Source organism: Panthera pardus, unplaced genomic scaffold, assembly GCF_024362965.1.
Source record: "Panthera pardus isolate Hobbes unplaced genomic scaffold, ASM2436296v1 HiC_scaffold_18, whole genome shotgun sequence".
NCBI lineage: Eukaryota > Metazoa > Chordata > Mammalia > Carnivora > Felidae > Panthera > Panthera pardus.
Window position 1 is genome coordinate 10,554,007 of NW_026526743.1, and position 57,500 is coordinate 10,611,506.

Sequence of the window (57,500 nt, forward strand, 5' to 3'; positions counted from 1 at the left end):
CCATATACTCCTTCCCTCATTCCTTCCACCCTTCCATTTACCCACCCACACATCTGTCCATCAATCCATCCTTCCTTCCATCCTTCAATCAAGCCACACTTCCATCCATCCATCCATCCACACTTTCATCCATCCATCCATCCATCCATGCATCCATCCACCTTCCATCCTTCCATCCTTCCATCCATCCTTCCTTCCATCCAGATTTCCATCCATCTATCCATCCATCTGTCCATCCATCCATCCTTCCATCCATCCATCCATCCACCCACCCATCCATCCTTCCTCCCATCCTTCCATCCATCCATCTACACTCTCACCCCTCCACACTTCCATCCTTCCATCTATCCTTTCTTCTATCCATCCATCCATCCATCCATCCATCCCTCCATCCATCAATCCATCCATCCACACTTCCACCCACCCACACTTCCATCCTTCCATCCATCCATCCTTTCTTCTATCCATCCATCCATCCACCCATCTGTCCATCCATCCTTCTATCCATCCACCCATCCGTCCATCCATCCTGCTATCCATCCATCCATCTACCCATCCACCCATACTTCCATCCATCCATCTGTCTACCTGCCCATCCTTTCATCTTTCCACCCTCCCATAGACCTTTCCTTCCTTCCTTTCTTCCTTCTTCCCCTCTTCTCTTCTACCCTTCCTTCCATCCTTTCATCCATCCTTCCCTATGTCTATCCATCCTTCAGTCTGTCCACCCACCCTTCATCTGTCCATCTGTGTGTCCTTCCATCTACCCACCCTCCATTTGCTCCTTCCCTCCTTCCTTCCACCCTTCTATTTACCTACCCACACATCTGTCCATCAATCCATCCATCCATCCATCCACACTTCCATCCTTCCATCCATCCATCCATCCATCCACCTTCCATCCTTCTATCCATCCATCCTTCCATCCACACTTCCATCCTTCCACCCATGCATCCCTCCACACTTCCATCCTTCCATCCATCCATCCATCCATCCATCCTTCTATCCATCCATCCATCTGTCCATCCATCCATCCACCCATCCTTCCATCCGTCTACCTGTTCATTCTTTCATCTTTCCACCTTTCCATTTACCCTTTCTTTCCTTCCTTCCTTCCTTCCTTTCTTCCTTCGTTCCTTCGTTCATTCGTTCGTTCATTCCTTCCTTCCTTCCCTTTTACCCCTCTTCTCTTCTACCCTTCTTTCCATCCTTTCATCCATCCATCCTTCCCTATGTCTATCCATCCTTCAGTCTGTCCACCCATCCTTCATCTGTCCATCTGTGTATCCTTCCATTTACCCACCCTCCATTTACTCCTCTCCTTCCTTCCACCCTCTGCTTACCCACCCACACATCTGTCCATCAATCCATCCATCCATCCATCCATCCACCCATCCTTCCATCCATCTGTCTACCTGTTCATTCTTTCATCTTTCCACCCTTCCATTTACCCTTTCTTTCCTTCCTTCCTTCCTTCCTTCCTTCCTTTCTTCCTTCGTTCGTTCGTTCGTTCGTTCGTTCCTTCCTTCCTTCCCTTTTACCCCTCTTCTCTTCCACCCTTCTTTCCATCCTTTCATCCACCCATCCTTCCCTATGTCTATCCATCCTTCAGTCTGTCCACCCATCCTTCATCTGTCCATCTGTGTATCCTTCCATCTACCCACCCTCCATTTACTCCTTCTCTCCTTCCTTCCACCCTTCTGTTTACCCACCCACACATCTGTCCATCAATCCATCCATCCATCCATCCATCCATCCAAGCATCCACACTTCCATCCATCCATCCATCCATCCTTCCATCCATCCACCATCCATCCATCCATCCATCCATCCATCCATCCACCTTCCATCCATCCATCCATCCGTCCATCCACCTTCCATCCTTCCATCCATCCATCCATCTTCCATCCATCCATCCATCCGTCCATCCACACTTTCATCCATCAATCCATCCATCCATCTTCCATCCATCCATCCATCCGTCCATCCACACTTTCATCCATCAATCCATCCTTCCTTCCATCCATCCATCCATCCATCTTCCATCCTTCCATCCATCTATCCATCCACATCCATCCATCCATCCATCCATCCATCCACACTTCCATCCATCCATCCTTCCATCCACACTTCCATCCATCCATCCATCTTCTATTCTTCCATCCATCTATCCATCCACCTTCCATCCTTCCATCAATCCATCCATCTTCCATCCTTCCATCCATCTATCCATCCATCTTCCATCCATCCATCTTCTATCCTTACATCCATCTATCCATCCACCTTCCATCCTTCCATCCATCCATCCATCCATCCATCTTCCATCCTTCCATGCATTCATCCATCCATCCACCTTCCATCCATCCATCCATTCATCCATCCATCCTCTTCCATCCTTCCATCCTTCCATCTATTTATCCATCCATCCATCCATCCATCCATCCACACTTCCATCCTTCCATCCATTCATCCTTCCATCTATCCATCCTTCCATCCATCCATCCATCCATCCTCCATCTTTCCATCCATCCATCCATCCATCCATCCATCCACCTTCCATCCTTCCATCCATCCATCCATCCAACCCCACTTCCATCCATCCATCCATCCATCCATCCATCCACCTTCCATCCTTCCATCCATCTCTCCATCCATCCTTTCATCCATCCATCCATTCATCCATCCATCCAAATTCCATCCTTCCATCCATCCATCCATCCATCCACACTTCCATCACCCCATCATCCATCCACACTTCCATATTTCCAGCCATCCACACTTCCATCCTTCCATCCATCCTTCTATCCATCCATCCATCCATCCACCCACCCATCCATCCATCCATCCATCCTATTCCCTCTGCCTGCTATGCTCTTCTCTCTCCCTCCTGGCCATGCTAATTGGATCATTCTTTTCTCTCAACACTCTTCCATCATTTCCTTGGGAAGCATTTTTGTCCCCTCATTCAGACAAGGTCCCTTTACCTCATGTCAGAAACTCAAATTCCTACAAGCCTTAGGCGGGTTCTACGGTGTTCCCACTGTGCTCCTTTGTCCTGGTTTCAGGCATGTCCTCTCTCATCTCCTTCAATAAATTGTTATGGGAAAATGGGGGCAGCTACAACTAAAACAATGATACCAGAACACTTTTTAACACCATACACAAAAATAAACTTGAAGTGGATTAAAGACCTAAATGTGAGATCTGAAACCATAAAAAATCCTAGAAGGTAACTTTCTCTGACATCAGTCATAGAAATATTTTTAAAGATATGTCTCCTAAGGCAAGAGAAACAAAAACAAACATAAAGTATTGGGACTACATTGAAATAAAAAGGTTTTGCACAGCAAAGAAAGCCATCAACAAAACAAAAACAAAAAAACAACCTACTGAATAAGGGAAGATATTTGCAAATGATATATCTGATAAGGGGCTAATATCCAAAATATAGAAGGAACCTATACACTCAACACTAAAGAAACAAACAATCTGATTAAAAAATGGGCAGACAGGGGTGGGGGGCACCTGGGTGGCTCATCTATTAAGCCTCTGACTTCAGCTCAGGCCATAGTCTCATGGTTCATGAATTTAAGCCCCACATGTGTGCTCTCAGAATAAACCCTGTTTCAGATACTCTGTCTCCCTCTCTCTCTGACCTTTCCCCTTCCCTCAAAAATTAAATGTTTTTTTAAAAAATGGGCAGAGAAACTGAATAAGTATTTTTCAAAAAAAAAAACAAACAAACAAACAAACAAAAACAACCACAGATGGCCAACAGACACATGAAAAGATGCTCAACATCACTAATCAGCAGGGAACTGAAAATCAAAACTACAATGAGATATTATTTTACACCTGCTAGAATGGCTAAAATAAAAAAGACAAGAAATAACAGGAGTTGACGAGGTGGAGAAAAAGGAACACATATGCACTGTTGGTGGGAATGTAAATTGAAGAAACTGCTGTGGGAAATAGTATGGAGACTCCTCAAAAAATTGAAAATAGAAATACCATATGATCCAAGAATTCCACTATTGGGTGTTTACCCAAAGAAGATGAACATACTAATTTGAAAAGATATATGCACACCTATGTTTATGGCAGCATCACTTATAACAGCCAGGATATGGAAACAACCTAAGTGTCCATCAATAGAAAAAGGGACAAGGAAGATGTTATATATATATATATATATATATATATATATATATATATATATATATATATATGAATATTACTCAGCCATAAAAAAGGTTACGATCATGCCATATGCAATGACATGGATGGACCTACAGTATATTATGCTAAGTGAAGTAAGTCAGTCAGGGAAAGGAAAATACCATATGATTTCACTCATATGTGGAATCTAAAAAAAACCCCCCAAATTAATAAATGAACAAAAAGCAGAATCAGACCTCTAAACATACAAAAAAATAAACTTATGTTTGTCAGAGAGATGGGGGGGGGTGATGAGGGGAGTCAGAGATATGGATTTCCAGCTACGGAAAGAATAAGTCATGGGGGTAAAAGTGACAGCATAAGGAATACAGTCAATGCCATTGTAATAGCCTTATAGCTACACTTGTAGTGAGCATAGCATAGTGTATAAACTTGTCAAATCACTATGTGGTACACCTGAAACTAATGTAACATTATCAATTGTACTCAAACAAAAATCACACACAGGCAGAAGATAGACCCATTTTCTTGACTCAACTTGCTGAGCTCAGCTTCCTTGCATAGACAACAGCCACCATCAATTCCCCTCATCAGAACCCATCAGATATTGGAAGCCCCCCTCATGTCTGTGAGCTCCAGCTAAATCTGGGACCAGCCCTACAGGCTCCTGATCTAAAGGCACCTAGGGGCGCCTAGGAGGCTCAGTCGGTTAAGCATCTGACTTCAGCTAGGGTCATGATCTCATGGTTTGTGGGTTTGAGCCCTGTGTTGGGCTCTGTGCTGACAGCCTGGAGCCTGGAGCCTGCTTTGGATTCTGTGTTTCCCTCTCTCTCTCTGTCTGCCCCTCCCCCACTCTGACTCTGTCTCTCTCTCTCTCTAAAATAAATAAATGTTAAAAAAAAATTTTTAAAGGCATCCAACTAGCCCCGGGTAGCACTGATAAAGGGAGTTGGGGTTGAAGAAAAATTGAAAACGGAATCTCAAAGAGATGCCCATGCATCCACGTTCACAGCAGCTTATTCACAATAGCCAAAAGGGGGAAGGAAACAGATGAATCGGTAAGCAAGGTGTGATGTAAGCATACACAGTGGAATATTATCCCCCCTTGAGATAGAAGGATGTCCTGGCACACACTGCAACATACATGAAGCCTTAAGGACATCATGCTAAGTGAGATACGCTAGTCACAAAAAAGACAAATACTGCATAATTCCGCTTATATGAGTGGCCCAGAGTAGTCAGAGTCATAGAGACAGAAAGTAGGACGATGGGTGCGGGAGGCAGGGAGGTGGAGGGAAATGGAGAGACAGTGTACAGTGGGTGCAGAATTTCAGTTTCACGAGAGGAAAAGAGTTCTGGAGACAGGTGGAGGGGACGGTCGCACAACAGTGTGAATGTACTTAAAGTCAGCAAACTGTGCAGTTATAAACAGGACTAGGACGGTGAATTTCATGTTATGTGTATTTTACCAATTTAAAAATCCAAAAAGATAAACGGGCAGGTTGGGGGTCAGTGATAAATAAAGCTAGTGATAGCTTTTGCAAATAACTCAGCCTCAGAAGATGAGTCATATTTTCTGCAGGAAAAGTGGAGACAGGGAAGAGTACTTCAGACAGAGGGATCTGAATAAGCCAAGGCATAGAGGGAACTAGGTGTCCCAGACACGGGACAGGAGGGAGTTTAGGGCAAATGAAGCAGAAAGTCTTGACTGGGAACATAAAATCCAGGACTTGAAATACCATACTAAAAAATTATAAATTCATACAGAAGACAAGAAGGGGAATGCTTTTTAAATATCTGTCTGTCTGTCTGTTTGTTTGTTTATTTATTTATTTATTTATTTATTATTTTTTTAAGTGGTTTCTACACCAACTTGGGGTTTGAACTCACAACTCTGAGATCCAGAGTTGCTTGCTCTTCTGACCGAGCCAGGCAGGCACAATGACACTGTTTTTTCTTTTTCCTTTTTTTTTAAAACCTAATGGGGCACTGATCTCTTTTGCACTGCTGGTGGGAATGCAAACTGGTGCAGCCATTCTGGAAAACAGTATGGAGGTTCCTCAAAAAGTTAAAAATAGAACTACCCTACAACCCAGCAATTGTACTACTAGGTATTTATCCATGGGATACAGCTGTGCTGTTTCAAAGGGACACATGCACCCCAATGTTTATAGCAGCACTATCAACAATAGCCAAAGTATGGAAAGAGCCCAAATGTTCATCGATGGATGAATGGATAAAGAAGATGTGGTATATATATACAATGGAGTATTACTGGGAAATGAAAAAGAATGAAATCTTGCCATTTGCAACTGGAGGGTATTATGCTAAGTGAAATTAGTCAGTCAGAGAAAGACAAATATCATATGACTTCACTCATATGAGGACTTTAAGAAAGAAAACAAATGAACACAAGGGAAGGGAACCAAAAATAATATAAAAACAGGGAGGGGGACAAAACATAAGAGACTCTTAAATATGGAGAACAAACAGAGGGTTACTGGGGGGGGGATGGGCTTAATGGGTAAGGGGCACTAAGGAATCTACTCCTGAAATCATTGTTGCACTATATGCTAACTAACTTGGATGTAAATTTAAAAAATAAGTTAAATAAAAATTAAAAAAAAGAATACACTTATCTCAATGAGCAGTAACATGTGGTACTGTTGAACTACTACATTGCACACCTGAAACTAATATAACACTGTATATTAACCACACAGGAATTAAAAAAAAAATCTAATGGGGCACCTGGGTGGCTCAGTCAAGCATCCAACTCTTGGTTTTGGTTCAGGTCGTGATTCCGGGGTCGTGGTATCAAACCCCATGTCAGGCTCGGTGCTGAGTGTGGAGTCTGCTTAGGATTCTCTGTCTCTCTCTCTGTGTCCCTGCCCTCTTCCCTCTCAAATAAATTTTATTTTATTTGATTTTATTTTATTAAATTTTTTTTCAAATAAATTTTAAAAGATTTTAAAAATCCTTCCATATGACCTAGTATGTGCCTAGTGTACATATCGAATAGTTTCATAGTACATATCGAATGTTTCTTGACTGCTGAGTGAAGGTAATTCTGGAAGACTCTCTGAACCTTTAGCTCTGTCAGTGCATTCTTCTGAATGTCTTTTGTAAGTCCCCACACAGGACTAGTCTCCTTCCTCTCTGCTCCCCCAGTTTCTGGCCCTCGTGGGGTTCCATATTCACCTGTACCCCAGACCTGGGGAGCAGAAGTGAAGTCTGCCTTGATTTTGTGTTCCCAGCATCCAGGACACATGCTAGCACACAGGAGGGGATAAATGCATGCTTATCGAAACACATGCTAGCCCATAGTAGGTATCAGTGCATGCTTATGGATATGGCCTACAGATGAGTCCCAGAATTAGGGGTGCCTTTGCCCTCTTCTCTCAAACCCAACTGAGATTGAGAAAAACAAAATCCCATCTGGTCTGTAATTCCACAGAGATTAAGGGAGAGAGAGGTCTCAAGATCCCCAGCTGTAGTTTAAACTGGCCTTTCTGCTTGCCTACTGGCTGTAAGGATGGATGCAACTTGGCAGAGCCCAGGCAGGAGCCCATTCAGAGTGTGCGGTGGATGAAGGTGCAAAGTGGGTCCATTGAGGTAGAGCTCCTTCCAGGCCGGGGGGAATTCAAGGAGATATCCTCGTCTCCGACTGCTGAACTCATTCCTGAAAATTGTGTCCCCAAATGGATGCCCAGATCATCTGATCACTGACCAGAGACCCTACGGAGGGAAGAAGACTGGGTAACACCCACCTTAGTTGAACTGTTCTGGTAAGGAGACTGGACAGATCTTTGGGGGGCCAGTGGGAAGGAAATACCAACATGATGGAATGGTACTTAGGGCACATCGGCTCTGTGTCACTTGCTTTGCTGAGTGATCCTTGTGTGATCTCCATCAGTCATCCCAATAATCTTCTGTTGTAGGAATAAGTATATTGTACAGATGGAGAACTGAAGGTCAGTAAGAGTAAGTACACGGGCTTGATTTCACATGAGCTGGGTCGAGAGTTGGAGCCCAGGTACGTCTGATTTTCAAGACTGAATTATGTCTCTCGGGGACGATTGGAAAAGGATGGCTGGGTTGGAAGCTGGAAACCTCCCCAACTAGCTGGGTGACTTTGGTCAAAGTGGGGTCATATCTTGATGTCCTTTAAAAAAATTGTTTTTAATGTTTTTGTTTATTTTTGAGTGAGAGAGAGATACAGAGTGTGAGCAGGGGAGGGGCAGAGAGAGAGGGAGACACAGAATCCGAAGCAGGCTCTAGGCTCTGAGCTGTCAGCACAGAGCCCGACACAAGACTTGAATTCACAAACTGTGAGTTCATGACCTGAGCTGAAGTCAGACGCTTAACCAACTGAGCCACCTGGGTGCCCCAAGGCATGATGTCTTTACCAGCATAGTTTTTTTCTTCCCAGGTTGCCCATTACTTTACCCATTTTCTAACTCAGAATTCTACTCATCCTTCAAGGCTCAGATGAAATGTCAGATCCTATGTGAGGTTTTCCTAATCCTTCCTTCTAGGAGTTAATATTCTGTCATCAAACCCCTACCCTAACTGATTTTTGTCTCCTCCTTGTTGATCGCCTCCTCTAGCTAGAATGGATTAGATCAACAAGAGAACCCTGAAATCCAATATGGAGGTCAGAACAAAGGATAGCTTCCCTGCACACATTCGAATGTGTGTGACTGCTTTCACGCAGAGAGACAGCACAATCTAGAGGAGTGATCACTGGCTTCAGAATCAGACAGATCCAGGCTTGGTTGCTGGGTACGCCACTAACTACCTGTGTGACCTCCACATCAAGTTTCTTTGCCTCTCCTAGCTTTAATTCTTCCCATGCAAAATGCAAAGCATAACACCTCACTCACAGAATGGGGACAACCCAGATTAATGAGATAATGTGCGTATCATGAAGATAGTGCCCGTATTGGGATGACATGTTATTTAATAATAATAATAGCTAACAATTAGTGTTTATCGTGTGCCAGAAACTTGGCACAGCGCAACACCACAAGGTAAGAACTAAAATCATTCCCAGCTTGCATGTGTGGAAACTGAAGTTCTAGTAAGACATGTAACTTGTGCAAAGTCTCATAGCTATTAAGCAGAAGACCTGGAATTCAGAGTTGGGTCTATCTGACTCTTATTGTTTATTTGTTTTTAAGGTTTATTTACTTTTGAGAGAGAGAGAGAGAGAGAGAGGGAGGGAGAGGGAGAGAGAGAGAGAGAGAGAGAGAGAGAGAGAGAGAGAGAGAAGGAGAGGGAGAGGGAGAGAGAGAGAGAGGGAGAGAGAGAGAGAGAGAGAGAGAGAGAGAGAGAGAGCGAGCGAGCAGGGGAGAAGCAGAAAGAAACACACACACAGAATGTGAATCAGGCTCCAGCTTCTGAGCTGTCAGCCCAGAGCATGATGTGGGGCTTGAAATCATGAACCATGAGATCATGACCTGAGCCAAAGTCAGATGCTTAACCAACTGAGGCACCCAAGTGCCCCATAATTTTTATTTGAGTATAGTTGACACAGAATGTTACATTAGTGTCAGGTGTATAACATAGGGATTCAACTTCTCTGAACCACCTGCTGTGTTCCCAAGTGTAGCTGCCATCAGTCACCACACAACGCTATGCCAATGTCATTGACTATATTCCCTATGCTGTGCCTTTTATTCCCATGGCTTACTTATTCCATTACTGGAAGCTTGTGCCTCCCTTTTCCCTTCACCCCTTTTGCCCACCCACCCCCCAGCCCCTTCCTTCTGACAACCACCATTTGTTCTCTGTATTTATAGGTCTCCTTCTGCTTTTTGTTTGTTTATTATTTTGCTTTTAGATCCCACAAATGAGTGGAATCATACGGTATTTATCTTTCTCATATCTGACTCTTATGTAATAGTGGAGATGTTATTACAATGCTTTGAGATGAAGACAATCACATCTATCTTTTTTTCATAAAAGGCTATCAAGTGCCAGACAGGCTAAGTAACTTATCCAAGTTGCACCGATAAGAAAGAATCGGATAGAAAACTCCTCTGGATGGGGCGTATCTTGTTCATCTCCATATCCCCACCGTGCCTAGCACAGTGTGCAGTACCTTGCTGATGCTGGATAAATGTTTATGGGATGAAACAAAAATCCTAAATAGCCACTGTGCACTCTGCTTCTGGGCTGAAGAATTCCAGAGTGACCTTTGAAGTTAAATTGATTGTATTTTATGTAAGACGAACAAAAAAACAAAACCTATTGGCATCTAAGGTGACTGGCTATGATGTTTGATATGTGGGATACTTTGTAGAAGAAGTGAGTCTGGTGCAGGCACAAAGAAAGGGATTATTAACAGAGGCAGGAGCAGAGAGAAAGTGGGTCGTGGAAGAGAAAAATCTGGTGGGGGAGGGAGCACAGACAGAATAGAGCAGTGGAGACGTTCTTGTTTAGTACCCAGATGAGTTTCACCATTTGGTGCTGACAGGGCTTGTCTGAAGAGTCATATCCAGGACCACAGAGCCTCCTTGGGAGGGGGACTGCTGTGGGCAGATATAATGTGCTTGTTTCGGGACTGGACACTGTTCCAACCACTGTGGGACTGGGGCAAACAGACCTCAGCTGAGCCTTGGCTGTGTTAACCTCATTGCTACATTTAATCTTCTCTGAGGTTAGAAGTGTCATCAAGGGAATTGAGACCCAGGGTCGTGAAGGAAGCAGTGGAATATGGCTTCAGAATGCCAACCTAAATTGAGCATCACCTCCATGATTTGTCAAGGTACTTGAGGATGTCTTATACTTTCTATGCCTCTGTTTCTTCGTCAGTAAAACAGAGCTAAAAAAAAAAAAAAAAAAAAAAAAAAAGCTTACCTCACAGGGTGAATGGGATGATGAAATAAGATCCAGCCTATAGATTCTTTGTCCAGGATCCCAACACCATATGGAGGCAGCAACTTGATATCTGGGATTTTGGAAAACTCAAATCCATTTGAACTATGTAACTGTAGCACCAACCACAGCCCTTGCACCTGTATAGGTATTTTCAATTTCCTCCTGCAAAAAACAAGGATATCAAACTGAGTCCCTTCAAATGGCCCTTTCAGTCCTAACATTCCCTTCCCAGACTAGAAGACTAATTTTCTTTTCTTCTTTGGCCAACATGTTTCAAAAAATAATCATAAAGTGAAAATTTCACCCCAAGTCCCAAGAGATAGAGAAGAAAATAATGAGATGGGGTCAGCCACACCTGGGCAGTTGAATCTGTATTCTACTCCCAGCAGTTGGAAGGCTTTGAGGGACACAAGTGGACTCTGTGATCCTCAGTTCCCACATCCGTACCGTGGGAACATTGGTGATTACTTCTCAGTGTTGTGATGAGGATAAAATAAAAGCAAAGATCTCCTGACACAACATTTGGCAGTTGGTAGATGTTGGAAAACGGGGATTATTGTAATTTCTAGTTTTCACTCTGCACTCAGAACCCGGGTTTATTTGTGAGGCAAATAGGGCTCGGAGAGGTTAAGTGACTGGCTCCTAGGGAGGCAGTGGCACATCTAGGGTTCAAAGATATGCCCGTTTCATTCCAAAGAAGATCCCTGTGAAAGGAAGAAGCTCAGTAGGACTAGAGTAAGCATCGTCTGTGCTGTGCAGCTGGGATAGATGTAGGGCGAGGCTATGCCAGGAAGGCTTTGTGACAGAATGAGACACATGTGGCTCTCAAACAGACCGAGGGTATGTTTCATAAGCAATGCAACCTCATGCAAAGCCCTGCTGGGTGGTAAAATTGGACAGAACTGGTTTGAAAAAAAAACCCAGTGTCCTTACTTTGTACTTGTAGCCTCTGGGAAACTCTGTTTCTTCATCTTTAACAACAAGGAAAATGACACCTGCTTCACGGGACATTGAGCAATGAATGAAAATGTTTGTTAAAAGGACCCAACCTGGGCACCTGGTGGCTCAGTCAGTTGAGTGTCCGACTTCAGCTCAGGTCATGATTTCATGGTTTGTGGGTTCCAGCCCCGTGTCGGGCTCTGTGCTGACAGCTCAGAGCCTGGAGCCTGCTTTGGATTCCGGGTCTCCCTTTCTCTCTGCCCATCCCCTCCTTGCATTCTGTCTCTCTCTCAAAAATAAATGAACCTCAAAAGATTTTTTTTTTAAAAGAACCCAACCTGGACATACATATATGCAATAAATACTGCCTCTATCTTTATAATAAGATATGTTGGGGGTGGGGAGGATAGAACTCCCTCTATAGAAAATCAGGCATCAAACTTCCATTGTTTTTTCTAGAAAATTGCTGTACCTGACTCCCTTCTCTAATAAATGGTGGTAAGTTTCATCAATAAATGTCATCAAATCAAGAGAGGAATCTCAGAATATGGAGATAAGCATTGTTCTCTATGCCATATGACCAGGAGAAGCACTGAATTTGCTTTTATTTATTTTTTATTTTTTTAAGTTTATTAATTTATTGATAGAGAATGCACATGAGCAGGGGAGGGGCAGAGAGAGAGAGAGAGAGAGAGAGAGAGAGAAAGAAAGAATCCCAAGCAGGCTCCGTGCTGTCAGTACAGAGCCTGATGCAGGGCTTGATCTCATGAACTGTGAGATCATGACCTGAGCTGAAATCAAGAGTCAGTGGCTTAACAGACAGAGCCACCCAGGTGCCCCTATCTGCTTCTTCTTGAGACAGAAGAGCAGTGGGTGAGGGATGAGGGCCACAGACACCCCTCTACTTCTCTCTGTACTAGTGTTTGGGACTGGCAGTGGTGCTGATTTGGGAGATAGAAAGTTCGGTGTGGTTTTCACGTGCTAAATAAAGCACTCCTGTTTGGAGCAGAAGCATCTGGCTGGAGAACAGTTGGCTGACAGATCAGTGCCTGGAAGAACACTGGACGTGTGGCGGATGCCAGCAGGTGCACCAGGACTAGCGGCCGTGCCAACCCTCCCAGGAGATGGAGGCCCGTGTGGGCTGAAATTCTGCTTGCACAGCCCCCCCTCATCCTCCTCAAGGCAGTGGCCAGAAGGGACTCCCTCCCTTTCCTTTCCTTATGCAACCCCCACACTATTCCGTGGGAGCCAATATCATTCTCCCCATTTCACAGAGGGAAAAACTAAGACTTGGATGAACTCAACAATGTGCTGATGTAATAGGCTGACAAGGCAGGGTTTCTGATCCCACGGTGAATGTTCTCCCAAACACACTACATAACCTCCCTTCCGGATCAACAGCCATCAGAAATTGAAGGGCACCCAGGCAGAGTCCCAGAGTTCCCAGCCAACATCGCCTTCTCTTTGCTGCTGTACCTGCTGAGGAGTGTGATGCCTGAAGTCCAACTCTGATTCTCCGTGCATTGAATAAACGTGTGTCAAGCACCTATAAGGTACCAGGCAATGCACTCCTTTGCTGGGTCCTGAGGTTAGAGCTGTGAGCGAGATAGACCCCATCTCTTTCCTCAAGAGGCTTACAACCAAGTTGGAGAGACTTTGCATAACTCAACAAACATGCAAGTAATCCTATTCATTTATTCATTCGGTTAAATTTTTTTTAACGCTTATTTATTTTTGAGAGACAGAGTGTGAGTAGGGGAGAGGCAGAGAGAGAGGGAGACACAGAATCCAAAGCAGGCTCCACCCTCTGAGCTGTCCACACAGAGCCCAACCAGGGGCTCAAACCCATGAACTGCGAGATCATGACCTGAGCTGAAGTCAGATGCTTAACCGACTGAGCCCCCCAGGTGCCCCTCATTCATTCATTTTAATCCCAGTATTAACATACAGTATTATGTTTCATGTGTACAATACAGTGATTCAAGGTTTCCATCCTTACCTGGAGCTCATCACAGCAAGTGCACACCCTCATTCCCTTCACCTATTTCACCCATCCCCCCCCCCCCCCAGCAACCTCCAGTTTGTGCAAGTAATTTAAACTAAATAAAGTTAATAACAATCACCCTGGCACAGAAGTAATGGGTTGCAGGGATAAAGAATAATGACACGGGTTTGACAAAGGATTTTCTGAGGATATGACATTGAAAAACTCATGCCAAGAATGTCAAGGATTCCCAGACATGGGAAACACAAGAATGGAGAGAAAGCTTTTCTAGGATGGAGAGACTTCATGAGGAAATGCTTTAAGGCTGGAAAGACCTTGGAGTATTTGAGGAGGTGAAAGGGCCTCCATGGGGTTACAATGGATGTGAGAAATGGTGCTGTGATGTGAAGTAGTCAGCAAGGATCGGAACATGGGGGCTCGGGGGCCATGGCAGGGCACATGATGCTTATTCTAAGGACACTGAGGAGTGTATCAAGGGTGTTAAGTAGGTGATACAACAGCATAGAACCAGAGTAAGGCAAGCTGTAGAGAGAAAGATGTGCAAAATATTTTGCAGATGTATTTTATTCTTAGATGGAGAGGCCCTTGGAGTTGGGCAATGTGACCAGAGTCCAGGAGTTTGTCTTGTTGGGTTTGTCCACAAGGCCAGACGTAAGGGATGTCCTGTTTGCCATCTTCCTGGCCCTCTACCTGCTGACCCTCCTGGAAAACACACTCATCATCTACCTCATCTGCAGTCACATTGAGCTCCACAAGCCCATGTATTTCTTCCTGGGCAACCTGAGCTGCCTGGAGATGTGCTACGTGTCCGTGACCATGCCCAGTCTGCTCGTGGGGCTGTGGACTGGACCTTACCATATTTCCTTCACAGCCTGCATGACACAGCTTTTCTTCTTCATAGTCCTCATCTGCACAGAGTGCACCCTCTTGGCCTCCATGGCCTATGACCGCTATGTGGCCATCTGCCGCCCACTCCACTACCCACTGCTCATGAGGCCCCAGGTCTGCCTGGGCTTAGCCTTGTCCTCATGGCTTGGGGGGCTGTTGGTTTCAGTGGCCAAGGCATCATGCATTGCCAGCCTGTCCTACTGTGGCCCCAATGTCCTCAACCACTTCTTCTGTGACGTCTCCCCTCTGCTCAACCTGTCCTGCACCCACGTGGCCCTGACGGAGCTGGTGGACTTCATCTCTGCCATCGTCATCCTCTGGGGTTCCCTCCTCGTGGCCATCGCCTCCTATGTGGCCATCGGGAGGGCTGTGCTCCGCATGCCATCAGCCGCTGCCCGCCGCAAAGCCCTCTCCACCTGTGCCTCCCACCTGGTGGTGGTGGGCATCTTCTACGCAGCCACTCTCTTCATCTACGCCCGTCCCAGCCGCATAGAAGCCATGGACCTCAACAAGGTGCTGTCTGTCATCTACACGGTGGTCACACCCATGTGCAATCCCGTCATCTACTGCCTGCGGAACAGGGAGGTCCAGGCAGCATTCTGCAGAACCCTAAAGCTGCAGTCCTGAAGCTGACCAGCGGATAGGCCATGGGGGAGATCTCAAGTTATCAATACTTTTCATTTTTTTAAATTTATTTTTTATTTTTTGAGAGACAAAGAGAGACACAGTGCGAACAGGGGAGGGGCAGAGAGAGAGAGAGACACAGAGTCCAAATCAGGCTCCGGGCTCTGAGCTGTCAACACAGAGCCCAACGCAGGGTTTGAACTCACAAACTGTGAGATCATGACCTGAGCCAAAGTCAGATGCTTAACTGACTGAGCCACCCAGGAGCCCCTCAATACTTTTCATTTTTATTGAGATATAACTCACATGCCATATACTTCACCCTTTAAAATGTGCAATTCATTGAGTTTTAGGTATATTCACAAAGTTGTGCAACCATCACCACCATCTAATTCTACAACGTTTGCATCACTACCAAAAAAATCCTGTACACAATAGAAATCACTCCCAAAGCCTAGCCCACTAGCTTAAAAAACTGTAAGTCTTCTTTGTATGGATTTTCTTGTTTTGGATATTTCATATAAATGAAATGATATAATATGTGGGCTTTTGTGTGTCTCCTTGCACTTAGTGTAACACTTTTGAGGCTTATACATGATATAGCATCTAGCAATATTTCATTCCTTCTTAAGGCTGAGTAATATTCCATTGTATGGAAATACCACACATTATTTACCCATTAGAGTACAGCTGTGTTTTCATGCTTAAATGCAGTGTGTGTCTATATGTATACAGGGAAGAATTGGAAAAACGATACCATAAAATGTTCATAGGGATTGCCATTATGTGGAGGAACTTGGGAAGGGTTTGCTTTCCTTTTCATTTTGTTGTTTTGTCAATTTTTTGTGATAAGTATGCATTGCTTTTGTAATAAAGATGTATTTTTTTTCTTTTTGAACTTTACTTATTTATTTTGAGAGACATAGAGACAGCACGAGAGGAGGAGGGGCAGAGAGAGAGGCAGACAGAGAATCCCAAGCAGGTTCTGTGCTGTCAGTGTGGAGCCCATTGCAGGGCTCGAACCCATGAACCGTGAGACCATGACTTGAGCTGAAACCAAGAGTCAGATGCTTAGTTGACTGAGCCACCCAGGCTCACCCTAAAGATGTAATTTTTGGACTTCAAGATTGTGGAAGATGGCGGCATAGGAGGAAGCTGGGCTCACCGCATCCTGCTGATCACTTAGATTCCACCCACACCTGCCTAAATAACCCAGAAAACCACCAGAAGACTAGCAGAATGGATTCTCCAGAGCCAAGCATAGACAAGAGGCCCACGGAAGAGGGTAGGAAGGGCAGAGAGGCAGTGCGCACTACACGGACTGGTGGGAGGGAGCCGGGCTGGTAGAGGAGCAGCCTGCCCTGCAAGGCAGAGCCCCTGAATTCTGGCTTACAAAAGTGGAGGGGTTGGACTCTGTGAGTTCTGACAGCCAGCGGGACTTAACATCTGGAATGTTATAAGTCAACAGCTCTGCTTGGAGAGCAGGAGGGCTAGAGGACAACAGGAGGGAGAGTTGTTGAGCTCCAGAGAACAGAGCTCAGCTCAGTGGGAGAACAAAGGCACTGGCCAGCGCCATCTCCCTCGCCCACCCCCCAGCCAAAATCCCAAAGGGAACCAGTTCCCATCACGGAACTTGCTCACACCCCGCAAATACCCAAGCTGTGCTTCTGTGGATCCATCCCTCCGATGGGTCTGCCTCCCTCCCGGTGCTGCAGGGCCCCTCCTGAAGCAGACAATCAAAGGCAAAGCAAGCTGAGTCTGCCCCTCCTGCCCCTGCGCACCTTGCGGATCCACCCCCGCCAATACACCAGATTCCATAGAAGCAGCACCACAAGCCTGGCAGTGTTCAAGTAGCCCAGACAGGGGACATACCACTCCACAGTGAGTCCTGCCCCTGGGAGAGGGGAAGATAAGGTACACACCAGCCTGACTGTGGCCCCAGCGATGGGCTGGGGGCAGACAATGGGTCTGACTGCGGCCCTGCCCACCAATGCAAGATACTCCAGACAGCACAGAGGAAGATCCCTGCAGTTCCACGCCACTCCAGGGACTATTCAAAATGATGAAATGGAAGAATTCTCCTCAAAAGAAACTCCAGGAAGTAGCGACAGCTAATGAACTGATCAAAAACGATTTAAGCAATATAACAGAAAATGAATTTAAAATAATAGTCATAAAATTAATCGCTGGGCTTGAAAAAAGTATAGAGGACAGCAGAGGATCTATTGCTACAGAGATCAAGGGACTAAGAAACAGTCAGGAGGAGCTAAAAAATGCTATAAATGAGCTGCAAAATAAAATGGAGGTGACCACGGTTCGGATTGAAGAGGCAGAGGAGAGAATAGGTGAATTAGAAGATAAAATTATGGAAAAAGAGGAAGCTGAGAAAAAAAGAGATAAAAAAATCCAGGAGTATGAGGGGAGAATTAGAGAACTAAGTGATGTGGTGAAACATAATAATATATGCATAATTGGGATTCCAGAGGAGGAAGAGAGAGAGAAAGGTGCTGAGAACTTCCCTGATCTGGGGAAAGAAAAAGGCGTTGAAATCCAAGAGGCACAGAGAACTCCCTTCAGACGTAACTTGAATTGATCTTCTGCACAACATATCATAGTGAAACTGGCAAAATACAAGGATAAAGAGAGACTTCTGAAAGCAGCTAGGGATAAACATGCTCTAACATACAAAGGGAGACTGATAAGACTCATGACCGATCTCTCTAGTGAAACTCAGCAGGCCAGAAAGGAATGGCAGGAAATCTTCAATGTGACGACCAGAAAAAAATATGCAGCTGAGAATCCTTTATCCAGCAAGTCTGTCATTTAGAATAGAAGGAGAGATAAAGGTCTTCCCAAACAAACAAAAACTGAAGGAATTCATCACCACTAAACCATCCCTGCAAGAGATTCTAAGGAGGATCCTATGAGACAAAGTACCAGAGACATCACTACAAGCATGAAACCTACAGACATCACAATGACTCTAAACTCATATCTTTCTATAATAACACTGAATGTAAATGGACTAAATGCACCAACCAAAAGACATAGGGTATCAGAATGGATAAAAAAACAAGACCCATCTATTTGCTGTCTACAAGACACTCATTTTAGACCTGAGGACACCTTCAGATTGAAAGTGAGGGGATGGAGAACTACCTATCATGCTACTGGAAGTCAAAAGAAAGCTGGAGGAGCCATACTTATATCAGACAAACTAGACTTTAAATTAAAGGCTGTAACAAGAGATGAAGAAGGGCATTATATAATAATTACAGGGTCTATCCATCAGGAAGAGCTAACAATTATAAATGTCTATGCGCCAAATACGGGAGCCCCCAAATATATAAAACAATCGCAAACATAAGCAACCTTATTGATAAGAACGTGGTAATTGGAGGGGACTTTAATACTCCACTTACAACAATGGATAGATCATCTAGACACAGGATCAATAAAGAAACAAGGGCCCTGAATGATACATTGGATCAGATGGACTTGACAGATACATTTAGAACTCTGCATCCCAAAGCAACAGAATATACTTTCTTCTTGAGTGCACATGGAACATTCTCCAAGATAGATCACATACTGGGTCACAAAACAGCCCTTCATAAGTTTAAAAGAATTGAAATTATACCATGCATACTTTCAGACCACAATGCTATGAAGCTTGACATCAACCACAGGAAAAAGTCTGGAAAACCTCCAAAAGCATGGAGGTTAAATAACACCCTACTAAAGAATGAATGGGTCAACCAGGCAATTAGAGAAGAAATGAAAAAATATATGGAAACAAATGAAAATGAAAATACAACAATCCAAACGCTCTGGGATGCAGCGAAGGCAGTCCTGAGAAGAAAATACATTGCAATCCAGGCCTATCTCAAGAAACAAGAAAAATCCCAAATACAAAATCTAACAGAACACCTAAAGGAAATAGAAGCAGAACAGCAAAGACACCCCAAACCCAGCAGAAGAAGAGAAATCATAAAGATCAGAGCAGAAATAAACAATATAGAATCTTAAAAAACTATAGAGCAGATCAATGAAACCAAGAGTTGGTTTTTTGAAAAAATAAACAAAATTGATAAACCTCTAGCCAGGCTTCTCAAAAAGAAAAGGGAGATGACCCAAATAGATAAAATCATGAATGAAAACGGCGTTATTACAACCAATCCCTCAGATATACAAGCAATTATCAGGGAATACTATGCAAAATTATATGCCAACAAACTGGACAACCTGGAAGAAATGGACAAATTCCTTAGTACCCACACACTTCCAAAACTCAAACAGGAAGAAATAGAAAGCTTGAACAGACCCATAACCAGCAAAGAAATTGAAGCAGTTATCAAAAATCTCCCAACAAAGAAGAGTCCAGGACCAGATGGCTTCCCAGGGGAATTCTACCAGACATTTAAAGCAGAGATAATACCTATCCTTCTCAAGCTATTCCAAAAAATAGAAAGGGAAGGAAAACTTCCAGACTCATTCTATGAAGCCAGCATTACTTTGATTCCTAAACCAGACAGAGACCCAGTAAAAAAAGAGAACTACAGGCCAATATCCCTGATGAATATGAATGAAAAATTTCTCAATAAGATACTAGCAAATCGAATTCAACAGCATATACAAAGAATTATTCATCATGATCAAGTGGGAGTCATTCCTGGGATGCAGGGCTGGTTCAACATTCGCAAATCAATCAACATGATAAATCACATTAATAAAAGAAAAGATAAGAACCATATGATCCTGTCCATTGATGCAGAAAAAGCATTTGACAAAATTCAGCATCCTTTCTTTAGAAAAACCCATGAGAAAATCAGGGTAGAAGGAACATACTTAAACATCATAAAAGCCATTTATGAAGCCCATAGCTAATATCATCCTCAATGGGGAAAAACAGAGCTTTCTCCCTGAGATCAGGAACACGATAGGGATGTCCACTCTCATCGCTGTTGTTTAACATAGTGTTGGAAGTTCTAGCATCATCAGCAATCAGACAAAAAAATGAAATCAAAAGCATCAAAATTGGCAAAGATGAAGTCAAGCTTTCACTTTTTGCAGATGACATGATGTTATACATGAAAAATCTGATAGACTCCTCCAAAAGTCTGCTAGAACTGATACATGAATTCAGCAAAGTCACAGGATACAAAATCAATGTGCAAAAATTAGTCACATTCTTATACACTAAAAATAAAGCAACAGAAAGACAAATAAAGAAACTGATCCCATTCACAACTGCACCAAGAAGCATAAAATACCTAGCAATAAACCTAACCAAAGATGTAAAAGATCTCTATGCTGAAAACTATAGAAGCCTTATGAAGGAAATTGAAGAAGATATTAAAAATGGAAAAACATTCCATGCTCATGGATTGGAAGAATAAATATTGTTAAAATGTCAATACTACCCAAAGCAATCTACACATGCAATGCAATCCCAAGCAAAATTGCACCAGCATTCTTCTCAAAGCTAGAACAAGCAATCCTAAAATTTGTATGGAACCACAAAAGGCCCCGAATAGCCAAAGTAATTTTGAAGAAGACCAAAGCAGGAGGCATCACAATCCCGGACTTTAGCCTCTACTACAAAGCTGTAATCATCAAGACAGCATGGTATTGGCCCAAAAACAGACACATAGACCAATGGAATAGAATAGAAACCCCAGAGGGGTGCCTGGGTGGCTCAGTCGGTTGAGCGTCCGACTTCAGCTCAGGTCATGATCTCACAGTTTGTGGGTTCAAGCCCCGCATCGGGCTCTGTGCTGACTGCTTGCTCAGAGCCTGGAGCCTGCTTCAGATTCTGTCTCCTTCTCTCTCTGCCCCTCCCCCGCTCACACTTTGTCTCACTCTGTTTCTCAAAAATAAATAAAATGTAAAATAAAAAATTAAAAAAAAAAAAAGAATAGAAACCCCATAACTAGACCCACAAAAGTATGGGCAACTAATCTTTGACAAAGCAGGAAAGAATATCCAATGGAAAAACGACAGTCTGTTTAACAAATGGTGCTGGGAGAATGGGACAGCAACATGCAGAAGGATGAAACTAGACCACTTTCTTACACCATTCACAAAAACAAATTCAAAATGGATAAAGGACCTGATTGTGAGACAGGAAACCATCAAAACCCTAGAGGAGAAAGCAGGAAAAAACCTCTCTGATCTCAGCCATAGCAATTTCTTACTTGACACATCTCCAAAGGCAAGGGAATTAAAAGCAAAAATGAACAATTGGGACCTCATGAAGATAAAAAAGCTTCTGCACAGCAAAGGAAACAAGCAACAAAACTAAAAGGCAACCATCGGAATGGGAAAAGATATTTGCACATAACATATCAGACAAAGGGCTAGTATCCAAAATCTATAAAGAGCTCACCAAACTCCACACCCAAAAAACAAATAATCCAGTGAAGAAATGGGCAGAAAACATGAATAGACACTTCTCTAAAGAAGACATCCAGATGGCCAACAGGCACGTGAAAAGATGCTCCACGTTGCTCCTCATCAGGGAAATACAAACCAAAACCACACTCAGATATCACCTCACACCAGTCAGAGTGGTTAAAATGGACAAATTAGGAGACTATAGGTGCTGGAGAGGATGTGGAGAAATGGGAACCCTCTTGCACTGTTGGTGGGAATGCAAACTGGTGCAGTCGCTCTGGAAAGCAGTGTGGAGGTTCCTTATAAAATTAAAAATAGACCTACCCTATGACCCAGCAATAGCACTGCTAGGAATTTATCCAAGGGATGCAGGAGTGCTGATGCATAGGGGCACTGGTACCCCAATGTTTATAGCAGCACTTTCTTTTTTTTTTTTAATTTTTTTTTAACGTTTATTTATTTTTGAGACAGAGAGAGACAGAGCATGAACAGGGGAGGGGCAGAGAGAGAGGGACACACAGAATCTGAAACAGGCTCCAGGCTCCGAGCTGTCAGCACAGAGCCCGACGTGGGGCTTGAACTCACGGACCGTGAGATCATGACCTGAGCCGAAGTCGGACACTTAACCGACCAAGCCACCCAGGCGCCCCATCAGCAGCACTTTCAACAATAGGCAATTATGGAAAGAGCCTAAATGTCCATCAACTGATGAATGGATAAAGAAATTGTGGTTTATATACAAAATGGAGTACTATGTGGCAATGAGAAAGAATGAAATATGGCCTTTTGTAGCAACATGGATGGAACTGGAGAGTGTTATGCTAAGTGAAATAAGCCATACAGAGAAAGACAGATACCATATGTTTTCACTCTTATGTGGATCCTGAGAAACTTAACAGAAGACCATGGGGGAGGGGAAGGAAAAAAAAGAGGTTAGAGAGGGAGAGAGCCAAAGCATAAGAGACTCTTAAAGACTGAGAACAAACTGAGGGTAGATGGGGGGTGGGAGGGCAGGGAGGGTGGGTGATGGGTATTGAGGAGGGCACCTTTTGGGATGAGCACTGGGTGTTGTATGGAAACCAATTTGACAATAAATTTCATATTTTAAAAAAAGATGTAATTTTCAATTTAAAAATCACTTTATTTTTTTCAAAATTTTTAATGTTTATTTTGAGGAGAGAGAGAGTGTGAGAGAGAGAGAACGAGCAGAAAAGGGTCAGAGAGAGAAGGAGACACAGAATCTGAAGCAGGCTCCAGGCTCTGAGCCATCAGCATAGAGCCTGACATGGGGCTTGAACTCGTAAACCATGAGATCATAACCTGAGCCGAAGTTGAAAGCTTATCTGACTGAGCCACCCAGGTGCCCCTCAAAAACCACTTTAATCTCTGTGTTTTGTGTCCATAAGACAGAGCTGAACCTCTTTCACTGGGAACTCAAGATGCCATTCTGTTGTGGTTCCAGCTGCACTCGACTCAGCGTTGTGTGGACATGTCAGGGGTGTCGTATCTGGTGCCTGTGCACCAGTGTCATCTGAAAGCCGTGATCTTCCTTGTCTTCCCTGTGCACGCAGACACCTTCAACGTCTGGCTTCTGCGTCCCCAGTTGCTGTGGCACCACACTCCACTCCTCTTGCTATTCCTCCGTGGAGCTCACTTCACAGCCAGCTGAAAATGTGCAGAGCGTAACGTGAGCACCTCAGAGCATGGACCCCATCCGCGTTGCCCGGAACAATGCCTGGTCCACGTTAGCTGCTCGGTGAATCTGGTCGAATAAATAAGAGAACAACTCACTGAAGAAAGGTGATGTCTGATCCATCTCCATATTCCCAAAGATTTACAGCTATAATAATTCTACTGGCTATAGAGAATTTGCTGAATTCCAGACCCTATTCAAAACACTTTATATAGATTTGTCACATTCACAGCCACGCTGTGAGGGAGATATGTGTGACAAAGGTTGTGGTCATCTACAACATCAGTCCTTCCTTCTTCCTTTAGTAACAGATCCACCATATCTCAGCTGGAAATCCAGGAAAAAATGTTTCCATGGCACAAGAACAGACATTCAGATCAATGGAACAGAAAAGGGAACCCAGAAATGGACCCACAAATGTATGGCCAACTCATCTCTGACAAAGCAGGAGAGAATATCCAATGGAATAAAGACAGTCTCTTCAGCAAGTGGTACTGGGAAAACTGGACAGCGACATGCAGAAGAATGAACCTGGACCACTTTCTTACATCATACACACAAAAAAAATGTTTCTCAGCTCTTCCCTTGTCCATCCATGATGTCATAGGTGTATGTGCTGGACAAATGTCCATGGAAAAGTTTTAGGTTATGCTTTTTAGGAGAAAGACACTTTCCTGTACTTCCTTCGCTCCCCTTCTCTTCTGGTTGGAATTCAAGCGCGATGACTGGAGCTGGAGCAGCCATCTTGCACCCTGACCTGGAAGCGTCATGCTGAGAATGATATAACAAGATAGGGGAACTCTGAGGTTTTGGGCTGTCTTATTAATACCAAATCAGTGCTGCTACATTGATGAGAAATTCGTTGTATCCTGTTTAAGCAACTGTTTTAGGCTGAAATCCATTACCTAACCAATATGATGCTGTATTAGTCAGTCATTGCTACAACACTGCTGTATTACAAGCAATCCAAAAATGTTTTTCAGTGGCTTCAGTAGCACACTTGTGTTTTTTTTTTCTGGCTTCTGGATCTATGGTGGTATTCTGCTTCAGGCTGCAGGGCAGGCTTAGGTCTGTTCTACTTGTCTCTCATCCCAGAACCAGGAGATGTTCTTCTCAAGGCAAATGGCAAGAAGGCAGTGGAAACAGTTAGTGCTTCCCCAGACATCAGCTCAGGACTCTCAATTTGGTCTACATTCCATTAGCCAAAGCCAATTATATGGTGAAGCAAAAGTTGTTGGGAAAAGGGAAGTAGTGTTATCTTATTATTACTTTTTAAAGTTTTTGTTTAAATTCCAGTTGGCTAACAACAGTGTAATATTAGTTTCAGGTGCACAATCTAGTGACCCAACACTTTCGTACATCACCCGGTGCTCATCACAAGGGCCCTCCTTCTTCCCCATCACCTGTTCAATGCACCCCCACCCACCTCCCTTCTGGTGACCATCAGTGTGCTCTGTTAAAATCAGGAGCGGGCAAAGTGTGTTGTCGCTGAAGAGACCCGGGGTGAGTGGAGGGTTTTCTGCAGCACTGCCTGGACCTCCCTGTTCCGCAGGCAGTAGATGACGGGGCTGCACATGGGCGTGACCACCGTGTAGATGACAGACAGCACCTTGTTGAGGTCTGTGGAACCGATGAGGCGGGGGCGGGAATACATGAAGAGGACCACCCCATAGAAGATGCCCACCACCACCAGGTGGGAGGCACAGGTGGAGAGGGCTCTGCAGCGGGTGACGGCTGATGGCATGTGGAGCACAGCCCTCCCGATGGCCACATAGGAGGCGATGGCCATGAGGAGGGAACCCCAGAGGATGACGATGGCAGAGATGAAGTCCACCAGCTCCGTCAGGGCCACATGGGTGCAGGACAGGTTGAGCAGAGGGGAGACATCACAGAAGAAGTGGTTGAGGACATTGGGGCCACAGTAGGACAGGCTGGCGATGCATGATGTCTTGGCCACTGAGACCAACAGCCCCCCAAGCCATGAGGACAAGGCTAAGCCCAGGCAGACCTGGGGCCTCATGAGCAGTGGGTAGTGGAGTGGGCGGCAGATGGCCACGTAGCGGTCATAGGCCATGGAGGCCAGGAGGGTGCACTTGGTACTAATGAGAGCTATGAATAAAAAAAGCTGTGTCATGCAGGCTGCGAAGGGCACATGGCATGGACTGGAGCCCAGCCCCACGAGCAGACTGGGCATGGTCACGGACACGTAGCACATCTCCAGGCAGCTCAGGTTGCCCAGGAAGAAATACATGGGCTTGTGGAGCTCGATGTGACTGCAGATGAGGTAGATGATGAGCATGTTCTCCAGGAGGGTCAGCAGGTAGAGGGCCAGGAAGATGGCAAACAGGACAATCCTTATGCCCAGCCTTGTGGACAAACCCAACAAGACAAACTCCTGGACTCTGGTCACGTTGCCCAACTCCAGGGGCCTCTCCATCTAAGTGCAAAAGAAGCAGGTTAGAGGAGACTGTGATCCACGCAGGAGTAAAAGGGCAAAAGAGGAAGAGCATCAGGGGTCCCGAGAGCCAATGTAAGTGCTGTGGGTTGACTGTTGTCAGGAGGACTGGTGAGGTGGGACGTCGCAAAACCGGAAATGGAAAACCTCCACGTGTACTTAGTAAATCTGTGACCTTTGGCAATTCAACCCTTATAAGCCTCAGGTATCTTTTTAAAAAAAAAATAATGTTTATTTATTTTTGAGAGAGAAAGACGGCTAGAGTGGGGGAAAGGCGGGGGGGGGGGGTGGAGACAGAATCTGAAACTGAGCCTCAGTTATCTTGTCTGTAAAATGGAGGTAAAAGCTATGATTGTTTTTTTCTTTTCTTTTGATGACTTTAAGTGGTCTGGTCTTTGTCTTTCTTTCCTTCCTTCCTTCCCTCCTCTCTCTCTCTCTCTCTCTCTCCCTCTCCTTTTTCTCACTCTTGAAAAGTTTCCCAGGATGCAAGGGGTTGTCTCCAATAGTTTAAATAAAGGAAGAGTCACAATCCCTTTATTCTGAAATGCATACCTCTTTTAATAGGTTGAATTTCTGGAGGAAATTTGTTACTGCTTATTAGAGAAAAGTACCATCAATAATGGTTTTTCTAAGAAAGACCAATGAATAATTTCCTTTTTGAATATTTCTAAAAATGACTCTTTCTAGAAAGAGAACACATTCTTCTTTTTTTTAAGGAAAAAAACTATATGTGTTAACACCACATATGTGCCCCTACACTGTGCTGCATGTTTTAAACACAGGGAGATCAATTAATTTTCACGACCCTACAAAAATAGCGTGATCTTATCCATTCATACACGACTGTACTGAGGCTCATAAGCAGTAAGTAACTTGTCCAAAGAACAGAGTTCTAGAAGTAGGGGTCCTTATGGGGCATCTGGGCGGCTCAGTCGGTTAAGTGTCTGGCTCTTGGTTTCAGCTTAGGTCATGATCTTGTGGTTTCATGAGTTCGAGCTCCACTTCAGGCTGTGTGATGACAGTGTGGAGCCTGCTTGGGATTCTCTCTCTCTCCCTCTCTGTCTCTGCTCCTCCCTCACTTGCGCTGTCTCTGTCTCACTCAAAATAAATAAACCAGCTTTAAAAAAAAAAAAAGTAGGGGTCCTTTGCCTCTGTTGCTGACTCTGAGGATCCAGCATGATTTTTAGGTCATTGGCATGCATAAAATATGCTATTTGGACTTATTTCTGACTTGCTATTTATCATATGTATCAAACAGCAACTATTTGAGTGTATACTATGCACAAGGGGCCTGAAATCAAACAGTGAACAAAACCAGTGGCCATGAGCTTTCACAATTTATATTCTTGCTAGTGAGGAATAGAGAAAGCAAACAAGAAGACAAATATAGGGATAAATTTTAGCTAAGAAGAAAGCAAAACAGGATGGTCAGGAATGTCTGGAGGAACAGGCTGAACACTGAGCTAGCGAGAGAGCACTTGAAACAGAATAGGAAAAAGCACGTGCAAAAACCTTTAGTTGGGAAGGCGTTTAGCATTGCTGAGGAAAACGAGATCCAGAGTGGCCCAGGAGTGCAGAACTGAGGAGGGAAGAAAGTCATTTTCTGCCCACAATACCCCATCTCTACCCCGATGCACTCTAAATCTCTCGTGGTGTGCTAGTCTCTGAGTTAAACATCCCAATGAAAAAAATTATGTGTCAGAGATAAACAGAGTAATAGGGTGGGATGAGGCTTGGGAACATACACATATATATACAAACTTGATTTATCACATTACTTGTATTGAGGATAATCAGGAAGAAGATAGGTCTTTCTATTAATGGTTTTTGGGTAATTAGTTATTTGTGTAGAAAAATAAAAGGAAATTGAAACCATACATCATACCACATGCAGAGAAAATCAATTCCGGGCAAATGAAAACCAAAAGGTGAAGTGCGAATTTCTGAAATTTTAGAAAACAAAATAAAAGTATATCTTTGTGGCCTTGGTGGCAGAGAAAACTATAAGAATATAAGAAAAGAATTCAAAACTTGCCTGCTTTAAAATGTAAAAGTCAAAAAATAAATAAATACAATGTAAAAATCTGGGGCACCCGGATGGCTTAGTCAGAAGAATGTGTGACTCTTGATCTCGGGGTCGTGAGTTTGAGCCCCACATTGGGTGTAGAGATTACTTAGATAAGTAAGCTTGAAAAAAATGTAAAGTGTAACTATCAGAAGAAAAGCTGATCACCACAAAAAATTAAAACTCACAAAGTGGAAAAATATTCCTGCAATACATATGGGTGACAAGGAATCCCTATGTAGGATATACAAAGGAATTGGACAGTTAATATGCAAAATACGTTTTTTTCCACAGAAATTTGGGGAAAAGGCCTGAATGTATACCTCACGAAAAAATAATTCATCACTGAAAACATGGAAATATGCTAATCTCATTAGGAACAAAGGAAATGAAAATTAATACCCAAATTAGATACCACTTCGCATCCGTGGAATTGGCACAAATATAAACTTCTGAAAATATTGTTTAATAATGCTAACTTTCACACATGGTTGCTGACAGTCTGAATTGGCATGATCACTTCAGAAAACAATTTGGAATTATGTAGTAAATTTTAAGGTATAACCATGCCCCAGAAATTCTGTGTCCAAGCATATATCCAGAGTAACTAATGTTCACAGCTGCACCGTTTTACTAGAAAAAAACAAAAACAAAAAACTGTAAACATCCCAAGTGTTTAGTGGTAGAATTGATAACTAAATTATGATTTCCTTATACACTGGAATACTATTCTATAAAGAAATGAGTGAATCAGAACCACATCTAATGTTATGAATAAATCAATCTCAGAAACGTTATATTGAACAAAGAAAGTTACATGAGTGTGCAGTTATAATTCCATTTACATAAAAGCCAAACTGTGCAAAAAAATGTTAAGAAACATATTGTTTAGGGATACAAAGTCATGTGGCAGATAAAATAGGAGAAAAGTGAGCCCCAAATTCAAGAAACATACTTCCTAGCAGTGAGGAGTGGTGTAGGAAGGGCACACAGGGGCTTCAAAGATCATTTTCTTAAAGTGGCTGATAAGTACAAGGGAGTCATTGCATCTTTATTTTTTTCTATTTTTATTTTAATTCCAGTATAGTTAACATATAGTGATATATTAGTCTCAAGTGTACAATATGGTGATTTGTGTAAGCAGCCCCAATGTCCATCAACTGACAAATGGATAAAGGAGAGGTGGTATATGTGTATGTGACATATACATATGTGTGTGTGTGTGTGTGTGTGTGTGTGTACATATACACATAGTGGAATATTACTCAGCCATAAAAAAGAATGAAATCTTGTCATTTGCAATGACATGGATGGAGCTAGAGAGTATAATGCTGTGTGAAATAAGTCAGAGAAAGGCAAATGCATCATTATTTTTATACCTATTTCTGGGTTGCATTCGCTCATTATTTATATAAAAGCCATTTGTTTTATTTTATTTTTTAAGTTTATTTACTTATCATCTTGAGAGAGAGAGAGAGAGCATAAGCAAGGAAGAGGCAAAGAGAGACGGAGAGAGAGAGAGAGAGAGAGAGAGAGAGAGAGAGAGAATATCCCAAGCAGGCTCTGCACCATAAGCGCAGAGCCCAATGTGGGGCTTGAACTCACAAACTATAAGATTACAACTTGAGCCAAAGTCAGATGCTTAACCACTGAGCAACCCAGGTGCCCCTATAAGCTACTGATAAAAATAGTTTCTATGTGTATTAAAATATATGTATCTACACACCCAAAAACTCAATTTTATGTATGTTAATTTTAAAAATAAATTTTAAAAGTAATTTTCTTGCTCCCATAGTGCTCCCTGAGGTAACAATTGGTATGAGTGTCTTGAAGGTCCTTTCAGAAATGTTGATGGCACATTCTTGCACTTAATGTATGGGTCCACCCTCTCTCCCTTTAAAAAATGACAAAAATTTCACATGAAGTGTGAGTACTAAGATTTCTTTGAATCCAAATATTGTGTTCTTTCTCCAATTCTTTAATGCCTTCTCCCTCAATTTCAGCAAAATTTCCCCACTGACCATGCTTAATTCCTAACATGTCCAAATTAAGGAAAAAGGATCATTCCCTCCAAAACTGTTGGTTTAGGCAAAGATAGACAAGGTCATTAAGATACTCCCCTTCAAGTAACAGATAAAAACACCTTGAATAATATGAATGAAATAAATTATTGGTGGTCATTGTTGATGCTATTTTATGATTATGGGGACACAGTTTGGCACAGGAAGGTAGATATGTTTTGGTGGAAACTTCCCTCTTGGTATTTTGGCACAAGCCCTCATTTTTCAGACAAGCACAATGAGGTTCAAAGTTGGTACTTCAAGTTATTTTCAGGCCAACTTCTGTCTAGGGTGGATGTTCTTAGCCCTGAATGGGGTCACCTGGCCTGTTGGGCTGTTCTTGGCCGGGAGTAAGAGCTGAGCCCATTAGAGGTGCTCTCTCTGGTGCTAAAAATGAGTGTCTGTTGCAGTCTCTTGCCATGGGCTTCCTTCCTGTCTATGCTCTGCCCTACCTCTGTCCTGCTTTTTCCCTCCTCTCCTTTTTTTTTTTTTTAATTTTTAAACATTTATTTACTATCGAGAGACAGAGAGACACAGAGCATGAGCAGGGGAGGGGTAGAGAGAGAGGGAGACACAGAATCTGAAGCAGGCTCCAGGCTCTGAGCTGTCAGCACAGAGCCCGATGTGGGGCTAGAACTCACAAACCACGAGATCATGACCTGAGCCGAAGTCAGTCGCCTAACCACTGAACCACCCAGCCGCCCTGCCCTCCTCTCCTTCTAGCTGCTCCTGTTCTTAACTTCTTCGTGAAGCCTTCTTCAGGTTATCTTGCCCTTCTGATAACTTTAGATGCTCTGGAATGTCCTTGATTAACCTGCTGAATAACTCACAAATGCACCTAAAAAGGTACTGGGCTCTCTGGGGATGGCTGCACAAACGTTCTGCACCTGAATTGCACCAAAAGCCTGAGATATAGTCAAGGTTGACATGATTTTTACCCCTGCAGAGGCTATGATGAGCAGTGAGCAAAATTCCTAATCTCTCTAAACCTGAGCTAACTACTACTGAAGATAGTAACAATAGGTCCATTAGGAATAAAAAAGATACTAGCTGAGATGGCCTTCATTTATTGCCTTTCTGTGTCCGGGCAATCTAGATGCAGTAAAATACAGTGCAGCTGGCTTCATGCATTTTTACTATTGCCCAAAATAAGGAATATACTCACGTTGTTACCCAATCACAATGGTGCGCACATACACCACATATACAAATAAAGCACAAATCTCTCAAAGAAATACCTTTAATCTGTGTGATTCCCTTTCATATTTTCTCTAATGTTCTAGCCATGTGATTTTTTAAGATTTTTTTAATGTTTATTTTTGAGAAAAAGAGAGACAGAGTGTGAGCGGGGTAGGGGCAGAGAGAGAGAGGGAGACACAGAATCTGAAGCAGGCTCCAGGCTCCGAGCTGTCAGCACAGAGCCCGACGCGGGGCTCCAACTCACAAGCTGTGAGATCATGACCTGAGCTGAAGTCGGATGCCCAACCGACTGAGCCACCTAGGTGCCCCTCCAGGTGATTTTTAAAAAGATTTTATTTTTTAAGTATCTCTACACCCAACATGGGGCTCAAACTCACAACCCCGAGATCAAGAGTTGCACACTCCACTGACTGAGTCATCCAGGAGCCCCTATGCCACGTGATCTTTAACGTTAGTACTGACTTAGGGGCGCCTGGGTGGCTCAGTCAGTTGAGCGACCGACTTCGGCTCAGGTCACGATCTCACGGTTTGTGAGTTTGAGCCCCACAGCGGGCTCTGTGCTGACAGCTCGGAACCTGGAGTCTGCTTCAGATTCTGTCTCCCTCTCTCTCTGCCCCTCCCCCACTCATGCTCTGTCTCTGTCTCAGAAATAAACATTTAATATTACTACTGACTTAATACAACTACTTTATAACCCTCAGTTTAAAACATGCTGTAATTCACGGGGCATCTGGGTGGCTCAGTCAGTTAAGTGTCTGACTTGGGCTCAGGTCATGCATAATCTCATGGTTCGTGAGTTCGAGCCCCATGTCAGGCTCTGTGCTGATAGCTCGGAACCTGGAGCCTGCTTCAGATTCTGTGTCTCCCTCTCTACCCCTCCCCTGCTCATGCTCTGTCTCTCTCTCTCCCTCTCTCTCTCAAAAATAGACATTAAAAAAATTAAAATATATTGCCATTAAGGTTAAGAGAAGGGCTTTGGAATAGACAGACACTGGTTCTAACCCAGGCTCTGCCTCTGACTCAGACAAGGGCTCTGACTTTCTGACCTTTGTGTTGCCTCCAATAGGGAGATAACAGCACTGACTTTCTCACACTGTCATGGGAATTAGACCTCAGATAGTCTCCATGGCACCCAGGTAGTGTCTAGCACCCCACAGGTGACTTATAGGAGGGAGAACTTTTCTGGTCTTCTCTTCCCCCCCTCCCCCCTCGCCAAATCAAGCAATCTTGTTTTCTTACCTCTCAGCTAAGGTGACACGGGTCCTGCTTTTTCTTTTCTCAAGGAGACTCTGGGGGCCACAAATATTCAGCTTCTGCCCCTGGACATAAGTGAAGATGCCAGTGATGTGAAGTGTTGGCCAGGAATGTTTGGAAGAAGCTGCCTTTGTCCTGAGCAGTGAGTCCACCCACCTCTCTTCATTTGGTGCCTCTGTTCTCTCAGCTGCCAACGGTACTCTGTGCTTGCAGCCGGCTGCAAGAGAAGGGCCAGTTTAAATCCGAGAGATGGGCCTTAGGGGGCTGTCCTAATCTCTGTGGGTTTAGAGGGGAGAATGAAGCGAAAGCTTTACATCAGTTGTACTGAGGCGTGGGAAGGAGAGTTCCAAGTCTGTTCTCACACAGTTTGGGGCTCGTAATAGATGCAAGGATTTATGCTGGATACTGGGATTGCAAAAGCGGAATGAGACGTAATTCCTGCTCTCAGGTTGAAACAGACGTTTATACACATTATAGTAGGAGATGAGCAAACTGTGGGTGTTTGGACCAGGGGAACCTGGGGTTTCGAAATACATGCAGGAGGGAGGTCTGAGCTCAGTCTCTCTGAAGTGTTACAAGATCATGTCTCCTTGAAACAAGACAAGAAATAGATGGAACATTGTTCCAGCTCATATGGAAAATTAAAATATCCTTTCCCCACTTCCTGCTGGATATTTTAGCTGCCTGAGTTAACATTTAATGTTGAGAATTCTATGCATGAAGCACATCTTTTCCTCTCTGTGCTGTGGATTACCCACTACATAGGTCTCTCTGTTCCTGGGATGCCCGATGCAAATTTGGAGGGAGGACAATCAAATTGAATTTTTTTCTTTTCTCCTCTTGTGTGATCAGCTTAGATAGATTTATTTATTTATTTTTAAAGGTTTATTTATTTTTGAGAGAGAGAGCAGGGGAAGGGGAGAGAGAGAGAGAGAGAATCCAAAGCAGAGAGCAGAGAGCTCGATGCAGAGCTTGAACCCACAAACTATGAGATCATGACCTGAGCTGAAGTCACTCAACTGGCTGAGCCACCCAGGTGCCCCTAGATTTATTTGTTTTTAAATTATTTACTTTAAGTAATATCTACACCCAAAGTGGGGCTTGAGCTCATGACCCTGAGATCAAGAGTCACATGCTCCTCTGACTGAACCAGCCAGGTGCCTCCATAGATAGATTTAAAAGGAATGTGCCCAGGGGCGCCTGGGTGGCTCAGTCGGTTAAGCATCTGACTTCAGCTCAGGTCATGATCTCACAGTCCATGAGTTCGAGCCCCACATCAGGCACTGTGCTGACAGCTCAGAGCCTGGAGCCTGCTTTGGATTTGGTGTCTCCTTCTCTCTCTGCCCCTCCCCTGCTCATTCTCTGTCTCAAAAATAAATAAAAATATTAAAAAAATTTAAAAGGAATGTGCCCATAATTATAACATAGCATTCTCTCAGGAACAGTAAAGTCTTTAGTCTATAAAATGCTTCAGTCAACAAGCAATACAAGATATTTTTGAGTTAATGTCTGGCCCATATTCTCTCTGGGATGTTCTCTGTTCCTCCCATCTTTAAAAAAATTTTTTAATGTTTATTTTTTAGAGAGAGAGAGACAGAGCACAAGCAGGGGCGGGGCAGAGAGAGACGGAGACACAATCCAAAGTGGGCTCCAGGCTCTGAGCTGTCAGCACAGAGCGTGATGAGGGGCTTAAACTCAGGGACTGCGAGATCATGACCTGAGCCCAAGTCGGAGGCTTAACTGACTTAACTGGCTTAACCCCCAGGTGCCCTGCTCCTCCCATCTTTTAAGGGAACGAAGGCTAAAATACTTTCACGTACTCTTGCTTTAAGTACTTAAGTACTTTAAGTACTTCCCTAGCTTTATCCTATATACACAAATACAACAGTGAACTTTGCACATCTATGCCAATGTCTGTCTTTCTGTCCTTCCCCTCTGAATGGAATCTAACTCATCTCTCAAGCTCATTTTCACCTCCTTAGAGTAGCTGTTACCCACTTTTCTTTTTCCGGACACCAGGAATTAACGCTTTTTTGCCTCCTGACAAAGAAGTGTGTTGAAGATGGCATGATCCCCAGCAGGTATCTAGGAACTGGATTGAATGTCTGGGCTTTAAACCAAATTTGGAGCTTGAGAATCTGAATTGAAATTCTTGATCTATCATTCAAAGGTTGTGTGACTTTGACCTCCCTGAGTTTCTGTGTCTCCGTCTATAAAATGGTGACTGTGATACTCACCAGAAAGAGTTCTCATGAATATTAAATTAATCAATGCACATAAGGTGCCTGTTACAATTCCTAGTATGTATTAGGAGCTCAGTAGGTGGGAGCTTTTGCTATTATTGATACACATGACCTCCACAGTAAAAAACATGAAACATTGCTGACACAAAGTTTAAAGGTTAAAAGTGCTAAATATGGAGCAACCTAAGAGTCCACTGAGAGATGAAAGGGTAAGGGTATGTATGTGATACATGCACACAATGGAATGTTATGCAAACATAAAAAAGATGAGAACCAAAAAAAAACATGGTAGAACAGCATGGAACTTTTCTTTGCATCTCTCATCCCTTAAATACAACCAGATCAACACTAAACGATCCTGCACACTTAGAAAACTGATTTGAGGATTAATACACCGATCTGCACAACCTGAACCACAGAATTCAGCAGGTATGCAGCGCTGAGAGGTGAAGTGGGGGAGAGACAGTTGGAGAGTGCAGGGAGCTGTTTGTGCTTGTGGAGAGAGGACGGAGATGGGGGCAGAGGTGGAGCGTATGGAAAGCATCCCCCTTGCCCAAAGCGGCTGGAGAGAAAAGAAAGTGTACGCAAGGGACTGAACAAAAAAGGGAGAAAGGAGGAGAGGGTTTAAATTCCATTAAACTCTGTAAACAGGGGGAGCGCAGAGTCCAAAACTCCGCAGCTGCATACCTGGTGGAGCTCTGATGGGAGGGGCGAATCCCCAGGAGCAGAGACCGAGGTCCTCAGGGCACACGGGAGGCGGTTCCCCTGCTGGGAGGACTCCCCAAGGGCAAACGTCCCAGTGGAGCCAGGAGAACAACCACATTCGCTGGTGCTGGAACAGGGCCGTTGGGGGTGAAGCCTGGCGCCAGATGTGAGTTGTGATTTTCCAGAATCCCTGAAACGCTGCTGCTACATGCCCGCGTGAACTTTTTCTGGGGCGGGCTGGCACCCGGCTGCGGTCTATGGGCGTTGTCAGCAGCACAGTCTTGAGAACGTTCCCGGGGCGGCCGGCAGGTGAGACCCTCCTGCAGAAGGTCTGAGCGGAACAAAGCCACAGTCCCTCAGAAGTGAGGGGTTGGGAAACACAGCTGCTTCTGAGATAAAACTCAGGAGGGAGGTGCCGCCTGGCAGTCTGACGGCTTAGTCACGGACATTGTGGAAGCGGGGGGTGGACGGAAGCTGGACACAGAGGATGAGTGCACGATTGCTGGTCAGAGAGAACAGAACTCTGATACTACTGACCACACAGCTGGGTGATGCCATTTTCGCCCCTCCTGCGCATGCGCACACACACCTACATGCGCCACAACATCCACCCCAGTAAGCTAAGCAGTGCCATCTAATGGAGAACAGAGCCTTTACACTAAGCCCCGCCCAACTGGGCCAACCTCTCTCTTCAGGAACCCAAGTCTCTCCACCTGCTTATTTTACCGACAATAAAGCGCTTCATAGTTTAACTTCCAGGGGAAAACGAAGTAATTTCAGTCGTATTTCAGTCTGTTTGCTGGTCCCTTTATTCAATTTTCTTTTTTTTCTCTTTTCTTTTCTTTTTCTTGAATAAAGAAAGAGAAAAAATTTATTTCTATTTTCAATTTTTATTAAAAATATTTTTCTTTATTTTTTTAAAACTATATTTTTACTATTTTGTAAATTTTTCAAATTCCATTTTACTTCCATCATTTCATTTTATTCTATTTCTTTGTATTCATTTTTTCAAATTATCAAATGTTTTCCTTTTTTCTTCCCTTTTTTCTCTAATCTAACAAGCTCCTTTCAACAACCAGACCAAAACACACCTAAGATCTAGCATCATTTATTTGATCTTGTGTGTGTGTGTTGTTTTTAATTTTAAGTTTATTTTTACCTTATTAATTCCTTTTCTTCCTTCAAAATGATGAAACGAAGGAATTCACCCCAAAAGAAAGAGCAGGAAGAAACGGCAGCCAGGGACTTAATCAACACAGATACAAGAAAGATGTCTGAGCCAGAATTTAGAATCATGATAATAAGAATACCAGCTGGGATTGAAAATAGATTAGAATCCCTTTCTGCAGAGATAAAGTCAAGTCAGGATGAAACAAAAAACTCTATAACTGAGCTGCAATCTTGAATGGGTGCTTCGGTGGCAAGGATGGATGAGGCAGAGAAGCGAATCAGTGATATAGAGGACAAAATTATGGAGAATAATGAAGCAGAAAAAAAGAGGGAGACTAAGGCAAAAGACCACAATTTAAGAATTAGAGAAATCAGTGACTCATTACAAAGGAACAACATCAGAATCATAAGGGTCCCAGAAAATGAAGAGAGAGAAAAAGGGGTAGAAGGGTTATGTGAGCAAATCATAGTGGAAAACTTTCCTAACTTGGGGAAAGACACAGACATCAAAATCCAGGAAGCACAGAGGACTCCCTTTAGACTCAACAAAACCCGACCATCAACAAGGCATATCATAGTCAAATTCACAAAACACTCAGTCGAGGAAAGAATCATGAAAGCAGCAAGGGAAAAAAGCCCTTAACCTAAAAGGGAAGACAGATCAGGTTTGCAGCAGACCTTTCCACAGAAACGAGACAGGCCAGAAATGAGTGGCAGGATATATTCAATGTGCTGAATTGGAAAAATATGCAGCCAAGAATTCTTTACCCAGCAAGGCTGTCATTCAAAATGGAAGGAGAGATTAAAAGTTTCCCAGACCAACAAAAATTAAAAGAGTTCATGACCACTAAACCAGCTCTGCAAGAAATTTTGAGGGGCACTTTCTCAGGGAAGAAAAGATGGGGAAAAAAGACCAAAAGCAACAAAGGCTAGAAAGGATCAGAGAATACCACCAGAAGTTCCAACTCTCCAAGAAACATAATGGCAATAAACTCTCATCTTTCAGCACTCACTCTAAACGTCAATGGACTAAATGTTCCAATCAAAAGACATAGGGTAACAGAATGGATGAGAAAACAAGATCCATCTCTATGCTGTTTACAAGAGACCCACTTTAGACCTAAAGACACCTATCATGCTAATGGTCAACAAGAGAAAGCCAGAGTAGCCATACTTATATCAGACAATCTAGACTTTAAAATAAAGATTGTAACAAGAGATGAAGAAGGGCATTATATCATAATAAAGGGGTCTATCCATCAAGAAGACCTAACAATTGTAAACATTTATGTGCCAAATGTGGAAGCACCCAAATATGTAAATCAATTAATCACAAACATAAAGAAATTCATTGATAATAATACCATAATAGTAGGGGACTTCAACACCCCACTTACAGCAATGTATAGATCATCTAAATAGAAAATCCACAAGGAAACAATGGCTTTGAATGACACTCTGGACCAGATGGACTTAACAAATATATTCAGACCATTTCATCCTAAAGCAGTGGAATATACATTCTTCTCTAGTACACATGGAACATTCTCCAGAATAGATCACATGGTGGGACACAAATCAGCCCTCAACAAGTACAAGAAGATTGAGATCATACCATGCATATTTTCAGACTTCAATGCTATGAAATTCGAAATCAACCACATGAAAAAAATTAGAAAGATAACAAACATTGGAGACTAAAGAACATCCTAATAAAGAAAGAATGGGTTAACAAGAGGAAATTAAAAAGTTCATGGAAGCCAATGAAAATGATAACACCACAGCCCAAAACCTCTGGGATGCAGCAAAGGTAGTCATAAGAGTGAAGTATATAGCAATCCAGGCCTTCCTAAAGGAGGAAGAAAGTTCTCAGATACACAACCTAATCTTATACCTTAAAGAGCTGGAAAAAGAACAGCAAATAAAACCCAAAACCAGCAGAAGACAGGAAATAAAGATTAGAGCAAAAATCAATGCTATCAAAACCTAAAAAACAGTAGAACAGATCAATGAAACCAGAAGCTGGTTCTTTTTTTTAACGTTTATTTATTTTTGAGACAGAGAGAGACAGAGCATGAATGGGGGAGTGGCAGAGAGAGAGGGAGACACAGAATAGGAAGCAGGCTCCAGGCTCCGAGCCATCAGCCCAGAGCCCGACGCGGGGCTCAAACTCACAGACCGCGAGATCGTGACCTGAGTCGAAGTCGGACGCTTAACCGACTGAGCCACCCAGGCGTCCCCAGAAGCCAGTTCTTTGAAAGAATTAATAAAATCAATAAACCCCTAGCCAGTTTGATCAAAAAGAAAAAGGAAAGGACCCAAATAAATAAAATCAAGAATGAAAGAGGAGAGATCACAACCAACACAGCAGAAATAAAAACAGTAATAAGAGAATATTATGAGCAATTATACGCTAACAAAATGGGCAATCTGGAAGAAACGGACAAATTCCTAGAAACATATAAACTACCAAAACTGAAACAGGAAGAAATAGAAAATTTGAACAGACTCATAACCAGTAAGGATATTGAATTAGTAAGCAAAAATCTCCCAAAAAAACAAGAGTCCAGGGCCAGATGGCTTTCCAGGGTAATTCTACCAAACATTTAAAGAAGAGTTAACACCTATTCTCTATAAGCTATTCCAAAAAAATAGAAATGGAAGCAAAACTTCTAAACTCTTTATATGAAGCCAGTATTACCATGATTCCAAAACAGACAAAGACCCCAGTAAAAAGTAGAACTACAGACAAATTTCCCTGATGAACATGGACACAAAAATCCTCAACAAGATACTAGCCAACTGGATCCAACAAGACATTAAAAAAATTATTCACCACGACCAAGTGGGATTTATCCCTGGGATGCAAGGCTGGTTCAATATCCACAAAACAATTAACATGATTCATCACATCAATAAAAGAAAGGACAAGAACCATATGATCCTCTCAATAGATTCAGAGAAAGCATTTGACAAAATACAGCATCCTTTCTTGATAAAAACCCTCAAGAAAGTACGGATAGAAGGATCATACCTCAAGATCATAAAAGCCATATAGGAAAGACCCACTGCTAATATCATCCTCAATGGGGAAAAACTGAGAGCTTTCCCCCTAAGGTCAGTAACAGGACAGGGATGTCCACTCTCACCACTGTTATTCAACATAGTATTGGAAGTCTTAGCCTCAGCAATCAGACAATACAAAGAAATAAAAGCCATCCACATTGGCCAGGTGGAGGCCAAACTTTCATTTTTCGCAGATGATGTGATACTCTACATGGAAAACCCAAAAGATTCCACCAAAAACTGCTAGAACCGATTCATGAATTCAGCAAAATTGCAGGATATAAAATCAATGCACAGAAATCGGCTGCATTCCTATACACCAATAATGAAGCAACAGAAAGAGAAATCAAGGAATTGATCCCACTTACAATTGCACCAAAAACCATAAAATACCTAGGAATAAATCTAACCAAAGAGGTGAAATGTCTATATGCTGAAAACTATAGAAAGCTAAAGAAATTGAAGAAGACACAAAAATAATGGAAAAATATTTCGTGCTTCTGGATAGGAAGAACAGATATTGTTAAAATGTCAATATTACCCAAATAAATCTACATATTCAATGCAATCCCTATCAAAATAACACCAGCATTCTTCACAGAGATAGAATCAACAATCCTAAAATTTGTATGGAACCAGAAAAGACCCCAAATAGCCAAAGCAATCTTGAAAAAGAAAACCAAAGCAGGGGCATCACAATCGGACTTCAAGCTATACTACAAAGCTGTAATCATCAAGACAGTATGGTACTGGCACAAAAACAGACACTCAGATCAATGCAACAGAATAGAGAACCCAGAAATGGACCCACAAACAGATGGCCAACTCATCTTTGACAAAGCAGGAAAGAATATCCAATGGAATAAAGACAGTCTCTTCAGCAAATGGGGTTAGGAATATTGGTCAGCGATATGCAGAAAAATGAACCTGGACCACTTTCTTTCACCATACAGAAAAATAAACTCAAATGGATGAAAGACATAACTGTAAGACAGGAAGTCATCAGCATCCTAGAGGAGAAAGCAGGCAAAAACCTCTTTGATCTCGGCTGCAGCAACTTCTTATGCAACACATCTCCAGAGGCAAGGGAAATAAAAGCAAAAATGAACTATTGGGACCTCATAACGATAAAAAAGATTCTGCACAGTGAAAGAATCAATCAGCAAAGCTAAAGGGAAACTGATAGAATGTGAGAAGATATTTGCAAACCACATATTAGATAAAGGGTTAGTATCCAAAATCTATAGAGAACTTATATCAAACTCAACACCCAAAAAACAAATAATCCAGTGAAGAAATGGGCAAAAGACATGAATAGACACTTCTCCAAAGAAGACATCCAGATGGCCAACCGACACATGAAAAAATGCTCAACATCGCTCATCATCAGGGAAATACAAATCAAAACTACATGGAGATACCACCTCACACTGTCAGAATGGCTAACATTAACAACTCAGGCAACAACGGATGTTGGCGAGGATGCGGAGAAAAAGGATCTCTTTTGCACTGCTGGTCGGAATGCAAGCTGGTGCAGCCACTCTGGAAAACAGTATGGAGGTTCCTCAAAAAATTAAAAATAGAACTACCCTACAACCCAGCAATTGCACTACTAGGTATTTATCCAAGGGTTACAGGTGTGCTGTTTTGAAGGGACACATGCACCCCAATGTTTATAGCAGCACTATCAACAATAGCCAAATAATGGAAAGAGCCAAAATGTCCGTTGACAGATGGATAAAGAACATGTGGTACACACACACACACACACACACACACACACACACACACACACACACACAATGGAGTATTACTTGACAATCAAAAAGAATGAAATCTTGCCATTTGCAACTATATGGATGGAACTAGAGGGTATTATGCTAAGCAAAATTAGTCAGTCAGAGAAAGACAAATATCATATGACTTCACTCATATAAGGACTTTAAGATACAAAACAGATGAACATAAGGGATGGAGAACAAAACATGGAGGGGTTGTGGGAGGCGGGATGAGCTAAATGGGTAAGGGGCATTAAGGAATCTACTCCTGAAATCATTGTTGTACCCTATGCTAAATAACTTGGATATACATTTTTGAAAAAAGAGAGAAGTTTATATCTCTCTCAAATAAAATACAATAAGATCCTTCTATTTTGTAGCCCACTTGGCATAGTTTCCATTGTCAAATTCACCTCTTGTTCCAAATGGCTACTCCAGTTCCAGCCACCTTGTCTCCCCCTCCCCACCTTTTCAGTAAAGAGGGGTAAGAAAAAAGAAAGAGAAAGACATACCTTCACCCAAAAGAACGCTTAAAATTTTTCATTAAGATCTTAAATTTTTTTACCACAAGAAAAACCTTTTTATAACTATGTATGGTGATGTATATTAACTAGACTTATTGTGGTGATTATTTCACAACATATACAAATATCAAACCATTATGTTGTACAGCTGAAACTAACACAATGTTATATGTCAACTATATCTAAGTTAAAAAAAAAAAAGAAAAAGAAAATGTATCTATAAAAAAAAGATGAGATTGTGTCTTTCAAGACAACATAGATGGACTTGGAAGGGGTTATATCAAGTGAAAATAGTCAGAGAAAGAAAAATACCATAAGATTTCACCCTTATGTGGAATCTAAAAAATAAAAATGAATAAATAAACAAACAAAAATCAGAATCAGACCTGCAAACACAAAGAACAAATTGATCGTTGCTAGAAGGGTGGGGAATGGGCTAAATGGTTGAAGGGGAGAAGAAGGCACAGACTTCCGGTTATGGAACAAGTAAGTCATGGGGATAATAGGTATAATGAAATGTGGTCAATGATATTAGATAAGGTTGTATGGTGGGGCACCTAGGTGGCTCAGTCAGTTAAGCGTCCGACTTCAGCTCAGGTCATGATCTCACCATTTGTGAGTTCGAACTCCACGTTGGGCTCTGTGCTGACAGCTGGGAGCCTGGAGCCTGCTTCCAATTCTGTGTCTCCCTCTCTCTCTTCCCCTCCTCTGCACATGCTGTGTCTCTCTCAAAAACAAATAAACATTAAAAAAGAAAGAATAGGTTGTATGGTGACACATGATAGCTATGCATGTGGTGAGTACTGCATAATGTTTGAACTTGTTGAACCACCATGTTGTATGGCTGAAACTAATGTAACATTGTGTGTCAACTACACTCGAAAAAATTTTAAGTGCTAAAGGGAAAGGTATACCATATTTATAATTTGACACTCGATATTGTCAAAAATGTCAATTCTGCCCAAAATGGTCTCTAGATTGAATGTTGTCACAATTATAATCTAAGAAGCCACTTTTTGTAGAAATGAATAGGTGAATTTAAAATTTATATGGTAATGTGAAGAACCTAGAAGAGCCAAAACTATCTTGAAAAAGAACAAAGAGGGAAGATTTAAAATTCCTGGTGATAATTCTTACAATAACACTACAATGATCAAGACAATCTCATATTTGTGAAACAATCAACAAATAGATCCATAAAGAATTAAATAGTCTAGAAAGAGAGCCACATATTTATGCTCAATCTGATTTTTCACAAAAATGCCAATGCAATTTAATGGGAGAGTCTTTCCAACAATCACTTTGGTAAAACTGGATAATATGTGAAAACAATACACTCATACATGCAAATGAGGTAGCTAAAACTATAAGCCATCTAGGAGAAAACAGAGGTTATATTTGTGGCCAGGAAATAGGCAAATTTTGTTAGGATGCAAAAAGCAATAACTGTAAATTTAAATATTGATAATTTAGATTTCACCAAAATCAAAATCTTCTGTTTATTATAAGACACTATTAAGAATATAGACAGGCAGAGAAAGGAAAATACCCTATGATTTCACTCATATGTGGAATTTAGAAAACAAAACAAATGGAACATATGGGGGGGGGGGAGAGAGGGAAACAAACCATAATAGACTCTTAACAAAAGAGAACAAACTGAGGGTTGATGGAGGAAGGTGGGTGGGGGATGGGCTAGATGGGTGATGGGCATTAAGGAGGACACTTGTGATGAGCACTGGGTGTTGTATATAAGTGATGAATCACTGAATCCTACTCTTGACACCAATATTGCACTGTATGTTGACTAAAATATAAATAAACATTTTTAAGAGAAAAAGAATATAGATAGGTAATAGCTAGTAGCAAAGGGATGGGGAAGGGATTGAGATAAAAGTTCTGCCCTAATTTTTTATTCAGCACATATATCTTGGTCGTATCATCATGTCAAACATATAAATCTGTTTCTTTTTATGTAGTACCCCAACGTTTATCTCAGAATGAATATAATGTATTTAATCCATCAATTTTAGATGGATATTAGATTGCTTCTGATTTTTTCATTATAAAGATGCTACGAATATCTCCATATGGAGATATACATATATATATATGGAGATATATATATATATATGGAGATATATATATATATATGGAGATATATATATATATATATGGAGATATATATATAGAGAGAGACCATATATATATAAGATAGACCATATATGTGTGTGTGTGTGTGTGTGCGTGTGTGTGTGTGTATATATATATATATATATATATATATATATATATATAATCTCTCTCTATACACACACACACACACACACACACACACGGTCTATCTTTACTTGTGGGAACATATAAAACATTTGGTAAATATTTGTCATCCTAGGAATAAAATGATGGGATTGCTAAATCTGCATTTCTTGGCTTACTAATAAAGTTGACCATCTTGCCATGTGAGTTATCAGTCACTTATCCTTGATGACTTTGCTTTCTCATGGACATTGTTCACTCTTCTCATGGGTGATTCAGATTTTGTTATTAATTGAAATGAACTCATTGTTTATTAATTGGGAACCACATTTCTCTAGTTTTTTTTTTTTTTTTTTTTTTGTTTGTTTTGCCTTTCAGTACTATGTTTGGTATTTCCTGGCCATGAAAGATTTTCGATCAGGAGATGAGAGGTCCAATCCAAAACCATGATCAAGGCCAGTGGAGAGTTTTCCGAAGCACTACATGGACCTCCTTGTTCCTCAGGCAGTAGATGATGGGGTTGCACATGGGCGTGACCACCGTGTAGATGACAGATAGCACCTTGTTGAGGTCCATGGATTTGATACGGCTGGGACGACAATAAATGAAGAGGGCTGCTGAGTAGAAGATGCCCACCACAATCAGGTGGGAGGCACAGGTGGAAAAGGCCTTGCGCTGGGCAGCAGCTGATGGCATGCGGAGCACAGCCACCACAATGGCCAAGTAGGAGGCCAATGCTACCAACAGTGTTCCACAGAAGATGACAATGGCAGAGATGAAGTCCACCAGCTCCGTCAGGGCCACGTGGGTGCAGGACAGGTTGAGCAGAGGGGAGACGTCACAGAAAAATTGGTTGAGGACATTGGGGCCACAGTAGGAAAGGCTGGCAATGCATGTCGTCTTGGCCACCGAGACCAGCATCCCCCCAAGCCATGAGGACAAGGCTAAGCCCAGGCAGACCTGGGGCCTCATGAGCAGTGGGTAGTGGAGTGGGCGGCAGATGGCCACGTAGCGGTCATAGGCCATGGAGGCCAGGAGGGTGCACTCCGTGCAGATGAGGACTATGAAGAAGAAAAGCTGTGTCATGCAGGCTGTGAAGGAGATATGGTAAGGTCCAGTCCACAGCCCCACGAGCAGACTGGGCATGGTCACGGACACGTAGCACATCTCCAGGCAGCTCAGGTTGCCCAGGAAGAAATACATGGGCTTGTGGAGCTCGATATGACTGCAGATGAGGTAGATGATGAGCGTGTTCTCCAGGAGGGTCAGCAGGTAGAGGGTCAGGAAGATGGCAAACAGAACATCTCTTATATCTGGCCTTGTGGACAAACCCAACAAGACAAACTCCTGGACTCTTGTCATGTTGACCAACTCCAGGGACCTCTCCATCTGTGGAGGGACAAATAAAGTTTGTTGACATTCTGGTTTCTTCAGAGACACAGTAGCAAAAAAACATTGGGAATATGGTCACAGTACATGGAGACGCTAGGCACTTGGCTAGCCCAAATTCTGTTGGAAATTGTCTGTTATACAGAAATGCCGAATAGATGTTTGTGAACGAAACTCTGAGCATGAGATCACTGTCTTTACTCTAATCTGTCTTACTAAGTCTGTGTCCTTATACAATTGGATCGCTTGAAAATTGGGGGAAAAACATTGGCCTCCCATGAGGTTGTTATAATATATAAATCAATTGATGGGAAATGCTATACCAAATAAGAAATTAGAATTGTTCTTATTTCAGTTCCCAAAAAAGTGCTTATTCTGGGTCATGTTTTTTCTTTCTTTGTATAGTCTGCATAAAAATTTATTTATTTAGTTTTAAATGTTTATTTATTTATTTTGAGAGAGAGACAGAGAATCCTGAGCATGCTCCACTCTGTCAGCACAGAGCCTGACTCGGGGCTTGATCTAATGAACCACATGATCATGACCTGAGTCGAAATCAAGAGTCGGGTGCTTAACGAACTGAGCCACCCAGGGGCCCCAATCTGTGTAAACATTTTGGAGTATTTTATAAGTCTGGAGTAGAGCAAGACTGTCATCTCTTTTGTTTGAAAATGTTTCTCTTCTTGGGGCGCCTGGGTGGCTCAGTGGGTTAAGTGTCTGACTTCGGCTCAGGTCATGACGTAGCAATTCATGGATTCGAGCTCCACATCAGGCTCTGTGCTGACAGCTCAGAGCTGGAGCCTGCTTTAGATTCTGTGTCTCCCTCTGTCTCTGACCTCCCCTGATCACACTCTGTTTCTCTATGTATCTCAAAAATGAATAAACATTAAAAAAATTTTTAAGAAAACGTTTCCTCTTCTTAATGCAAATTAACTTTGGGAATTATATTAGGTTGTAGGTCACCAGTGATGATGTTCAATGGACATGCCATTCATGAAAAGGTTGGAAATACCATTTATTGTATCAGTGTGTGTGATCACAAACACACATAGGCATTATTTTCCCACTGATAAGTTTCTGGAAGCTGAGGCTCACAGAAAAAAAAAATAATGTAAACTGGAACACACAATCTCATAATTAAAACTTCCATAACTCATTGAGCCCCTAGTATGCCTCAGTAACTTGCCATAAAGCCTACTTATATTTGTTGGTTTTGTGCCATGAAAGAGTATGGAGCCCAAACAGATAAATTCACTTGCCCAAGGCCACAGAGCCAGGACACAACAGCACAAAGAAGAAAACATAGCTGGGCCAGACGTCTATACTGTGCCAACCCCTTTTCATTCCATTGTCACAATCAAGCCTAAAAAGTCTACACTCAGGACATGGGAAGTAAAGAGCTGACAAGTGACCCAACCAGAGAATCTTTCTGACTACAGGCTATCATTCATGGGATTCATTCAATAACATTCATTAGGTTTTCCATTCCATAGTAGGTGTTGGGAATACATGGATGAGGAAGACACAGTCCATGTCTGTGGTGAGCCGACTTCTTTTTTTTTCTTTAATTTTTATTTATTTATTTTGAGAGATAATGAAAGAGCAGGGGAGGGGCAGAGAGAGAGAGTGAGAGAATCCCAAGCAGGCTCCATGCTTAGCACAGAGCCCCATGAAGGGCTTGATCCTACAAACCGTGAGATCATGACCTGAGCCAAAACCAAGAGTCAAATGCTTAACCAACTGAACCACCCAGTCAGCACCCTATGAACTGACTTCTTATGAGAAAGAGAGTCAATTAACAAACAAACCAATTTAAAAAAAGCAATTTCAGGTTAGAGGGGAGCCCAAGATAGGAGTTCAAGGCTACTTAAGCTCAAATAATTGAGGATAAACTAGTGATAGAAGGCAATATCTACCAAATTTTCCTAATAAAGATACCTACTCTGCACATGAATGTTAGGGATGAAGGTGTCCTGAGACACAATCTCTCGAGTTATATTAGCAGGAATCTGGAAGAGCATCGGCATGAAAGAATTTGTTGCTATCATTTTCTTCTGGTTGAAGAGCACCAAAATTTTCCAAGAGGTCAGATTTGTAGATCTTAAGGCTCTGTACAAAGGAAGATATGAGCTAATCTAACCCTCAGGACACACAGATGTTGTGTACATTACTGCACATACACAGATTGGGCACCAAGGCTCAGGGATGTGACTCCACCAACCCGTTCCACGGCTGTCAAGCAGAAGTTTCACCCCAATAAACACAATCACCTTTCATTTCCCCTCCTCCCCAGTCCTTCCCCTTCACTGAGATTCTTCACTCCCCCTCTTTTTGGTTCTGCCTCTGATCTTCATTATCCCCTCATCCGTATCCCCTCAACAGGCATCTCGTCCACAAATCCTCTCCCGTGGCATTGACTTTCCTAACATAGGGCTTCAGATGAGCCAAGACATCCCTGGATAATCTGCAGCAAAACTAGTGAGTGCACTCCCAGAGGGTCACATTCGTATCCCGAATCCCAAAACTAGACATTCAGAGGTTATTTTATCTAAAAAATATTTGTAATCCATGAATTATTTGCTAACAGCTGTGCTAGGTTGGAAGCAGACGGTCAGTAAGAACTCATTCCTGGTCCTCAGAGGAATCTGTGTCAGGGAACTTTCTCTATCTGTTGCCTTGAGCATTCTACTTAACCTCAGCTGTATGTTAATAAAAAATATAATCATCTCTCCCATGAACTATATAAATTCTCTGCTGTGGGAAGAGGGGCAACGTAGTGTTGTGTTAAAACAGGCTCAGAGTTATACAGAAGTGGGTTTGAATCCTGTTGTTCTAAATGAAACTCAGAATTTCCCTCATGAGAAGGCTGGTAAAATCTCGAACAGTAATTATCTATTAAGTAAGGACTTTGTGTAAGAAGCAGTGCACCAATAGTGATGGCTATTTGGGCATGAATAAACCTGAGTTTTAGCCTCAAAGTGTTCGAGAACTTTCAAGCAGTGGAACTCTGGGAAAGTCACTCAATCCATTTAATTCTGCCTTGTAAATTAATATACAGTATGTGGATAACTACTAAGGTTATTAACTGAGAATTACTTCACTTAATATTTCTAAAGCATTCAGAGTCGATAGCTGGTATGCCATGGATATTCTATAAATAAATTCTTATAAAAGAAAACCTTCTTTCGGGGTGCCTGGGTGGCTCAGTTTGTTGAGCATCCAACTTCAGCTCAGGTCATGATCTCACCATTTGTGGGTTTGAGCCCTGCTTCGGGCTCTGTGCTGACAGCTCAGAGCCTGGAGGCTGCTTCGGATTCTGTGTCTCCCTCTTTTTATGCTCCTCCCTCACTTTCGCTCTCTCTGTCTCTCAAAAATAAATTAAAAAAAAACACAAAAAAAAGAAAGAAAACCTTTCTGTCGTTCCTTGTCCTCATTCCCCCAAGAATAGTATTTGGTCTCCTCATGTGATGGTCTCCTCAACTACAGATCCATTCTTGCTGATGCTGCTCTTAGAAGAGGTTGAGATGCTCAGGTGAGTTCAGCTCCTCTTACCTGGAGGAGGAAATGCCAAGGAATAGAGTCACCATTCAGTCTATGTTGGAAGAAGTTGCTCCTGGACCTGAATGGCATCCACTCCTCCCACCCTTGTTTCTCTTCGTGGTTCTGGATGCCTTTCGTTGCTGAGATGACTATCCTCACAGTGAGAAGGAGGCAGGAAGGCCAGCTTAAACTGGAGCTCTGGGCCTCAGAGACCTCCCCCAGTCTCTGAAGATTTGGAGAAAAGTTGGTGTGAAAAACACTTTTACTGATATTCGCTTAAGGGGAGGAGAAACCTCAGAGCCACCCTGAGTTCAGGCCATCGTACATTGGCTGATTTATTCCCAAATACCTGGTCTTGTGTTTGGATCCTGGGGCATGAAGATGAGTGGTAGGGGCACCTGGGTGGCTCAGGTGGTTGAGTGTCTGACTCTCGATATCAGCTCAGGTCATGATCCCACGGTCGTGAGATTGACCCCACGTCAGGCTCCACACTGAGCATGGAAACTGCTTGGGATTCTCTTCCTCTCTCCCTGTCCCTCCCCTGTTCATATTCATTCTTTCTCTCTCTCTCTCTCTCTCTCTCTCTCTCTCTCTCTCTCTCTCTCTCTTTCTCTCTCTCTCTCCCTCCCTCCCTCTCAAAATAAATAAATAAACTTAAAAAAAAGATGAGTGGTAAACTGTTCCTGCCTTTGGTTGATAAGTTTGGTTATGGAAACACATGTTCATAACATGTACTTGTTCTGAGAGGAGATAATGTATCTGAGGACCACAGAAGTGGACTTTCCAGTAGAAATTGGAGGCTAAGAAAATGCTGGCCATTGAAAGTAGGGGCAGGAATGGATATCTGAATGTCCATATTCATAACAGTATTATTCACAATAGCTGAAAAGTGGGAGTAGTATCAGTGTACATGGAGGGAGGCAATAATGAGCAAAATGTGCTGACAGCTCAGAGCCTGGAGCCTGCTTCGTATTCTGTGTCTGTCTCTCTCTGCCCCTCCTCCTCCTCTCTCTCTCTCTCTCTCTCTCTCTCTCTCAAAAATGAATAAACATTAAAAAAATAATCCCATATGCCCTTTCCTAGCTGTGTGGCTTTGGGACGATTTTGTCTCCTCACTGAGCCTGTTTCCACACCAGCAAATTGGAGCTAAGAAGACCCAACCCACCATGTTGTCAGAGCAGGTGTTAGTTTCTGGGGATATCTGGGCACGTCAGACCTGTATCCTGCCATTTGTCTCAACACTGGGAAGTCAGTGAGAGGCATGGAGCCTTTCATGCACAAAGGTGTTGAGGCTGATAACTCAGTAAGCATTTGATGGGTTGTGAACTACACTTCTCAGAGTATGGATGGGGTCACTAATTATGGAATCTTTAGTTTCTTCAAGAGACCTCACCCACTTTCTGTGATTCTGGAGCCATGACCAAAACACATCCCCACCAAGTAGTTACTAAGCACTTGCTTGTATATCTCACATGAGGGGGAGCTTATCACCTTTCATGACAGCCTCTCCATCCTCAGAATTTAAGAATGATTCCTTGGGGCGCCTGGGTGTCTCAGTCAGTTGAGCATCCAACTTCAGCTCACGTTGTGATCTCATGGTTTGTGAGTTCGAGCCTAGTGGCAGGCTCTGTGCTATCAGCTGCTTCGGATTCTGTGTCTCCATCTCTCTCTGTCCCTCCCCCTCTCAAAAAATAAATATTTAAAAATAAAAAAAATAATTATTACAAAGATCTCCCCAGCAGTATTCGTATACATGGTTGGCAGGACTATAAACTGGAACCAATTTTTTGGAGGACACAGTGGCTATATCTGCCCACATTAACACTTAGGAGTTTATCCTACTGATAGATGTGCATGTCAACTCAAAGGTCTGTGTATGGGGTTAGTGAGAGCTGAGCATTATCTTCAAGGATAGAAGATTGGAGAGAACCTTGGTCCACTGACAGGACTGGGGAAATGCACTATGTTGTATGCTTTTTTTTTCTATTAAAAAGTTTTTTAAGTTTATTTATTTTGTGAGAGAGAAAGCACGCTGGGGAGGGCCAAAGAGAAGGAGAGACAGAATCCCAAGCAGGCCCTGTACCATCAGCACAGAGCCCGATGTGACGCTTGAACCCACACACTGTGAGATCATGACCTGAGCTTAGGTCAAGAGTCAGAGGCTTAACCTACTATGCCACCCAGCGTCCTACATTATGTTGTATTCTTTTTTTTTTTTTTTTACATTTTATTTTTTATTTTTTTTAATGTTTATTTATTTTTGAAACAGAGAGAGACAGAGCATGAACAGGGGAGGGGCAGAGAGAGAGAGGGAGACACAGAATCTGAAACAGGCTCCAGGCTCTGAGCTGTCAGCACAGAGCCCGACGCGGGGCTCGAACTCACGGACCGCGAGATCATGACATGAGCCGAAGTCAGACGCTTAACCGACCGAGCCACCCAGGTGCCCCTACATTTTATTTTATTTTATTATTTTTTTGAGAGAGCAACATTAAAAAAATCTTTTTTATAATTTACATCCAAATTAGTTAGCATATAGTGCAACAATGATTTCAGGAGTAGATTCCTTAGTGCCCCTTACCCATTTAGCCCGTCCCCCCCTCCCACAACCCCTCCAGTAACCCTCAGTTTGTTCTCCATATTTATGAGTCTCTTGTGTTTTGTCCCCCTCCCTGTTTTTATATTATTTTTGTTTCCTTTCCCTTATGTTCATCTGTTTTGTCTCTTAAAGTCCTCGTATGAGTGAAGTCATATGATATTTGTCTTTCTCTGACTAATTTCACTTAGCATAATATCCTCCAATTCATCCATGCAGTTGCAAATGGCAAGATTTCATTCTTTTTTATTGTCAAGTAATACTCCATTGTATATATATACCACATCTTCTTTATCCATTCATCCATCGATGGACATTTGGGCTCTTTCCATCATTTGGTTATTGTTGATAGTGCTGCTATAAACATTGGGGTGTATATGTCCCTTCAAAACAGCACACCTGTATCCCTTGGATAAATACCTAGTAGAGCAATTACTGGGTTGTAGGGTAGTTCTATTTTTAGTTTTTTCAGGAATGTCCATACTGTTTTCCAGAGTGGCTGCACCAGTTTGCATTCCCACCAGCAGTGCACAAGATATCCTCTTTCTCCGCATCCTCGCCAACATCCGTTGCTGCCTGAGTTGTTAATGTTACCCATTCTGACAGGCGTGAGGTGGTAACTCTTTGTGGTTTTGATTTGTATTTCCCTGATGATGAGTGAAGTCAAGCATTTTTTCATGCGTCAGTTGGCCATCAGGATGTCTTCTTTGGAGAAGTGTCTATTCATGTCTTTTGCCCATTTCTTCACTGTATTATTTGTTTTTGGGTGTTGAGTTTGATAAGTTCTCTACAGATTTTGGATACTAAATCTATATGTCATTTGTCTGATATGTCGTTTGCAAATAATCTTCTCCCATTCCGTCAGTTGCCTTTTAATTTTGCTGATTGTTTCCTTCGCTGTGCAGAAGATTTTTATTTTGATGAGGTCCTAGTACTTCATTTTTGCTTTTGTTTCCCTTGCCTCCGGAGATGTATTGAGTAAGGAGTTCCTGTGGCTAAGATCAAAGAGGTTTTTGCCTGCTTTCTCCTCGAGGATTTTGATGGCTTCCTGTGTTCCATTTAGGTCTTTCATCCATTTTGAGGTTATTTTTGTGTATGGTGTAAGGAAGTGGTCCAGGTTCATTTTTTCTGCATGTCTCTGTCCAGTTTTCCCAGCACCACTTGCTGAAGAGACTGTCTTTATTCCATTGGATATTCTTTCCTGCTTTGTCAAAGATGAGTTGGCCATCTGTTTGTGGGTCCATTTCTGGGTTCTCTATTCTGTTGCATTGATCTGAGTGTCTGTTTTTGTGCCAATACCATACTGTCTTGATGATTACAGCTTTGTGGTATAGCTTGAAGTCTGGGATTGTGATGCCTCCTGCTTTGGTTTTCTTTTTCAAGATTGCTTTGGCTATTCAGGCATTATGTTGTATTCTTACAGTGAAAAACTCTACAGCTCTTCCTGAAGCCACATGGGCAAGAATGGTATTAATACATGAGAAGCAAGGTGTACCAACTGTGGAGAATATGCTATTGTTTCTATGAATGGCAGGAGAGGTTATATATTTTTGTATATATGCATGCAGATGCATATGCAATGAATGTTTCTGGAAAGACAGACAAGATTCTGCTAACAGTGGCTGCCTCTTGAGAGTTTCAGAGGGGGCATAGAGGCAAGAGACATTTTTCATCATATATCCTTATAATATTTTTTAAACTTTTGTCCATGGACATGTATTTTGCTTCTAAAAATTTGCTTCTTAGACATTGAAGAAGGAATGAAAGCCCTCCACAAACAAACTTGCTATAAAAACATTTGATCCAATTATATGAGGTATCTAGAGGAGTCAGATTCATGGAGGCAGAAAGTAGATGGTGGGGACCAGGGGCTGGGGGAGGGGGAGGTGGAGGTGTTTATTGGGTACAGAGTTTTAATTTTCAAGACAAAAAAGTTCTGGAAGCTGGTTGCACAACAATGTGAATATACTTTACACTACTGAACTGCACACTTAAAATGGTTAAAATGATAAAATTTATGTTATGTGTATTTTATCCCAATAATATAAAAAAACTAAATATATTTGAAATAACATAAGTATGTTCAAAACAAAGAACATCCTCCAGAAACCAATGCCCATTTCAACATGATAACCAGGATTTATAGTTTGGCCTTATATCCTTCAGATTTTTTGTCATGTACATGAAATGCTTTCTATGATTTGACTCCTACTATAACTTCATTTAACACTTTGGAATCAGAAAAAAAAGTAGGTTTATGAATATGTGATTCTACGTAGATCATCCCCATGGATGTTTGATGCATCACATACACAGACATAGTTTCATTTTGAAAAAAAAAAATGGTTTTTAATTACATTTTGCATTTTAGTGTGTTTCATCCACGGAGTATTTTTCCATATTCATTAAGATGTTCATAATCACGATTTTAATAAGTGTGCAATGTCTTGTCATATGGTGTTGGCAAATAATGTTATACAATTCTGAGTTACCTAAGCGACATGAGGAAGTATTCTTTGTCAGCCAGATGAAGTAAGTAAAAGTACTTGCCTCACAGGCTTGTGGTGTGAATGAATGAAGCTGATGCATTAAATATCTTATCACAGGCCCTGGCACCTAGTAAGCACTTGATTATTGTCATTACTATGTGATCAAGTGGTATTTGATTTTTTAGAACTTGAGAGAGTGCCACAATGGACATCTTTGTATGGGAGTGCTGTGCTTGTTTTCTCTTTTTAAACGAGTTATGGTGAAGAAGGATTGAGGGCATGAGGAGGAACAGACGAGTGAAGGAGGAAGCAGGGAAGGAGGGATGGAGGAAAGGAAGGGAGGGAAAGAGGAAGGGAGGGAGGAGTTATTTTACAGCTATGGGATGTAAAGTTTCCTGGAAGGTCAGCCAATGCTCTTCATTTTTGGACCAGAAAAGGTGATCCTCAGAGAGGATCAGTCTGCCTAGGTGACCCAGTGGTCCCCTTGCCCCACCCATGCTCATTCTATCATCCTGGTTTGTAGGGTTATCTTCAGATGATGGATGAAGCAGGAAACAGAAGCCCAAAGACCTTCACCAACTCAGAAGTCAAAGCGGGGGCTTCCACACCTCCTGCCTCCAGTCAGATCCTTGAAGAATCACCCTTTTTTTCCTGAATAAGCAAAAGATGCTTTGCTCCCAAAGAAGACTCTCAGAAACCAGTGCATCCACAGCTGAGAAGCTTGGCTGAAGGAAGCCTCAACAAGATAAAGCTTCTGGCCAGGGAACTTGAAGCTGTCATTCTCCCCGAAGACCTCAGAATCAGGGCTCATTATCTACTCTCTGTGCCAATCTGGGGGCAGTGCGGACACAGCCCTTCCATTCTATCCACCCCCTCTCTCCAGCTGAAGAGGAGTATACCTCTCCATGGTGCAAAATTCCAGTTCCATGGCAAGGGTGCTTGATGTGGGCCAGGGTGTGAACAAACGGGTCCTCTTCTACTCCTCTGGTGAGAGCACAGACTGATGCAGCCAAGTTGGTGGGCAAGCAATTAGACAGGTTAAAACAAAAACTTGCCTTCCTTGATGCAAATCAAACCCACAGTGAGATACCATCTCACACATGCTATGTTGGTTATCATCCAAAAAGGGGGGAAAAGAAGAGATAACAAATGCTAGAAAAGATATGGAGATGACGATGATGGTGATGATGATGATGATGATGATGATGGTGGTGGTGATGATGGTGGTGGTGATGATGATGGTGGTGATGATGATGATGATGGTGGTGGTGGTCATGGTGATTGATGATGATGATGATCATAATAGTGGTGGTGATGATGGTGATTGTGATGATGATGGTGATGGTGACAGTGGTGGTGATGATGAAAGTGACGATAGTGGTGGTGATGGTGATGGTGGTGGTGATGACGGCGGTGGTGGTGATCATGATGGTGGGGATGATAGTGGGGATAGTGATGATGATGATGGTGATGGTGATGATGATGGTGATGGTGATGATGATGGTGGTCGCGATGATGATGTTGGTGGAGATGAAGATGGTGGTAGAGATGATGATGCTGGTGATGGTGATAATAATGGTAATGCTCATGATGATGCTGGTGGTGATCATGATGGGGATGGTGGTGATGATGGTGGTGATGATGGTGGTGATGATGGTGGTAGTGGTGGTGATGATGGTGGTGGCGATGGTGATGATGGTGGTGGTGATGATGATGGTGGTGGCGATGATGATGGCAGTGGCGGTGATGGTGGTGCTGGTGATGATGATGGTGATGGAGATCATGATGGTGATGGTGGTGATCATGATGGTGGTGGTGATGATGATGATGGTGGTGGTGGTGATAATGATGGTGGTGGTGATGATGATGGTGGTGGTGATGGTGATGGTGGTGATGATGGTGATGTTGGTGATGATGATGGTGATGGTGAGATGATGATGGTGGTGGTGATGGTGATGGCGATGATGATGATGGTGGTGGTGATGATGATGGTGATGATGATGGTGGTGATGGTGATGATGATGATGGTGGTGATGGTGATGATGATGGTGCTGGTGATGATGGTGGTGATGATGGAGGTGAACGTGATGACGATGATGATGGTGGTGATGGTGATGATGGTGGTGGATGGTGATTATGATGGTGGTGATCGATGGTGATGGTGGTGATGATGAAGGTGGTGATGGTTATGATGGTGGTGGTGGTGGTGGTATGATGGTGGTGGTGATGGCGATGGTGATGATGATGGTGGTGGTGATGATGATGGTGATGGTGGTGAAGATGATGGTGGTGGTGATGATGATGGTGATAGTGATGATGTTGGTGGCAATGACGATGGTGATGGTGGTGGTGGTGGTGGTGATGATGATGATGGTGGTGATCATGATGATGATGGTGGTGGTGATGATGATGGTGATGATGATGATAATGGTGGTGATGGTGATAATGATGGTGGTGATCGTGATGGTGGTGGTGGTGATGGTGATGATGGCTCGATGGGATGATAATGGTGGTGGTGATGATGGTGGTGATGACGGAGGTGATCATGATGATGATGGTGGTGATGGTGATGAGGATGGTGGTGGTGATGGTGAGGATGGTGGTGGTGGCGATGATGATGGTGGTGATGATGATGATGGTGGTGATCATGACAGTGGTGATGATGATGGTGATGATGATGATGGTTGTGGTGATGATGGTGGTGGTGGCAATGATGATGGTGGTGATAATGATGATGATGATGGTGAGGGTGATGATGATGGTGGTGGTGATGGTGATGGTGACGGTGGTGGTGATGGTGATGGTGGTGGTGATGATGATGGTGGTGATGGTGATGATGATGGTGATGGTGATGATAATGATGGTGGTGGTGATGGTTGTGATGATGATGGTGGTGATGGTGATGATGGTGATGATGATGGTGATGTTGATGATGATGGTGGTGGTGATAATGGTGGTGGTGGCGATGATGAAGATGGTGGTGGTGATGATGATGGTGATCCTGATGGTGGTGGTGGTGATGATGATGGTGGTGATGATGGTGGTGGAGGTGATGATGATGGAGGTGATCCTGATGGTGATGGTGATGATGATGATGG

At 42.7% G+C, this 57,500-nt stretch overlaps 4 protein-coding genes and 1 long non-coding RNA gene across 11 annotated transcripts in view; 1 reads left to right on the plus strand and 4 right to left on the minus strand.

Moving 5' to 3' along the window:
• The first annotated feature begins 14,581 nt into the window (after window positions 1–14,581).
• Window positions 14,582–15,523, plus strand: LOC109259341 (olfactory receptor 5). Its single transcript, XM_019436898.2, has one exon. It carries the CDS (start codon window positions 14,582–14,584, stop codon window positions 15,521–15,523), a length of 942 nt encoding a protein of 313 aa, XP_019292443.2.
• A 7,594-nt stretch (window positions 15,524–23,117) lies between these two features.
• LOC109259384 (uncharacterized) lies at window positions 23,118–36,437 on the minus strand. Its single transcript, XR_002076651.2, has 3 exons — window positions 35,574–36,437; window positions 32,629–32,860; window positions 23,118–23,581 (listed from the first exon to the last, which is right to left on the minus strand). It is a non-coding gene; the product is annotated as an uncharacterized LOC109259384 (long non-coding RNA).
• LOC109259367 (olfactory receptor 5-like) lies at window positions 25,064–26,046 on the minus strand. The gene has a single exon (XM_019436981.2). The coding sequence runs from the start codon at window positions 26,044–26,046 to the stop codon at window positions 25,072–25,074; it is 975 nt and encodes a 324-aa protein (XP_019292526.1). The 3' UTR covers window positions 25,064–25,071.
• An 8,009-nt stretch (window positions 36,438–44,446) lies between the features above and the next one.
• On the minus strand, window positions 44,447–45,936 carry LOC109259369 (olfactory receptor 5-like). Its single transcript, XM_019436992.2, has one exon. The coding sequence runs from the start codon at window positions 45,775–45,777 to the stop codon at window positions 44,839–44,841; it is 939 nt and encodes a 312-aa protein (XP_019292537.1). The 5' UTR covers window positions 45,778–45,936; the 3' UTR covers window positions 44,447–44,838.
• A 9,622-nt stretch (window positions 45,937–55,558) lies between these two features.
• Window positions 55,559–57,500, minus strand: part of LOC109259373 (uncharacterized) — an 87,352-nt gene continuing 85,410 nt past the window's right edge. For 6 of the 7 annotated variants that reach the window (XM_053906181.1, XM_053906180.1, XM_053906183.1 and 3 more), the window contains one exon: window positions 55,559–57,500. This exon is cut by the window's right edge. In XM_053906181.1, the coding sequence (XP_053762156.1) occupies window positions 55,675–57,500 (1,826 nt within the window). In that variant the 3' untranslated portion in view covers window positions 55,559–55,674. The other variant, XM_053906184.1, reaches the window with a different exon arrangement.

What these genes read in the sequence shown, in the direction of transcription:
- LOC109259367 (XM_019436981.2), bottom strand. Translation starts at nt 26,046, where the DNA reads ATGGAGAGGCCCCTGGAGTTGGGCAACGTGACCAGAGTCCAGGAGTTT.
- LOC109259369 (XM_019436992.2), bottom strand. Translation starts at nt 45,777, where the DNA reads ATGGAGAGGTCCCTGGAGTTGGTCAACATGACAAGAGTCCAGGAGTTT.
- LOC109259341 (XM_019436898.2), top strand. Translation starts at nt 14,582, where the DNA reads ATGGAGAGGCCCTTGGAGTTGGGCAATGTGACCAGAGTCCAGGAGTTT.